General features: G+C 44.1%; 4 protein-coding genes across 4 annotated transcripts in view; all 4 read right to left on the bottom strand.

Moving 5' to 3' along the window:
- The window catches only part of LOC143329881 (butyrophilin-like protein 1), a 23,884-nt gene extending 23,120 nt beyond the window's left edge, over positions 1-764 (bottom strand). The window contains exon 1 of the mRNA XM_076746021.1: positions 411-764. Coding sequence (XP_076602136.1) covers positions 411-507 — 97 coding nt within the window. The 5' untranslated portion in view covers positions 508-764. The remainder of the gene's footprint in view (positions 1-410) is intronic.
- A 16,409-nt stretch (positions 765-17,173) lies between these two features.
- LOC143329887 (butyrophilin-like protein 1) lies at positions 17,174-23,434 on the bottom strand. Its single transcript, XM_076746035.1, has 4 exons — positions 23,221-23,434; positions 19,700-20,011; positions 19,330-19,368; positions 17,174-18,434 (listed from the first exon to the last, which is right to left on the bottom strand). Exons 1-4 carry the CDS (start codon positions 23,345-23,347, stop codon positions 18,118-18,120), a joined length of 795 nt encoding a protein of 264 aa, XP_076602150.1. The 5' UTR covers positions 23,348-23,434; the 3' UTR covers positions 17,174-18,117.
- A 2,000-nt stretch (positions 23,435-25,434) lies between these two features.
- LOC143329910 (CD276 antigen homolog) lies at positions 25,435-56,275 on the bottom strand. The gene is made up of 10 exons (XM_076746068.1): positions 56,219-56,275; positions 55,375-55,448; positions 53,025-53,242; positions 51,786-52,097; positions 51,418-51,456; positions 49,843-50,124; positions 29,473-29,769; positions 27,826-27,946; positions 26,374-26,668; positions 25,435-26,263 (listed from the first exon to the last, which is right to left on the bottom strand). Exons 1-8 carry the CDS (start codon positions 56,273-56,275, stop codon positions 27,840-27,842), a joined length of 1,386 nt encoding a protein of 461 aa, XP_076602183.1. The 3' UTR covers positions 25,435-26,263; positions 26,374-26,668; positions 27,826-27,839.
- Positions 56,276-59,727: 3,452 nt separating this feature from the next.
- On the bottom strand, positions 59,728-68,644 carry LOC143329816 (butyrophilin subfamily 3 member A2-like). The gene is made up of 4 exons (XM_076745916.1): positions 68,546-68,644; positions 64,938-65,258; positions 59,824-60,120; positions 59,728-59,732 (listed from the first exon to the last, which is right to left on the bottom strand). Exons 1-4 carry the CDS (start codon positions 68,565-68,567, stop codon positions 59,728-59,730), a joined length of 645 nt encoding a protein of 214 aa, XP_076602031.1. The 5' UTR covers positions 68,568-68,644.
- Between the last annotated feature and the right edge of the window lie 3,445 nt (positions 68,645-72,089).

Below are 72,089 nucleotides of genomic sequence, written 5' to 3'. Positions count from 1 at the left end.
ACTCTGTGTTCTTTGGACAGTGTGGACTGAACACAGAGCGCCACCTGCTGGAAACAGGTGGACGGACAGTCACTGTTGGTGAAAAGTTAAAAGGACACATTCCAACTATATATTTACAAGCCTGCAAGCAGCACAAACCAGGTTCTGTGTGACGGTTGTGTGGAAAGAACCAGCAACTATTAAAGGTTAAGAAAAGGCATCTGAGGCAATCAATCAATCAATCAATCAATCAATCAATCAATCAACACAAAGACAATTAATCTGCAGCTATTTTGATCACTGATTAATCCTTTCACTCATTTTTCATGCAAAATGCTGAACATTTATTTCATTTCAGCTTTTCAATGTGCGGATTTCAAGTTTGTGTTGTTAAAGAAACAGACTAAAGTCATCACACTGGGCTTTCTTACCGTGTCCAAGTCCAGCTACTATTTCGGATAAAACCACGAGGAAAAAATAATGGGACAGGTACAGAAGATCGAAAACTCTGTTTCTTTCTCTTGACATGTTCCAAATTAACGGACGGCCTCACAGTTAGCCCCCGGTGCTACACTCCTGTTAGCTCACGAACTTCACGGCAGCTAAAGTTGGCTGAGATGTTAAAACGTCCCAAATAAACTGACAGTGGACAGCTGTCAAAAAGCCATACACGACGGTACAATCATACACTTAGAGAAGTGAGTATTTAACGATAATAACTGTAAGTTTGGACCAGAAACGCTTCCTGCGAAATCGAAACTATCCAAAACAACAACTGTGAAACACGGCGGTGAAGTCAGGTTTATGTTGGATCTGCGGGGAACAGGAAGCAGACCCGCACAGAACAGCTGGGCCCTGAAAGAAGAACACAACGTGGAAGCTCAAAGACAAAACCAAAACACGGTCATATGAGTAAGAATTTATTTAATAAAGGAAAAAATAATAAAGAAGAGAAAGAGCTGTGCCCTCTTTGGCCCATACAATCACACTGAAGTCTTGGTTTGGAGACGTTGGGTCACGCAACAAAACCATAATTTCATAATTAAAATATTTTAATTTAATGTAGATTAACTCAGAAACAATGTAAAGGGATGTTCCTTCTGTAGGTCGTGTAATCACATCATGGAGGATACTGGAGAAAATATCTAATTTTATTAAAAACACATTTGTATGAAACAGAGGAAGAACTAATATCTAATATGAATGCGTGTGTTCATGTAATCACACACTTTATTTTATCTTAAAATATCTTCATGAAATAGAGGAGGTGTTGATCACCTCAGCCTGCTTTCATCTGGATTTTATATATATATATATATATATATTTCATAAATATTTATCAAAAATATCCAAACGATAAATGGATAATTAAAATAAGTGTTCCGCGTTAATTACATTGATCCTCAGTAGGTCCGACATGTCAGCACGGAGGAACTGAAACGATTAAATAATCCTGAAATAATGTGTTAATTGATTAAACAGTGATGTAATGACGGCTCAGTAGATCAGACCTCTGGATGGTCCCGACAGGCTGTCCAACTTCAGACTGACTTCACTGCGCTCCCGGAAACAACAAACGCTCAAAGTGACTCTCTTCAGAATAAAAGCCTCATGTTACGAATTAATTTTGTTCATAACGGAAAGTTCTTAAAGTGCGCGGAAAATGTCTTAAGGCTTTTTATCTCCAGCTGCTGATCGTTGTTATTTGTCACTGATGTCCAAACAGTCCGTGAATGCGTCCTCTTCAATAAAGCCTGTTGAGACTGACTCCAGCATCCTGCTGCTCTGAGAGGGAGAAACAGACCTGCAGAGTCATCAGTTCACCAAGACACAACATGCAGACTTTCCATGTACAATTGCAATTTCTAGGATGATAAATGTAATATGTTTGGGTTTTGGACCGTTGATCAAAGAAAAGCATCTAAAAACGTCACCATGTATGCTGGGAAATTGTTTTTTCCGAAATGACACGTGATTAAATTATCAACCTTGAAAATAATCAGCAGGTTAACCGATAATGAAAATAAATAATAAATTGCAGCCCCAATCTGAGATTTCAGTCATCTGTTGTGATGATTAAAGACCAAACTGAGTCCGTTTTAATGGTTTAAACTATTTAAAAGCTTTTATTTTGAAGGCAGGTGTCAAAACCGAAAGTGTTGAATTGTTTCCGGTGAATTTTGTTTTCCTGAAAGACAAAAACGGAATAATCAAAGAATCGGCGAGTTCGTTTGAATACGTCAGAAAAAAAGTGGACTTTTGAACTACAGCTGTGTCGTTTTTTGGTAAAATCGACAGTTTGTATCTTAAAAAACCTTTTTTACGAGTCTTTCCAAAAAACACGAATAAACAGTATTTACATAAAAAAACACGTTCAGCAGATTCATTTTCCAAACACACTTAAAATGCAGGGAAACGTCTCATTCAGACTCTCGTTCTTTCGACGTGTTGGTGAAGATTTCCTCTAAATGAACTGACCAGGTTTCATTTCACGCGTCTCTTTGTTCGGAGGTAAAAACTGTCCTACAATCAGTTTATTAAAACACAACATTCACTCTGTACAACAGGAGGGAAATCAACAGAAAACGTCCAAACAGTCAGAACACAGTTTGATTTTTCTCACGTTTAATTCAAACATTTGGATAAAAAAATGAAGCGCTGCCTGAAAACACACGAAACCCTTTAAGAGCATCATCAGTGAACAACAGGAGCAAACTAAACATTTCACAGCCAGCAGCAGCTCAGTGGATGACCACCTGACAGACTCTGGATCAGCTCAAAGAAGCAACATGCTTTCCCCAAATATCCACATCAAAACAAAAGAAGTCGCTTCAGATTTGACTTCAGCTGCAAACATTCACGTTCAGGCTGAGGACACGAGCACAACGAGCTCAGTGAGGTGGTTTTTAACGTCCACACAGCTCAGATACGACCTTTAAGCAGAAGGACGATATCTGATAGTATTTTTACATCACTCATTCATTCACTCACTCATCCATTCACTCACTCATCCATTCACTCACTCACTCACTCACTCACTGATGGCGGTCAGCTGACCTGCAGGGTCCCATAGGGAGGGACCTGTGGGTCAGCGTCTTGCTCAGGGACACTTCAACACGAGGACAGCTGCAGCCTGGTTAAAGTCAGACGTGCAGAAATGTTTCAGGCTCGACTTCAGACTGAACTCTCTGCTCTGTTTGGATGAATTAAGTGTTTCTGTCGATCTGCACACCCATCGGCCTCCCTGACCCTCAAAGGAACATTTTCGTCTCTCTCTGATCACCTTCGCCTGCCCGATCCGACCACAAGACAAAGTCCAGCTCTGATCTGAAACTACAACCAGGTCTTAACTCTCAAAGCGCCCGTTAAAGACGTCGAGGCCAACGTGTCCTCAGGGTTCACAAATCTTCTTGGTCCAAATCTCAAATTGGTGCTCACTCAAATACAATGATACGCACGCACGCACGCACGCACGCACACACACACACACGCCTCTGCAGATGACCTCACGGTGCATGTAAACTGCTGTCCAGTCCCTCGGTCTCCGTTCCTGCTGTGTGGTTTCGTTCGTCTCGTGTTGAACCTGCAGGAAACCAAACCATGAAAATCAGCTCCGTGTCGTCCTGTTCAGGCTGCACAGTTCAGATTAAAGTTTCCCTTTTCCAGATTTTATCTGGGTGTCACACTCACAGGCTTTCTTTGATTTCAGACTCATAATCCTCGATGAGTTAAATCAATGAACCATCGATATCATCGATCAATATGAACCGACCACAGACAGATCTGTATGTGTGTAGATACGACAGCTGAGAATGTCACATGACATTTATTTAAGATCATGCTTTTAGTCAAAATGACTCGAATTAGTGCAAATAATCATGTGGAAAAATCCAAAGAATCGTGTCATCGTCAGATATGCTGCAGTTCATTGAAGGTAATAAAACACAAAGTCAAAGAATGTTTGTCTGCCATCACACACACACAGATACAAGCAGTCGTCAGCGTGTGTGTGTGTGTGTGTGTGTGTGTGTGTGTGTGTGTGTGTTCACATCCTCTGCTCTGATTGGACAGCAGCGTTCTGTCGTGGCTGCTGTTCTTCACATGAGGAAGTCGTTGTTGTCGAGTCGCAGACGTTGAAGGAGTTTCAGTGAACGCTGAGCTGAATAAAGGCCGATCAAACAGGAAGTGCAGCTCGGCCTGTCATTGGCCGCTCGCTCACCTGCACTCAGAGCGCTGGGAGAGCGAGCGGCTGGACTTCTGGTTGAAAACTGCATTAGGTGGCAGGATCTGACCCCAGACCAGGGGTTTGGCTTGTTCCTGTTTTTCTAGCTGAGGAACTGAACTTGGTCTCAGACTCTTCGTACTTTCTTTTCTTCAGGTCTCTTCACGTCCCTCGACAGGAAGTCCTGAAGCTTCCGCAGCAGAACGCTGCCGTTAACTTGGTGATCAGCTCCTCTAAAAGGTCTCATGTGGTTCTGCTCTCTTTACGCCGTCTCTGCATCCAATCCTGACTCTGATCACTTTGCTGCTCTGCACACTGAACATCAGGCGTCCATGAGAGATTTACTGCAGCCTTAAAGCACCACAACCAACTTTTTAAACTCCTTCTGTTCAGGATCAGTGAAAACGTCTGTTTAGAGTTTACCTTTTATTTAGTTTCTATCATTGTCATCAGTTACGACGACTCTCACAGGAGAGAAAACAGAAGTAAAGATTTGTTTTGGTTGAAAAAACATTTTTGTCCTGTTTGTTTTTAATCACACGAACAGCTGAACTCAATCCTGCAGATTTTAACTTCATCAAACTTCACCACAGTCATGTTCTCCTCTCTGGAACTTAATGCAATTCACCTTCACTGATACCAACTTTCAGTCACGTGTGAAAACTGGTTTCAGATATTTAAACTTTTTTTTTTCTTGAATTTGGACAAAAACAATCTGTGAAGGATCTGAACACAAGACAAGTTCCAATATCTGTTATTATTGTCTGCACAGTATGATGTGTTATTATTAAATTATTTAGACTTACCTTTATTACCACAATTTCCAGACCGAGCTAGTACACCTATACCAATTCCAACAATAAGGCAAACAACTCCAGCCGAAACTCCAATAATCCATTTTGTGGACGTTTGATCTGAAACACATCAAAAGAAGTTCTGTTACTCTCAGAACGAGACGTTAATCATGTGAACAACACTGGTGACAACCTGCACGATGACGTGTTTCTTCTTATAAAATGTATGAAAATTAACATCAGACTGTTTACAGATTAGAAGTCTGTGTTGTGAATTCCCTGCTGTGAGGAGCCCACGTCAAAGCAAGCTGCTCTATGCAGACTATGGACTGTTCTGCGCATGCGCAGTGTGTGTTCGATAACTTTCTGTGTTGTTGACTAGTTGAGTAACTCCTCGCCGATCGGCAGCGCTCTCCTTCATCCCTTTTGTACAGTGTGACAGTGTGCGTCGGTGATGATGTAAGTTATAAGACGAGTGGATGTTGTTTATAATTTGTATGTAATGAGAGTCGTTAATATTACCAGGTTAATAAGCTCCATTTATAGCTTTCCATGTAGCATGTTTACAGAGCCATGTGAAACGTGAACGGCCCGGCATGTAACATAGCTAATTACCATGCATTTGTTTATTTCTGTCATTGCTTATTTAGCCGTGTAGCTGTTGCTCATTGAGGCTGCTATTATACTGTATGCTAGCGTGACAAATTGACCGGATCGGTAACTACCGGGACTGTCTCAGTTTAGTTTGGTCACGTGACTTTCCTGCTGCGCCAGGCTTTTGTGTTATTCATGATCCTGCACTGCCATCTGCAGGTGATTTTCAGTATGACACGTTACATATGTCAGTTGTAATTCAGGTTATTCTAACATTACTGCCACTGTAGGTTAATTATTATTAATACTGTTATTACTGTTGTCTTTGCAGACATCACAAACCACACACACACACAAATGCTACAGTGTCCTGTTTATTTGGAAACAAGTCAATAAAGCCATCAAAGGGAGAGAAGTTGCTGCGTCTTCCCTGCCCAGAGGATTAGGCCAGCTTATGCACAGCCAGCGTATCATCACCGAAGCTGTTCCCTTACAAGTGGTCCTTCGAGCCGGATCCTGTGTATGACTGCGCCATGGCAACTTCTGGCACCCATGCAGATGATCAACCTCCAGTTGTATCCCGCCCAAGCCGGTCTCGCCAACTCCCCAGGCACCTACATGACTTCGTCACTGACAACCTCGGCTACCTGAATAGACAAGATACAACACAACAAGTGATGCAAGCACATCAGAAGAGCCTCTAGACCATACGCTCCCAGGGATGGAAGACTTGAAGCTGGAAGGGATGGAAGCCCGCATGAAAGACATTACTAGGCAGATGAGACAGCTACAGTCAGCCATGGACAGTGTTAAAGGCAAAGTTCACCCTCAGCAGCATCCATTCAACTTGTCATATCCTCTCCGGAGCTCGAGTCTTCCTCATATTCACCACAGTGAAGTGACAGCACCCAGAGTATCCCCCCTCCTGGACAATCAGATGAGTTGGAGATCAGCTGATGGGGGATAAAGTCATCTCCTAGACAACAGTGAGCCTCGCCCACCTACAGCACAGCCCATACAGCATGGAGAACTCAGCTCAACAACTCAGGCCGCCAGAGCTCTGCAGCCATCTGTCCAGGTAGCAGCACAACCGCTGGACCTCAATGAGTCTACTCATCATCCAGCTACCCCAACTGGACCAGTACCAGAGTTTCCACAGCTGCCTGCAGTTCAGCCAGCTCACCACACCCCGCTCGCCCAGAGACTATATCCACCTTCTCTGCCTGTCCAGCATGCAGGTCAGCACGTGCAGCTGAGGCACCAGCCAGCTCAACAGGCACCGCCAACAGTGTTTCTGCCAAATCAGCCTACAACCCTGCTGACACATCCACCTGCCCTGTACACACCTCAGCCAACCCAGCCTGCACCTCCACAGCCTCAAGCTACGCCACAGCCCTTCCCCACAACCGCACCACAGCAGAGTTATCCTCAGTACATCCAGCATCAGGCCACTCCTCAACCTGGACCACCGCTAGGATTTCAATCTGCCCCATTCAACCAACAAGGGACAAGACCAAACTCTCATGCTATCCCCCCTTGTCGGCCACCTACTGATCCAGGAGCAGCCTATTCACTCCCACAGACTGAATATCCCCCTGCCGCTCAACCACAGCCATACCAGTCTGTATCCCAATCAGCTGCACACTACGCACAGCTCACACCCATGGTTGCTCCACCTACAGCGCCAGGATACATCTCTCCCTACAACGATCCTGCAACACTCACCATGACAGAGATGGCTATTGCGGCCTCATACGGTATCCCGAAACCCAAACTACCTCTCTTCAGTTCTGGACGGGAGAGCAATTTCATCATGCTGAAAAGGGGACTGGATAGCTTACTTGGTCCACACAGACACTTAACTGAAGATTATAAATACCAAGTATTGCTTGATCACCTCAAACTTCCCAGTGCCTACCAAATGGCAAAGAGATACATACATGACTCCACGCCATACACCAGTGCTATGGACGCTCCGCAGCAACGCTATGGGCAGCCAAGACAGCTGGTTCAGGGAGAATTAAAGACTATACTGAACTCTCCTTCTGTGAAACCTGGCGACTCAAGGGCCTTCGAAGATTTCTCCTCAGCTGTAAACACACTGGTGGGGATGTTAAGCCGCATGGACGGTCCCGCTCAGTCTGAACTGCAGTGCGGCTCCCACGTAGACACCCTCCTAGGCAGGCTGCCGGGTAACTACAGGGACAGCTTCGCCGAATTCTGCATTAAAAGAGGCATCATCCGCAGTGGGAGGGACCAGACATACACCTTACCTGACCTCGCTGAATGGCTGGACATGAAAGTTCAGGTGCTCCAGGTATCCCGACGCGCAGCAGAATCCAACCCAGCTGAGTCCAGTCGCATCACACAGAGGGAGAATAAAGCAAGTAAATCACAGTGGGTCAAGCCAGCCTCTGTTTACTTCAGCAGCGACTCCACAACAGTCAAACATTAGCAGACCTCTCCACAGCGACAACGGACCCACATCCAGCCAAGCTCAAAGAAAGATCAGCCCACAGGCAAAAGGAGGGAGCGCTTTAAGCCCTATTGTCCATACTGCACGACCACCCAGGATCACTACCTCAACGGCTGCCCTGAGTTCGAAAGAATTACTACAGAGGAGAAAGCCGCCTGGATTAAAGACAAAGGTAAATGTTGGAGATGTGGACGTGGCCATTCACCAGAGAACTGCACCCTAAAGAAACTCTGCTCCACATGCAACAAACAACACCTGCTGATACTCCACGAAGTCGTGGCCCAAGACCCACAGCTGAACATTCTCAAAGTCAGTGCCCCAACCAATGCAGTGTATCTGGATCATGCCAGCCACTCAGGGCGTGTAATGTTAAAAGTGGTACCAGTGCTGCTTCGCCACGGCAAAAGAACACTAAACACAACAACAGTGTTGGATGACAGCTCTGAGCGCACTGTGATCCTGGCTGCTGCAGTCAAACACCTTGGACTGTGTGGAGAAGTGGAGTCACTCAAACTGAAGACTATCAGGCAGGACGTGTTGAAACTACAGGGAATGGCAGTGTCATTTGAGGTGTCTGCTAACACACAGCCACGCGCCTATCACTCCATCAGCCAAGCTTTCACCGCGACTGAACTCCAACTGGCCGAGCAGTCATGTCCAGGAGACAAACTGACAAGGAAATACAATCACCTGAAAGGAGTTCCCCTACACACCTTCACCAAAGTGCAGCCAATGCTACTGATTGGATCTGATCACCCTCATCTAATAACTCCAATCCACCCAGTACGTGCAGGACCCATCGGAGCACCAGTAGCAGTCTGCACCCGACTCGGCTGAGCAGTGCAAGGGCCCACCAACTTTCTCCAACATCCACCCGGTGAGAGCTCCTTCATTCACCTGTCAGTTGACACACCTTGCTCCGACCTACACAAGGATGTTCAACACCTGTGGCAGCTGGACATTTTGCCATTCAAAAGTGAAAGGGAGGTGACAAGATCCAAACAAGACCAAGCAGCTCTCACCATGCTTGATGAGAAGAGCACCACTGTAATAGTGGATGGTGTCACAAGATACGTAACGCCTCTCCTTCGGAAGAAGAAAGTAGCTCTGCCCTGCGCATCACCTGCTGCTGTGATGTCCCTCCTCTGCTCCACAGAACGCCATCTGTCAACCAATCCTGAGCTTGCTAAAGTTTACAACCAGGAAATCCACAAGTTAGTGGAGGCAGGATACACTGAGCGGATCACCAGCGAGGAGGCCAACCGTTCTGCTGAATCCTGGTACATTCCACACCACTTAGTACATCATAATGGAAAGGCGAGGGTGGTGTTCAACTGCTCCTTTCGCTACCAGGACAGTGCTCTGAACGATGATCTGCTACCAGGACCCTCTCTCGGACCGTCGCTACTGGGGGTTCTGCTCAGATTTCGAGAACATGTGGTTGCCATCAGTGGAGATATATGGGCTATGTTTCATCAAATCAGACTCCTGCCCATGGACCGCCCACTTCTCCGCTTCCTCTGGCACGACATGGACAGAAACAGATCACCTGACATCTATGAATGGCGCGTCCTGCCATTTGGCACAGTTTGCAGTCCGTGTTGTGCCATCTACGCTGTGCAGCGCCACGTTCGTGATCACCAGAGCGGCAACGAGGACCTGCTGGAGGCGGTCACTCCGCTCACCACAGCAGGCAAAGGATCTTCTTGACCGCCTGAGAGACCTCCTAGCAAAAGGGGGATTTGAGATCAGGCAGTGGGCATCCAACAAGACGGAGGTAATCTCTCACCTCCCGCCTGAGGCGCGATCAACGACATCTGAGCTGTGGCTGTAAGCTGAAGGAGCGGACCCAAGGGAATCCACCCTTGGCCTGGTTTGGCACTGCATGACAGACACACTGGGTTATAAATGTCAGCCTGTATCACCCAAGCAGCCCACTATGAGGAACGTGTATAGAGTGCTTGCCTCGCAATACGACCCCCTCGGATACATAATCCCCTTCACTACCCGGGCCAAAGTCCTGGTCCAGGCTTTGTGGGCTACAGAAAGACAGTGGGACGAGCCCATCGCAGATGAGCTGCTTCCAGTGTGGCAGGCATGGGAAGGTGAGCTCCCTCAGTTGCAGAACATAGTTCTCCCCCGTTGTTATGTTCCAGCAGCTGCCGACAACGACTCATCAGTGAGGCAGATTCACATCTTCTGTGATGCCTCGGAGAAGGCGTATGGATCAGTCGCCTACCTGCGAGTGGAGGATCCAGAGGGACGCATCACCGTGTCATTCATCATGGCCAGGTCGCGGGTCGCACCCAAGCGACAACAGACAATGCCCCGACTGGAATTATGCGCCGCACTCACAGGAGCTCAGCTGGCCAAGGTGTTACAGACCGAACTGACTTTGTCCATCCAATCCGTGGTGCTGTGGTCTGATTCAACAACCGTACTGAGCTGGATACAGTCGGAGTCCAACCAGTACAAAGTATTCGTTGGTACAAGAGTTACTGAAATACTGGACCTCACCACACCCGGATCATGGAGATACATCAACACCGACTTGAATCCGGCTGATGATACCGCGGGAAGACTCTCCTCGAACTATCCCAGCCAAGCCGTTGGAGTCAAGGGCCTTTGTTTCTGTATCAGTCCACAGATCACTGGCCAGTGAATCCCTCAGTACACACAGAGGAACCTGACGAGTTGAAAGCCCAAACCTTCTGTGGTCACATCTCCATCACCAGCAGCGATGAGCCTGATCCTGCTAAATACAGTACATGGACTGAAATACTGCAGGCTACCTACCAGTCCCTTCACGGGGCGGCCACTCCAGCTATGTCCACCGCTGACCGTATTGAGATGGAGACTACTCTGCTGAGAAGGATACAATCCGACAGCTTCCTGGAGGAAACCAGTCCGTTCAGGCAGCCGCCTAAGTGCTCTCAGCCCCGAATACGATCAAGTACTAGGCCTCATCCGAGTTGGTGGTCACCTACGTAAAGCAGAGAGCCTGCTGGGAGACAGCCTTCACCCTGTGGTTATCAGCCCTGATCACCCAATCACACAGCTCCTAGTGAAGGACTACGACCACCGTCTGCATCACGCTGGCCCTGAGAGAATCTTCGCAGAGATTTGGAGAAATTACTGGATCCTACGTGGTCGCCAGGTCATTAAGAAGCATCAGAAACACTATGCAGAATGCTGTTTGTGGCGAAGCACCCCCGTAGCACCAAAGATGGCCAACCTGCCAGCAGCACGGCTCCGGATCGACAAACCCCCATTCTGGTCCACCGGGGTCGACTGCTTTGGGCCCTATACAGTGAAGATTGGAAGGAGGCATGAGAAACGCTGGGGCATTATATTCAAATGTCTTACTTCAAGATGTGTCCACCTTGATCTGTTGCCACACATGGACACAGACTCGTTCCTACTGGCCTTACGTTGGTTTATCTCAAGACGAGGCAAGCCATACGAGATCTTATGCGACCGAGGCACCAACTTCCGAGGGGGAGAGCGAGAGCTTAAAGAATCACTAGAAGACCTCAAGCCATCATTAAAGCAGCAGTTGGCCGACCAAAGCATCACATTCAAGTTCATGCTTCCTCTTTCACCCCACTTCGGTGGCGCGTGGGAGAGGGAGGTAAGATCAGTCAAAGCCTCTCTCTAAGTTGTGCTGCGGGACCAAGTTGTATCAGAGGAGGTGCTGTCAACTGTCCTCGTGGAGATAGAGGGTATACTTAACTCCAAGCCCCGGGGATACTCCTCTTCTGACCTGGCTGACCCCGATCCCGTAACGCCTAACTTGCTGCTGATGGGGTGGTACGACGCATCGCTTCCACAAGCCGCATATGGTTCCAGTGATCTTCTAGGCTGCCGCCGTTGGAGGCATAGCCAGGTCCTGGCAGATCGGTTCTGGAGCCAATTCACCCACCAGTACCTTCCTGACATTCAGCGTCCCAGAAGTGGAGGACCCCTACGGCTAACCTCGCAGCAGACCAAGTGGTTATGGTAGTGGATCCCCAGCTTCCTAGGGCACTCTGGCCCATAGGAAAGGTCACCAAAGTTCACCCCAACGACAATGGGACAGTTCGTTCGGCGGATGTCAACATTAAAAGGGACACTTTACACTCGTCCGGTTACCAAGTTGGTACCACTCCCCAAGATGCCTGAAGATGACACGGTCACCAGGGTCTCTTAACAACAGCAGGGACTTGTACTTCTTCTACACATTCATGAATGAATGTGGGGGCGGCTGTTGTGAATTCCCTGCTGTGAGGAGACCACGTCAAAGCAAGCTGCTCTATGCAGACTATGGACTGTTCTGCGCATGCGCAGTGTGTGTTCGATAACTTTCTGTGTTGTTGACTAGTTGAGTAACTCCTTGCCGATCCGCAGCGCTCTCCTTCATCCCTTTTGTACAGTGTGACAGTGTGCGTCGGTGATGATGTAAGTTATAAGACGAGCGGATGTTGTTTATATTTTGTATGTAATGAGAGTCGTTAATATTACCAGGTTAATAAGCTCCATTTATAGCTTTCCATGTAGCATGTTTACAGAGCCATGTGAAACGTGAACGGCCCGGCATGTAACATAGCTAATTACCATGCATTTGTTTATTTCTGTCATTGCTTATTTAGCCGTGTAGCTGTTGCTCATTGAGGCTGCTATTATACTGTATGCTAGCGTGACAAATTGACCGGATCGGTAACTACCGGGACTGTCTCAGTTTAGTTTGGTCACGTGACTTTCCTGCTGCGCCAGGCTTTTGTGTTATTCATGATCCTGCACTGCCATCTACTGGTGATTTTCAGTATGACACGTTACATATGTCAGTTGTGATTCAGGTTATTCTAACATTACTGCCACTGTAGGTTAATTATTATTAATACTGTTATTACTGTTGTCTTTGCAGACATCACAAACCACACACACACACAAATGCTACAGTGTCCTGTTTATTTGGAAACAAGTCAATAAAGCCATCAAAGGGAGAGAAGTTGCTGCGTCTTCCCTGCCCAGAGGATTAGGCCAGCTTATGCACAGCCAGCGTATCATCACCGAAGCTGTTCCCTTACAATCTGTCTGACACGACGAGCTTTATTCTGAAAAGCTGCTGTTTCCTCTGATGAACATTTCAAACGACTGAACTGGAGCTGCCAAAACCAACTGTATGAGCAGGAAGCAGGAAGGTGAATGAAGGAGGATCAAAGTGATCTGTGTCTCATCCAGTCAGTTATTTCATCCAATCAGCAAATTAAAAATCAACGTTAGTTTTCTGTGAGCATCAAAAAAAGGAAAACGACTTTCATCGTTTTCATCTCGAGGAGAGAAATCAAAGAAAGAACAAACAAACAGTAAGTTTCATTTCATCTCACGCTGCAGGCAGAGCACAGAGTCCAGGAGGAAAGACTTAAGGCCATCTGAAGGCACAAATCAAGGACATTTCTGGATATTTGAAGGTGAATTGAAGGCATTTTAATGAACTCTTGTTACAGACATGAACCTTCATTGTCAGGTTCACCAATGATGACAAACAGCCTGAGAAAGAAGCTCAGAGGATGAATAAACTCTGATAAACAGCCTGGTTTCTGTGCTGCTGCTGTGTCGTATCACTGATCCACAGGCGGACGTGACACACCGACAAACAGCAGAAATGTTTGACTGAGTGGCTGCAGAAGAACTAAATGTCTTTATGGGACAGACAAACGTCTCCACAGCTTCACACTGAGACAAACATCCACTAATATTCATCCTGACAGTAAACTACAGGTCACATCAGGCCGAAGAGACGCTGGAAGGAAAAGAAAGTTGGGTTTTGTGGAGGTGATGAAATGATTGTTGTTGGAAAAAGTGAGAATTAAGAATGAAAGAAAAAGAAAATGAACGTGGACTGAAGACGTGCTGAGAGACACATGACCTGAACATCAGGACGGACAAACGGATGAACTCAAACCTCAAAGAACGAGTCTTTGTCAGGTAGAGACATGATGTCTTCACTTAGAGACTGTTTGTCCAGAGGAGTTCAGAGGACTGACAGAGAGCTTCATCACATGGAGCCACGACGATCACCTGAAGATCAATATCAGCTCAACCAATCAGCTCCTGCCGGACGACCACGCTTCAAACATGGACGCTGCTGCAGAGAAGCTACACACTGTGAAACATGGAGGCTTCACACACACGTTCAACCGACAGAAGATCTGAACAATCAGACAGTTTGAAGATCAGAGTCACTGATTCAGAAACATGGTCTCAGTCTGCCTTCAGGTCCTGAGACATGAAACGAGTTTTATGAGGCCAAAGAGACCAAACGTGAAGAAACTCCCTCCAGATGTTCCTGAGACACAAAGTTCACTTTGACCAGTTCACATGTGTCACGTTCTGGAGGCGACAATTCACCAAAATCTGAAGAGTCACATGACGAGTCCAAGTGGGTGTGGCCTATAAACACATCTGCTCATCCGGCTTGACCTCCTGAACACACACACACACACACACACACACACACACACACACACACACACACACACACACACACACCCACTCTTGCTGTGTCCCAATTCAGGGTCTGCATCCTTCGGAGGATGGATTTGAAGGCTGAATACGTCATAACGCTGCGCGAAGGCTGTCCCAATTCGTCCAAATTCGAAGGATCCTCCAAATGCAGCCGACAAATGCGTCCTCCTTTTCCCTGTATTTGGAGGATGCGTCGCTACTATCCTTCACGGCCTCCCATATCCCAAGATGCTTTGCGCACCGATTGTTTTTTTTAATAATGGCGACCTGTTGATATGAGGAGCTCAGTTAACAGTTAGCCTTATTAAAACCCTTCACTTACAAATGTTACAAGCTCGCATGTCAACTAATATCTTATTTTGGGTGAATACTCGATTGTGATTGGCTGCAGGGTCTCCGTTAAAAAGTGTTGTAGGACAACTATAAAAAAAGTTCCGGTCAAATAGCCTGATTGTTCTAAATTATTGCGCTGGCTCAAACGCTAGTTGGTAACCGTGGCAACAGAAACTCAGAACATACGTTATTTCACAGTTTATTTAACACAACGGCAAGACAGTAGACAACATGAGTGACTTTATAGTTTCCTTTAACCACATTTAATGATCAGAGTGAATGGTGGATAATATTTCTTGCAATGAAAATGATTTAGGAAACTATCTGTGGACTTTGAGTCTTTGAAACAAAATTTGGCATCATCCTCTGGACACACACAAGCGGTAAGAGGTGCACTTGCCCTCTGAAACGATACTTTGTATCACGTAACATAACGTTAAGCAATCATGTCACTTCCCTCCACTGATTAGGTCTAATATAACAGTTGCACCGACCGAGCTGCAGGTTCTGTGGCCAGAGCCGGTTACCTTGGCAACGCGTCACAACGAGCGATATTAAATAGTCCACTCAGCCGCCTCTTGTTAAAAACTTACGATTTTAACGGTAAAAAAAACAACATTAACGTATTAATAATTGATTTCATATTTATTTCTTTCGTAAGTGACCATGGTATAAGCGGGATAACGCCCTTCGAGGTGTCCATTATCGGAAATGAATGGACGACGCGGAGGCGTGAACCATCCGACGCGAAGCTGTGAAGATATTCACATCAGGTGAATTTGTAAGTTGTATAATAGGCTACATTTCGCGCCTCTTACAAGCGATAGGAGCTGTACGGGCGCATCTCTGCACCCCGTACGTGTGTTTTTCCCGGGTTAGGAGGGAAGAAGTTATGACGTCGTGACGCAATCAGGAAATGCTAGACTGTCCCATTTACCGATAGTTGATGCGGCCGACGGAGGATCCTCCGCAGGACCCAGCCTCCGGAGACCTGTAGGCTGGGTCCTCCGAAGGATGCAGCCCCTGAATTGGGACACAGCTTCTCATGAGTAGAGACTGAGTAAGGCAGCAGGTGTGTGATGATGAAGGAAGAGTGTGATGATGAAGAAGAGTGTGATGATGAAGAAGAGTGTGATGATGAAGAAGAGTGTGATCGTCTCACTCCTCCTTCAAGCAGTCAGACTGTCTGAAGTCACTTTTTTCATGTTTGTGAAGCCTGAAAGCTGCACGCTGCTTTAAAGGGCTTGAACCTGGAGTCTCTGCGAGCAGCTACATCATCATCAGTTTAAGAAATGTTCATCTGAAATGACGTGTTACGGTGGAAGGTAGGCAGTAAGCTCCACCCCTTCAATGATGTGCACCTATTGATGGCACCTGCACTCATTAGCGCAGCTGGAACTAATCAGCTGGGCTGCTCTACAAAAGGAGGCTTGTGGCTCTGCTTTAGTTGGGTGTGTGATACCAGAGAGCTAACAACTTCAGTTGGCTCTCCTGGTTTTGTGTGTGGCATTGATGAATGAGTGTGTGAATGTTCTTAAACTGTAGTGATGCTTTCTCTTCCAGAACTTCAGTCCCTCCTTTTTAGTGACTCTCAATTTTTGTTTTTGGGCTCATTTCTTTTGTTCTTCTATCATTTTGCTAGAATTAGTGGGTGTGTGGATAAGTTATTCCCCATCACCTTTTAGACCCCAAGAGGCCTATTTTGTGTTGAGTGCACTTTGTTTTTTTGTTAGTTTCCCCTACCAGCCACCGCCATTAAGTTTGTTTTGAGGGGAAATGTAACAGACGTCACATGAAATTTGTTGTCTGATTCGTCGACAATATTTTCTTGACTGCAGTAACAGAATAAAGAGTTAGAAAATATGAAACATGAGCTCCTGAAAGCATGTGCACGCCTCGAGTCATCAGGGCTCAACTGATACACACTGAACACTCAGTGGCCACTTTATTAGGTACACCTGTTCTGCCCTTAACTTTACTTCATGTTTCCTTTAATGTTCAGGCTTTTTTACGCCGTCACAGACGTTTTAATTCAATGACACGTTTCAGCTTTGAGGTCAGAGTCAGTGATGGTGATGTTCTGGACGTCATCATATTCAGAGCTGTTTCTAATATTCTGGCCTCCTGATGTCTGTAAATATGGAGGACAAACAGTTTAAACGTCTCTCAGAATAATGTTGTTCAGCACAAAACCACCTTTAACTGAGACCTCAGGAACAAACTCATTTACACATTTCTGATAAAATCAACAAAAAATGAACTTTGAAATGTCTTAAATGTCTTCATTACTTTCACTGATTACTTTTCACTGATTCCTGCACTGTATAGTTTCCCTCCTGCACTGTTGTTCATCCTGTTTATATCTCAGCATGTTCATTTCTACCTTTACTGTTTATTCTGTTTATTACCTCCACACATACAGTTTGTACACTCTGCACTTGCTGCTTTTTGCACTTCTAGGTAGATGTTAAACTGCATTTCGTTGTGTTTTTTAAAGTTTGATCAAATCTAATCTAATTAGACTGTGCTTGTGTACCTAATAAAGTGGCCACTGAGTGAATCACTCAACTGTTTCATGCTACCAAAATAGAAAACTGATCATCAACTTTGTTGTAATCATTCTTCTTTGTTTATGTTGCTTTACTGTTTATTCTGCTGGTTGGTCTGTTGAACTTGGCGTTAGCATCGTCTGAAGCTAATGTGGCTAATAACATCTATTGTAGAGCCACATGTTGGATCAGTGTTGGAGTGTTTTATATTAAGAGAAACTGTGTGAACGTTCAGCCTCATTTGAAGGCAGTTACATAACCAGAGCTGACTTAGACTGAACTTCCTCTATTTAATCCTTTAAATTTGACAGTTGGAGTGTTTTTGCAGTTTGTGTTTATTCATAAACACCCAAAACACTGAAACACAGACGTTAGCTGTATCTAATTATGAATGTATTCACCAACTGTTTGTGTGACTGATTCGACTGATCTCCAAATCTACCACAAACTCCAGTTCTTTCTGTTATTTGCCCGCAGACCCTCTCATTCTTCCTCTTATCTCTGGAGATTGAGGTGGAGTCTCACAGTTTCAGTACAAGTGTGAATTTTTCATTCAGTTTGAAAGAATTTCAACTTGTGCAAATGTCTTCATCACAACATGCTTTGCATTCAGTTTGACACATCTACATTTTTTCAAGGCTAATAACACATAAACATTCAAAATTATTGAAATATTAAAGCACCAAAAATAAGAATCTCACCATTGATATTCACATAGATCTCAGCATATGTCTGATGGTGTATTTCCTTCTGCGTGACAACACAGCGGAATCGGTCGGTCTTGGTCACAGTGGCTTGTAGGGTGACGTCGTAGCTGCCTCCTCTCTCTGAGACCTGAGGTTCATGAGCAGGAACCATGTTTCCATTGCTGTCCTGAAACTCTACTTTAGGTTTAGGAGAAGCACCTCGAACCAAACACTGCAGCAGTGACCAGTCCTTTGTTTCATCAAGTATTGTGACGTAGGGCTCAGTAGCTGCACCTGTGAACATAGTAGAAAATATAATGTATATGATCGCTTACATGATTAGACATATTATACTGGGATTCTCTGTTCATTCCTTCTCTGCTCGTATATTTGGATTACAGTGTGTTTAATAAGAAGAAAAACACAGAGGAGCAGGAAAACACAATATAAGACTGAATCACACCTCCCTGCATTATATGATCAGGGATTGTATTTGAGACACATTTCTAACAAAAGCTGGGTAACAATTACTTACTTTAAGTAAAACCCATCAGTCAACACAAGATTTAGATTATGTAGTTAATTCAGATGGTAACATAAGAATAAATGACACAGACACTGACAGAGTGTATGCAACAAACACTGTGTTTCACAATTGATTATAAATTGTGCTGGAAAAAAAAACACAATTATGTAAAAGTATCAAAATCGTCTGCTATGCTATACTAAATTCTGATAATTTATGTGTTATTTACTTTGCATGAATCAATGCAAGGGGAAGTGAATATCCAAAAATCCACCCTGTTATCGACAATACAACAGACCCATAAAAATTGCCGGATTGGATCATCACTACTGCTTTTTCCCAAAAAGTATGAGCATTACAGCCTGAATAATAATTATAATTATGATAATAAAAAGAGTAATACACATTAGAATTTGAGGAAAAGTCATGTAGTTGATTTAAAATGTGAACAACTCCTGTAGTGTAATATTTTGTTTTCACTACTTTTCTGTAAATGCACAATAGTTTGTTTCAGGGTTTCAGCATTTTAACGCTGCACATAGAAGACTGATGTCAAACTGTTCCTCACAGATTTCAAGTGTTTAATGATTTCAGACCTGTGAAGGCAAACTCAAAACACACACGTGAGGCGCAGAGAGTGACGTCATCAGAATCAGGACTCACCTGCGATGTTTTTGTCTCTTCTGTCTTTTAAGATAGGATCTAAAAGGCAAAACAAGACAAATGTTAGAGTGAAACATCAACTTGAAAGAAGAAAAACTGTGAAAAAAACAGAAATGTGTTTTCCTGTTTATTTTATTTTATTTTTTCCATCTTAAACTAGTCTGATAATCTTTCTCTCTGCAGCTGCCCACAAATTCAGTGAATCTGCAGAGTTTTCACTGTGAACAGTGATTTAATGGATAACACGCTGCACGTCTGACACAGAGGAAATCTCTGCATGTTTATTCTGACTGCTTGACAAAAGTTCGTCTTAAACCAGTCACACCAGTCAGTGAGAGGACATCTTTAACTGTTTAATGGAAGCACTCACCAACAACAAGCTCGATGTTGAACGTCTGTCTTGGCTGAAGACGTGGAAAATCACAGGTGTAGTTTCCACTGTCAGCCACCTTCGTGTTCCTGATGATGATGGAGGCGTTTCCGAGCTTCAGCTCATTCTCAAAATGTGAGACGCGACCTTTGAAATGCTCATCCTGACCTGAACGTCCGTTATTGTAATGAACTCCTGCATCATACAGGAAGACCTCCTTCTGACCGTCCTTCTTCCAGTCAAAGAGCTCCGACTGAACGCTGGTGCTGAGGGAACACGGTAAAATCACATCCCTGCCTTCTTCCACCACCACTGGAGGATAAACACATGCAGAAAAGATGGTTAAAGAGTTATGTTGTTAGTTAATAGTGCGGTTTTATTAGATTTACAGAGAAAGACAGTGAGAGAGACAGAAAGACATAAATGTCCAGTATGTCACATGTGCCACCAGAGACAATAGAACACTGGACTTATTCTATACCAACACCAAGGAGGCATACGAACCATCACCCCTCCCCCCTCTGGGAAGAGCTGATCACAACCTGGTTCATGTCTTGCCTGTATACAAGTCCCTTGTTAACAGGCAACCAGCTGTGTCACAGTGAATAGGTGGTCTGACGAGGCTGAAGAGGCTCTGAAAGACTGCTTCGATACAACAGTGTGGGATATATTCAGTGACTCTCATGAGGAGGACATTGACAGTCTGACAGACATCATCAGCATCACAGACTACATAAACTTCTGTGTGGAGAACACTGTACCCACCAGGACTGTACGGTGTCACTCCAACAACAAACCCTGGATTAATCCTGACATTAAGGCTCTCTTAAAGGAGAGGAAGAGGGCCTTCAAATCAGGAGACAAAGAGGAGCTGAAAACTCTTCAGAGGGAGCTAAGAAGGAAAATCAGGGAGGGGAAGGACAGATACAGGAAGAGAATGGAGGAACAGCTGCAGGAGAACAACACCAGGGGAGTCTGGAGAGGCCTGAAAACCATCTCAGGTCACCAGGAGCCAAACTCCCAGGCAGCTGGGGATCCAAAATGGGCAGACGAGCTGAACACCTAACTTCCTGCCCGAGTACCCCACTGACAGCCCCCCCCCCCCCCCACACACACACAGTATTCAGCTCACCGCAATCAACGCCACCCCCCACTGCTCCTTCCAGCCCCCCATCCACTTCACAAGACACTCAGCAGCCCCCCTGCTCCAACTTGTCCCTCACACCTCTCCAGGTGAGGAATCGGCTCAGGAGGTTAAAGACCAGGAAGGCTGCAGGTCCGGATGGCCTCAGTCCCAGGCTCCTCAGATCCTGCTCTGATCAGCTGAGCGGGATCATTGGACATCTGTTTAAACTGAGCCTGAGACTGGGAAGGGTGCCACGCCTCTGGAAGATGTCCTGCGTGGTACCTGTGCCAAAGACCCCACATCCCAAGGACCCTAGCTGCTACAGGCCAGTGGCCCTAACATCCCACCTCATGAAGGCCCTGGAGCGGCTGGTCCTTGCCCACCTGTGCCCCCTGCTGAGCTTGTCCATGGACCCGCTGCAGTTCTCGTATCAGCCTGGCATCGGAGTGGACGATGCCCTCATCTTCCTCCTCCATCGAGCTCTATCTCACCTGGAATCGCCTAGGAGCTCTGTTCGGGTCCTTTTCCTGGACCTTAGCAGTGCTTTCAACACCATCAGGCCAGCCATCCTGAGACACAAGCTGGAGCTTTCAGGGGTGGACCAACACCTCACATGCTGGAAAGTGGACTACCTTTCCAACCGCCCACAGTATGTGAGGACACGGGACTGTGTGTCAGCGACGGTCCTCTGCAGTGTGGGGGCCCCCCAGGGAACGGTGCTGGCACCGTTCCTCTTCACCCTCTACACAGCAGACTTTTCCCACCTGTCACCCACCTGCCACCTGCAGAAGTTCTCTGATGACTCTGCCATTGTCGGCCTCATCACAGATGGGGAAGACAGGTCATACAGAGGACTCATCCAGGATTTTGTGGACTGGTGCCAGCAGAACCACCTCCTGATTAACGCGGGTAAAACCAAGGAGCTGGTTGTGGACTTTCGTCGCCGCCCGCACTCTCCACCAACACCAGTGAACATCCAGGGAAGGGACATTGAGATGGTGACATCTTATAAGTACCTGGGTGTTCGTCTCAACAACAAACTGGACTGGACTCATAACAGCACTGCACTTTACAAAAAAGGACAGAGCAGACTCTATCTGCTCAGGAGGCTGAGGTCTTTTGGGGTGCGTGGGGCACAGCCAAGCTGTCCTCCATGACAGACAATGACTCCCACCCCCTCCAACACACACTCACTGCACTGAGGAGCTCCATCAGTGACAGGATGCTACATCCAAAGTGTGTGAAAGAGCGGTATCACAGGTCATTCCTCCCTGCAGCTGTCAGACTGTACAATAAAAACTGCTCCAAGTAATCAGTGAAATAATCTGTGCAATGAAATATGTACAGAACAGTCTGTAAATACTATCTACAATTTCTTACAATTTTTTTTACAATTTTTTAGGATGACGTTTCTTTTTATTTTTTATTTAAAATTCCCACTCTATTGTATATACTGATGTTGTTTTTAATTGGCATGCACTTCTTATATTACTCTATCTGATTTATTGATGCTGCTGTAATTTGGAATTTCCCTCGCAGGACTAATAAAGGAATATTGAATTGAATTGAACTGAATTGTCTGTTCTGAATGTTCGTGTCAGTATTCACAAGCTGCTTTGACAAAAATTTCTCTGAATTGTCCTGTTGACCCCTTTAAATATGAAATATGAGACACAGAGGGATGAAACGACTTTCTCTGTTTCTGTTTTCATTCATTTTCTTGCTGTCTGTCCATCTGCAGTGGACGTGAAAATAAACTAAAGAAACAATGCTCATGTCACCAGGGGTGTTTGATTTTCATTGTCCAGAGCAATAAAATAATCCTGTATTGGTTTGGAGTCACTAGATCACGTGACATGGAAGCTATTGAAAACAATTTCTCCAAAATTTTTTTTTTTATAAAATAAGACCAAAATACACCATGATGGGGTGTGTCTGATTTGTCCAAATGTAGAAATAATATCTGATGTAGAATTTGAGGGACTGACATGAAAAATATTGACAAGAAAAAAGAAAAGAAAAAAAAATCGACCAGGAGTGAAAATCCGTCAAAAATCACCTTCAAGGGTAAAACTGCGCAGGTGTGCAGAACATCCGCAAACACCAAAAAACTGCGCAGGTTTGCGTCACGACCGTGATGAATCAGCAGGATGCTGCTGATGACTGGCAGCACCTGAGCTGAGGAGGGAGGTGTTCAAATATCGATCTGATATCAGGCTACATGATCAATATGACTGTGTTCATCAATGTGGCTACATGCTAATGCTAACAGGTGCGGCTGTTACCTTCCACTGACGAACTTCGTCTTATTCTGTTTCCGGGCTGCACGTTCGCTCATTATTCACACATCCACACGTAAAACAGCCCAGTGAACATCAGTCAGGAGTTTTCTTACCGTTTCCGTCCGCAGACGTTGTTTCAGAGCACGTGAGGAGACACAGACTCACGACAGGAAGAAGCTTCATGGCTGCTGCTGCCGTCCGAGCACGAGACATCACTTCAGCATCACTGACACGAGACATGAAGACTTCAGCCTCCGAGAGCCGCGCGACAAACACTTTGGACTCCTCAGCGTCCGCGAGAGGCAGCGACGGCAGCACTTCCGCTCCGACCCTCCATAATAAAAGCACACTTTATACTCATATTACTGCTGGTGAAATAAGATAAAACTGTATAAAAGTCATGTGTAAATACCATCCACTCCTCTTCAACAGCACTTCACCTTCACACTGACTGTAAACTAAAATGAAAGTTTATCTGTCTTAAATATCACAGAATATTTGTGTGGATATTTTTTGTGATTAGAGGGAACAGTGAGTATAATTAACTTTTTATTCATTCATTTATTTACATATTAAATTTGCTCTAAATAGAAAAATGTTTTCACTAAAATCATAAAACTCTGGATTAATCCGACCTTCATTTTTAGTAAAATTACCACAAGCATCATTTGATGATTCACACTGCTGATTTCATAGTCATATGTTTATTTATTTTCAATATTTTACCAACAATATGTCCATGTGGTGCTAAATAATTCAATTTCAAAGTATTTTTACTTAAAAAATGACTTTCTGGACAGAACATATTTCTAACATTTTTACTGTCCTAAAAGTCTCTTTGAAGAACAGCTGTTCCCAGACGGGTTTCTTCTTCACATCAAAAACAGTCTCAACACACTTTGACATTTCTGGTGTTTTATTCAAACATCTGGACAGAAACGATGAAGCTCTGCCTCAAACTTCAACTGCATGATCAGCTCACAACATGAACACATGAACTTTCAGACAGCACAAATCAAATATCACAGTCAGCAACAGCAGACACTCAGTGTCCAGTTTATTAGGTACACTGAGCTAAAGCTGACAGTCTAACACAACAGTGCTGAAATAAATCCTCCCTTCATGGTTAAAATGTTCAGCTTATGTTTAAACTGTTTTAAACACTACACAGAGATGTTTCTATTATTTTGTCCACCCCTTTACATCAGTGAGGCTGAGCTCAATAACAGAAACACTCTCTGTATGATGTAACTCAGTTGAAAACTGAACATTTTAACCTCGATGAAGGGAGGACTTCCTGCACCAGCTTTAGCTTTAGCTGTACCTAATAAACTGGACACTGAGGGTAAAGTTCAGTGTGTAACTGCACCTGACAGAATGAGCACCTGAAGAAATCAGAAGAAGCAATACAGGCCTGTCTGAAATGACATCAGACACACGAATGTAAAATAAAACCGAAGCTTGTTTCAGCTGAGCAGAACATCAGACTTCAGCTCAGAGTCTTTGTGTCTGAACGTCCATCTGAAGCTCAGCGACACCTTTAAGAAGCACAGTGTGGTCGTATTTGGTGACTGGACAGTATTTTTACAGCACGTCTGCTCCTCATTCATCCATTCACACACTCACTGACACATTATGGCTGGGTGGCACGGTGGCAACACTGTCGCCTCACAGCCAGAAGGTCCTGGGTTCGATTCTCGCTGCGGGCACCGGGGGTGTGTCCCCCACCATGCCTTCGGTGCCTGCTGCTTGAGGAAAAAGGCCTTTCTGTGTGGAGTTTGCATGTTCTCCGCGTGTTCACCTGGGGTATCCTCCGTAAAATATACCCCCACTAAAAACATGCAAGAAGATCACCATCTGACCAATGGTGACACAAGGGGTCCCCGGGCGCCGGTTGGATGGCCTGGTCTGCCGTGGAGGAAGGACGACCAGGATGGTTAAAGGCGGAAGATAAATTTCACCAGTGCATGGCGTGTTGGGCATGATGCATGTATCTGTGTGAATAAAGGGGATTGTCCCTCTGATGATTATGGACGTTTTAATCTCTGCGCTGCAGAACAACCCGAAATCCTCAGTCTGAGTCTCCTGATGGTTGAAGGCTTTTGATTTGTGACTGAACGTTTTTGGTCCGACCAGCTTTGAACACTGATATAAAACTCAGTTTTACCTGAAGTTTAGTTTAATCAGGTCCCTTTTTAACTTGGTCCATTTTAATTCTTCTGTGTGTTAATTCTATTTCCTCTACTTGTTCCATTCTCCTGTGTTGTGATCTCATTATTCATCTATTTTCACAGTGTCTTTGTGTTTCTGTGGATCTCCATCTGATCCATCCAGACAGTACAGTGTAATGTCCTCAACAACAGTCCTGTGGACAGTTTTATTATGACTTGACGTTATGCAACCTGGAATCAAACTAATCTGCATTGATGAGACTGAAAATTAGATGCATAAAATAATGAGGAGATACAGATAATTAGAATCTAAACTAGAACAAAGCAGCAGAACAGAGTGCAGGAAGTCGTCATCGACCTCAACAACATTAATAACAGAGTAAAAGAGTTTTTATCTCTTCAGGCTGCAGAAGAGAGGAACTCGATCACATCACATCTTCATTCAAATCTCACTGAACAGATCAATGAACGATCAGTTCAGAGAGCATTAAAGGTCACCTGCTCTCTCCTGCTGTCACCTCGTTCTGTCTGATTACATGAAACCACCATAAAAACTCTGTGACACAACACAGAATTCACATTTACGTTGGACAATTCTACAATATCCCACATTTATATTCAGTGATGATGTTTTGAACGTTAATAACTCGGAATAAATAATAAAACATGGCACATTTTTATGAATTATTCCGACAATTTCTGTCCAGTGTAACTACAGTTTGGTTAATGATGATGAGGTCAGATGTGGGAAAGATCAAATCAGTTATGGTTCATGTTCATGTTCAGTAACTTCTCCTGTGTTTGGATGTATTGTAAAGTCGCAGTTTGTTCAATTCGAACATGTTTGTATTCATATCATCTGGTCTGTCATTAAACCACCACAGAAGAAGAGCTCAAAACAATACAACATGATTAAAAGAGCTCCAGTCAAACTGTCTCTTCATCGATGCACCAAAGTTTTCCACCTCAGCAAAGCCAAAAACTTCTTTTTGGGTATTCATGTTTTTTTTTTTTTTTTTCATATTTCTGGTGTTTTCACAAAGTTTTTCAATGTGTAAACTGAAAATCCTTCTAAAAACAGGCAGGTGGAAACACTTAGAGGGTCAGCTGCTATCATGGTTCATCACCCTGATCCTAAAGTTAACCTCAAACTAAGTTCAACTTTAAGCTTAAAACCAGGTCTTAACCCTTAAATACCTGAAACAAATGAGGAGCAGCCAAAATATCCTCATTATCATGCAACATTTTTTCTCATTAAGTTTAACTGCTCTCACTCTCTCTCTCTCTCTCTCTCTCTCACACACACACACACACACACACACACACACACTCCATCGGCGTTTGCTGTCCTCAGTGACATCTCATAGAGGGTCTCTCTCTGTCTGTGAATCTGCAGAAGGACAACAAAGTTTTATTCAAGAAGATCCAAACTTTGTAGCAGGAAGGAGGAAAAAGGAAATGACAACACAGCCTTTTCCACCTGAGCTGGAAATGAAGGGGGAGGGAGATGATAAATCAGAGTCACCTGAGAGCTCAAGGAAGAGGGAAATCAGACAGAGGAGTTTTGAAGACGGACTGAAAAAAAAGTGAGATGTGAGAAAGAAAGAAAAAGCGATAACTCAAATTTTGCTTAAGTTGCTGGCTTAATTTCAAGAAAGCAAATGAATTAAACTGAGTATTAAGGACATTCAACTGGACGCTGGAGGAGGAAGCTGATCCCTGGAGCAGGCAGAAAGAAGCTGAGTCTACGGTCCTTGGCCCGTTTGGATACAGGGGAAAAGATCTCTGTCTGAGTTGGGTGAAGAACGGCAAGTAGTTAAGTCCCTTTTTCCATGAAACTCACCTGGTTTCTCCTAACGTCAGACCTCAAACTACTCTGTTTTTTCTCTCCCCTCAAACATACATCCCTCAGGACTGAATTACACCCCCCCCCCCCCCCCCCCCCAAACACAACTACCTCCTGAGCTGAACTGGACTGAATACACGCAAACTATACATACTCACACACAATCCACCTACCCACCGTGTGTTTTCTTCATTAACAGATGGGAACTGTTATTATTTATTTAACAAACTTTTGATTTTGTGATTACTCTCAGAATATTTCCTTTGATTTTTCCTTTGATTTGGTTTCTGTTTTATGAATGAACCTTTATGAAATTGAAAGATATTTGAGTTGATTATTGAGCTGATATGTTTTGATTAATGTTTGATTGAAAATAAGAATGCTTACTAACTGCATCACTTGGTTGAGTTTTTATTGTGTCATTTTGGAGCGAAGAAGCCAGCTGCTGTGTTATTTCTTAAACTTCTGGTAGTATTTATTTTAAAATATTGGCAGGTTGATTTCTTTGAGTATTCTCCTGTCTGGTGCCCAACATTATTTCATATTTTGAGGAACTTCTACGCTATAACTTATTGATCCTAACCTCTAAATACCAACACAGTGATTAATGCCTGAGAAGATAAAACATCAATCAAGATGTAAACATGGGACATATATAAAGAATTTTTTGTAGAATACGCTGATACGTGACTTAAACTTACCTTCATTAGACTTTTTATCTCCTGGAACGCCTGACGCAAGACAAAGCTAGACCTCCAACAACAACAACAGTGACGACAAATGTAATAAGAACAGCACCAACAACCCATCCGGTGGGGAACCCTGAAAGAGATTACAGGAGGTTAGTGTAGCTCTTAGAGTGTAACTGCACATCACAGCCCACACAAAGACCAACCAAAGGTGTGTCTGCTCCTGAAATCTGAACTTCTTTTCAGGTTCAAACAGCACTGAGATGAATCTCAGCAGGATCACAGATGTTTGCTTTGACTTCATGAACACTTTCCTCTGTGTGGCTCCACAGCTCAGAGGCTGGTCCTGGTCCTGGTTCTGGTTCAGCAGTGAGGAAGATGATGCTGCAGCATCGTCCTCTTTCTGAGACCTGCTGCTTGGCTGCAGATGTGTGATCATCTGTCTGCAGGCGAGTTTCTCTGCACGCTGAGCCGAGGCCGCCACGGACTCTGGATCACACCTTCACATCCAGCTGAAGCTGAACAAGGCTGATGTGTCACTGAGCAGTGAAGGGACACTTTGAAGTACTTTACTGAGTATTTCCATTTCAGGCTGCTTTGTACTTCTACTTCACCACATTTCAGAGGGAATCTTGAACGTCTTCCTCCACCACATTCAACAGACTGTTGTTAAATGCTGCTTCAGCTCCTTTCACTCAAGACTCTGAGTTCTTCTTCCTCCACTGACCACTGCTGTGAAAAGTCCACATCAAAGGTTCCTCTTCAGCTTCTGCTGGTTCAACAGTCTGAATTACTGAAGTTATTCATATTACTGCAGCGGAGCAGAAAACACCTTTAGAACCTGAGAAAACATCAAATAATAACGTCCTCATGTGGCAGCAGAAAGGTTCTCGTGGTGTCTTCACTGATGAACTTTAAATGTTTTCTGTGTGGCAGAAATCCACAGCAGAGTTATTGTTCGTCAGCTCGTTGCTTCATTTCCTGAAGAAGAACATTCAGTTCAGTCTGTTTCCACTCAGCTCGTCTGCTGTCAGGAAGCTGCACACAGTCACACACCTGACATGTTGTCTCCTGTGCGCTTTGAGCTTCTGTCATCGTCACCTGTGATTGGTCGAATCAGCCTACACGCTGCAGCGAACTGCACAGAGTCCCATTTAATACAAACCACGACCAACAACGTCTGTGAACTCCTGGTTTGAGGCTCAGACAGAGGAGATGATTCCTGCTCACATCCAGAAATCACATCGTGGACACTTTCACTGCTTTCATCTCGTCTTCACTTCAACTCCAAACCTGATTTTCACTCAGTTCTGCTTCAGGAACTCTCTGCTGCAGCCGATCAAACAGGTGGAGAAACAGCACACAAGGGTGGTGTTTTCATGCTGAAGCTCAGGATCAGGCTGCAGCCGCATTTACAAACCTGTGACTGAGTTGTGTGTGTGTGTGTGTGTGTGTGTGTGTGTGTGTGTGTGTGTGTGACTGATGAAATTGTTGAAATTTACTACTTTGTTTTTTCTCTCCTCATTCTTTGATTTTTTACTCTTCACTTTTGAAGCTTTTTCAGATTTCTGTTCAGTCTGAAGACACACAAACGTTTTTTAAAAAGCATGAACAATGAAAATGACTGAAACATTAAAGCACCAATCAGAAAAATCTCACCATTGTTGGAGGGAGGAGGGAGAGGCACATAAATCTTCGCTTCAGTCTGGTGGTGTATTTCCTCCTGCGTGACAACACAGCGGAATCGGTCGGTCTTGGTCACAGCAGCTTGTAGAGTGACGTCGTAGGCTCCGTCTCCTCTCTGTGAGACCTGAGGTTCATGAGCATGAACCATGTTTCCAGAACTGTCCTGAAACTCTACTTTAGGTTTAGGAAAAGCACCTTGAACCAAACACTGCAGCAGAATCCCATCATTTGTTTCATTGAGTATTGTGACGCAGGGCTCTGAAGTAGCACCTGTGAACAAAAGCCCAAGAAATATTAGTCCAATCAGTCAGATGGCACTGTAATTTATTTTTGAAAGGCCACGCCCCCACACCACAAGTCTGACTGACAAAATCTGAAGTCCAGCTCAGTGTCCTCTACAGAAAAGCTTCTTGGACCATAAAAATCCACCATGATGGATTTTTTGCTAATTAGCATTAACTGAAAACGGTAAAGTGACGTCTATTTTGGGGATTTTGACTGAATCAACACCAAAACAGTACACAGCACTGCAAGACTGAAATACAGATTTCTTTTAGAAATGAGCAGGATCGGTCAGAAAACATGGACGCCATCAACCAAACTGGTCATAACTGTTAACGATTTGTCCGATCATCATAAATCTGGGGACAAATCTTCAGGCTGTGTTTGGGAAAAGGTTCTCAAAGTGTTCTGAGTCTGATCCACAGGAGCTCCACAAATATCAAATACAAATACCACCTTCTGTTTGTTTGTCTCCACCAATCAGTCAAGTTTCATTGACGTCCATGTCCGTCCAGAAGGACAGAATACCTGCAGTGTCTCTGCAGGAGTTTGATTAAAGGTGTTCAGTGTGTTTGTTGGTGGAAGTTCTCTGTGTGAACGTGTCTGATTCCAGTGAATAACGTCCAGGTAGAGACATGATGTCTTCACTTAGAGACTGTTTGTCCAGAGGAGTTCAGAGGACTGACAGAGAGCTTCATCACATGGAGCCACGACAATAACAAAAGACAGTTTGATGATGTCATGAAACAGTGTGGGATCATGGGAGTTGAAGTCTTCATTGTTAAACAACAAACATTGCTGATGAAAACTATCTGACTGTAACAGAAATGTTCACGTATGAACTTTCATTCACATCACACTGTAATAACACTCTGATAGACATCACAACAGGAAGTGTTTTGATTTGTTTTTGAGATATTATCTGGTCTCTCTCAAACAGGCATGAATTGGTAATCTGGTATTATCTTTTGGAGTTCATTGGCTTTGTCTTAATATTGTTTTCTTCTGTTTATTTCAGTTATGAAGGTAAATTAGTGTCAACTGGTTTCTTTGATTGAGTTATAGATTATTCACTGTGTATTTGTTTCATTCAAGGTCAGATTTTAAATGCAGTTTAGTTCAAAGAGACATTAAATTAGTCCATAAATGTGTTGTGACTGAATTCATGTGAAACAATGTTAATAATTTTCATTATGCTGGAAAAAACATGTTCAGGTAAAATCAAAAGTACAAAATAATTTTCTTTATTGTACTCAGCTCTGTTAACTCAGAAGACATTTTTTACTTCAAAACTTATTAATTAATTTATGAGGAAATGCAAATCAAATCAAACCAGTTTTCATGTCATAAAAGAGAGCTGTAAAAAAAATATTGGCAGATTGGATCATTAATGTTTTTTTCCTTGAAATTAGAAGTGTGTACCTTAAAAATAACTTTCAAACATTCGAGTCTCAGGAAAAGATTTGAAGCTGATTTAAAAATGTTTAGTAAAACTTTTGGTGTTAATGATTTGTGTTAAAATGAAACACGTTTCAGACACAGAACATCACAGTATTCATCAAACTCACTGAAACCTCAACAACAAACCACACAGACAGAAAACATCCTGATAAATATCTTCAGTTTAACAAGTGATGTGTACTTTCTGTTCCTCAGTGACTCACACACATTTAAAGAGTTTTCAATGATTTCAGACCTGTGGAGCCAAACTCGACATACACGTGAGGTTTAGACAGTGACGTCATCAGAATCAGGACTCACCTGCGATGTTTTCCTCTCTTCTGTCTTTTAAGACACCATCTAAAAGGCAAAACAAAACAAATGTTAGAGTGAACCATCAACAGACATGTAACACTGTGGAAAAAGAGAAGTCTGTTTCATGTTTACTGAACAAAATTCAGACTGCTGAAGTTTAACTGTGCAGGTGACATAATGGACAAAGTGTTGAAAATATGAAGCACGTCTGACACAGAGGAAATCTCTGCACATGTTTATTCTGACTGCTTGACAAAAGTTCATCTTAAACCAGTCACACCAGTCAGTGAGAGGACATCTTTAACTGTTTAATGGAAGCACTCACCAACAACAAGCTCGATGTTGAACGTCTGTCTTGGCTGAAGAAGTGGAAAGTCACAGGTGTAGTTTCCACTGTCAGCCACCTTCGTTTTGTTGATGATGATGGAGGCGTTTCCGTGCTTCAGCTCATCTTCAAAATGTGAGACGCGACCTTTGAAATGCTCATCTTGTCTGTTATTGTCAACAATTCCTGCATCATACTCAAAGACCTCCTGACGGTTCTTCTGACCGTCCTTCCTCCAGTCAAAGAACTTTCCTTCGATGTTCTCCTTGGTGCTGAGGGAACATGGTAATAGAGCATCACTCCCTTCTTTCACGACCACTGGTCCTGGAGGACAAAAACATGTACAGATCAGTGTGTTCACATTCAAAGTCATCATGTTAGAAAGAAAGTCAGATCACACACCTTCATGCCCCCACAATGACTCAAATACAGCAGCGTCTGAGCAGTTCAGTGAGCAGTCAGATTTCTCCTCCACTACATTATTTTTAGAGTAACTATGTCTTTAACACAGAAACGTGTTTAATCATGTTTCTGAGATTATTGCAGAAATCAGGAAATATTGAGACTAAAATGTTAATTTAGCATGCTAAAGTCAAAATGCTAACATGCTCACAGTGACAATATTGACATACTGATGTGTAGCGGGTATTATATTTGGTTTTAGTTAGGGTTAGTTTAGCATGTTAGCATGCTAACATGTGCTAATTAATCATTAGTTGTCATTAGTTAGGCAGCTGTTTGGTCATAAACCAAAGTGGTGGACAAACCTGACGATGGTGTGAGATGAACGTCAGAGGATCATCAAAGAGACTAGAATTCATCCTGAGAAGGACACGAATGTCTGGACTGAACTTCATGACAACACGTCCAACAGCTGCTCATACACGACTGTGTTGTACTTTATCTAACAAACGTCAGGCATCCATTTTATATGACACGAAAGACGAAACACAACCTCAGCCTGGATGACTGAACACAGACGTAGCTGAAGGTAGGCTGAGCTTCGCCCACTGTGACGCTGGTAGAACAGCTGGACTGAAGATTTCTCCATGAAAACACCTTCAGGAGCTTCTTCTTCATTCACTTCTTCTAAATAAGAAAGTCTGTGTGTGAACTGGACTCAGATCCTGGTCTGTGAATGTTGGCCATAATTTAAAATGTTTTCAGCTCGTTCCCCCAAGAGGTCAAAGAAACAGTGTTACTGCAGCTGCTCGCCAGCATAATGAGGACAAACAGTTCACTTTTTGTTGGTATGACAGGTTTTATCACATATCAATCAATGTCTCCTCACCCAGATTAGTGCCACACAAACAGGTTTTAAGACTGGGCTGAAAAAATGAGCGTGCGTGAGAGAGAGAGGAGGAGGACGGAATTAAAAACAGTCAAACTGGTTTTTATTTATTAGCTTAAGAAATAAAGTAAAAACATGACAAACATCTAATCCAGTTATTCCTCAGGAGCTTCAGTGGGCTGCAGGCCAACACTGTGACGGAGGTCTGATTCAACTAAAAAGAACTCGTGTGTGTGTGGAGGGAAACAAACACACACGTATGATCACAAACTGATTTGATGCCGATCTTCATGTTTTTGTCACGGTGATCAATAAACCACATGACACGCCTCCACCTGCCTGAGTCAGCTGTAACACCTGAACACCACAAACTGTCGTTACCAGAAAACTGTGAAACTCACAGAGACGCTGAAACAGATCTCACACACAGAGACACACGTTCATTTACTTCCACTGCAGCACCTGTCCACAGACATAAAGCCCTGCTCCACCCACCTCCTCCACCCAAACCAAACAAACAAACTGCAGGAACATTAAGAAATCCAGACGGGACACGCTGACTGTGGAAGGATGAACTGAAACAGAAACACTGATACTAACAGTTTATTGAGGCTGAGTAAAGAGTTAATCATTAACACGTTTACTTCAGAGTTTTCCTCTTAATGAAGTCACTGTAAGAAAAGTATTTGTCTCTATTTAACACCACGTTTACTTGGCTGATGATAAATGATGTTTGTTGATGTGTGTTTAACCCACTGTGTGTGTATATAACTTATCAAACTGTAATATTTCGTCCAGCACTCTTTGCTTTCTCACCTGCATTATTGTGTCTCTGTGCTTTGTTTTTGTTCTGTTTGTGTCTGTTCACTAAAAGCAGACATGAAGACAGTCAGACAGACAGAGACGAAGACAGACTGATGATCATCTGAACGTGCTGTGAGTTCATGTCAGTGTTCATACAGGACTGACTGTATATGAAAGGGTGGAGACTAAACACCATCACAGGCGCTCTCTGGGTTCAGTGCGTCATGACTTCCGCTTCAGGCTTCACGGGCGGAAACACGAATGTTTCACTTCATCAGGAAGAAGAACACAGAGTTGACAATCGATGCAACCATCAGTGAGGTTTCATCACAGAAGAGCTTCTCGGAAACAGCGGAGCACCTGCAGCACATCAGAGCGCCACCCTCCCAAGAGCAAGATGGAGACGACGCCCACACACACACACACACACACACACACACACACACGCACACACACACACACACACACGCACGCACGCACACACGCTTGCAGTAGCAATGACGCCACATCTGAACTTATAAACCACCCCGAGGTAAAAATACTGAGCAGATTCATCACACAGCTGTAACTGATCAGACGGACGCTGTAATCAATTCAATCAATATATTGATCTGTGCTGGTCTTCGGGGACAGCTGCAGCTGTTATCAGCCCACTAAAGCACTCAGCAGCTCCGTTAACATCCTGTTTGCAGACCTCTGCCTGATTCTTCAGCCTCTCACATTAAACTCATTCACACTTCAGTTTTCAGCGCTCTTACCTTTTCCATCCGCAGACGTCATTCCGGACCAGGTGAGGAGGCAGAGGCACGCGAGGCAGAGACGCTCCATGGTTATCGATGTCACCTGAGATCATCAGCACGCTTATATCTGAGAGAAACGCAGCTTCAGGCACTGCTGGCGTGTGATTGGCTCTGCACAGACACTTTCGTTTTCTCAGCCTCCGTTATCTGCAATGAGCTCAGCACTTCCGGCACAAGTTCTTCAGAATAAAAACGGCGCCGCCAAATGTTTACGATGACTCATCAGTTCTGTACAGACTGCTCACCTCGGTGCACCGCCCCCCCCCCCGTGAAAGGCAGAAACATATAGCCAATTAATTCATTCAGTCTCACATAGTCACCATCTTTTAGACTGAAGGTTTATTACTATTAACTACACACAGGAACGACGAACTACACCGAAGGAAAGCCAAAAAACAATGATCTTACCTGTAATTAATAAACTACATTTCACAACTACACTGATGGAAAATCCTAATTTTTGATCTCCCGTTTCACCCCCACAGCCATCAAAGTCAATGTTGGACCCAGTCTTCACAGGCCACATGTTTTCCCAACATCCTGACACTAAATGGGATTTTTCAGACCAACAAATCGGGAGAAAATTAACTTTAAGAGTCGTTTCTGCCTCAGCAACACATTCTGGAGTCAGAATATGAAGCTAAAGACGAGCAGCAAAACCAGGAGCAAACATTAACTTGGACTGTGTGTAATGTTGTACTGTTTGACGTGAACAAAGCAGTGTTCCTTCAGTAATGTGTTACTGTTAAAAATCTCCTACGGGGATGGAGGGAGAGGCGAGCAGGCCCAGTAAGAGACAGGAAGTGGATCCCATCTCACACCGCTGACACAGCTTGTAATGGCTCGTCTTGTGTCTGGACCCTTCTGGAGCTCTCAGGTGCTTCCCGGCATCTTGGATCCCACGCGGGCAGTTCAGCTCGAGTCTCCTCTCAACAGGCAGCAGGATGAGAACATCTTCACCGCACACCCACTTTGAGCTGCAGGGGACGTCGCAAAATTGGACTTTTCTAACCGATGGAGGAACAGCTGGGGAATCTGAGACACTCAGCGGCGTCCATTCAACTGTGCCAAAGACTAACATCACACCCCGACGTGTGGCGAGACGTGAGCTGAAGACACCAAAGATTTATTTTCACACACATTCAACCAACTTTAACACTGAACTAGAAACAAATCTCTTTTTTCTGTTTGTGTCCTCCGTCCTCATCAGGTAAGATGTCCTCATGAGACCAGCCAGGTGTCCATGTTTGTGTGACTGTTCTTTGTTTCAGTCCCAGAATCCTCTGCAGTCTGGACAGTCACCTGCTTCTTAGATGTAGGTGTGTGTGTCTGCGCTGGGGGTTAGGGTCACCTGTACTGCCCCCCTAAAGTCCACCACTTTAGAACTAGGAGTGGAACTGACTCCATGGACGACACCTGGTGCTGCTCCTCAGTGTCATGAGGACATCGTCTCCTGGGTTCAGCAAAGATAACGAGGACAAACACAGTAAAGTTTTTGTTGGTATGACAGGTTTTATCACATATCACACAATGTCTCCTCACCCAGATTATTGCCACACAAACAGGTTTTACGACCAGGCTGGAAAAATGAGCGTGCGTGGGAGAGAGAGAGGAGGAGGGCGGCCAAAAAACCCTTCACATGTTTGGGTGGAGGAGGGAAACGAACACACACATATGATCACAAACTGATTTGGAATCTTCGAATTGTTTGTCACAGTGATCAATAAACCACATGACACGCCTCCACCTGCCTGAGTCAGCTGTAACACCTGAACACCACAAACTGTCGTTACCAGAAAACTGTGAAACTCACAGAGACGCTGAAACAGATCTCACACACAGAGACACACGTTCATTTACTTCCACTGCAGCACCTGTCCACAGACATAAAGCCCTGCTCCACCCACCTCCTCCACCCAAACCAAACAAACAAACTGCAGGAACACTAAGAAATCCAGACGGGACACGCTGACTGTGGAAGGATGAACTGACCACAGAAACACTGATACTAACAGTTTATTGAGGCTGAGTAAAGAGTTAATCATTAACACGTTTACTTCAGAGTTTTCCTCTTAATGAAGTCACTGTAAGAAAAGTATTTGTCTCTATTTAACACCACGTTTACTTGGCTGATGATAAATGATGTTTGTTGATGTGTGTTTAACCCACTGTGTGTGTATATAACTTATCAAACTGTAATATTTCGTCCAGTACTCTTTGCTTTCTCACCTGCATTATTGTGTCTCTGTGCTTTGTTTTTGTTGTGTTTGTGTCTGTTCACTAAAAGCAGACTTGAAGACAGTCAGACAGACAGAGACGAAGACAGACTGATGATCATCTGAACGTGCTGTGAGTTCATGACTTCCGCTTCATCAGGAAGAAGAACACAGAGTTGACAATCGATGCGACCATCAGTGAGGTTTCATCACAGAAGAGCTTCTCGGAAACGGCGGAGCAGCTGCAGCACATCAGAGCGCCACCCTCCCAAGAGCAAGATGGAGACGACGCCCACACACACACATACACACACACACACACACACACACACACACACCTCCAGGCTCGGAGGTGTGAGTGTGAACTCGATTGTGCTGATAAAGCTGCACTTTATCAGCACAAACAGCAAAAGCACACGAAGCAGCCGATGCTCTTCCTTGTTGCTGAGCAGTGAGACTTTGACTGGTTGAAGAATCTGCTCTGAGGTCAGTCAGTCGGTGTCTGAACCATCCATAGATGTTCATGTGGAAGGAGCTGCTTCAGGCACAGAAGCTCACACGTGGCGAACATGATGAATATGAATACAGGCAGAGACTTTCACTTGTACTTCCAAAGAACGCGCTTGAGATAATCAGCTGAACAAACGTGTTTTATTTGCTCTCAAACATATTTCTCCACTTATTAAACTGCTGAGTTGTGGATTCATGATAAAACAAGATCACAACATAAAACAAGTTTCCACTCAGCTGTGACTTCGCCTGCTCAGCGAACTGATAAACACCAGGAAGCGTCTGTTTTCTGGAGATCAGAGGTGAGCAGTTCTGTCATGTGCAGTAATAATGAAACCGAATCTGAAGTGAATAACCACCTTCAGGTATCACACCTGCCAGATTATGAGCAAAGATCACCTTTGATTCTTTCTGTTTTAACGTCAAACAAAACTCAATAAAAGGCAAGAAGGACGACAAATCTTTTCTTCTTTGCCCGCAGACTAAAGCTCATTAACGAGTGAGAATGAATGAATGACTGAATGAATGAGAATGAAGCCCTGTATGAGAAGCAGCTGTTCCACTGGTCATATGATGTTACATGATGATATTTCAGGGGACAAAACATGATTAAATTCTGTCTTTCTTTTGGGAATATTGGCACTGAATATCAGCTGTGAGGACGTTTCGTAGCAGACTGATGTTATCTGCCCTCAAACTCCCAAAATACACAAACTCAGTGATTTATGTCTCTGATTTCTAATTTTGTTTATTTAATCTAATTCATCCAAAAAACCAAAACGCTCAGAGTGACTTCAGATGAATCACGTAAACATCGGCCTTACTTCTCCCCAGCAAGGAGTAAACACACCAGATATTACTGTTCAGACAGAGACAGCTCTGATCCGTGCCACACGGCAACGGCCAGGAAAACAAGGCTCAACGGAAAGACGTGTGTGTGTGTGTGTGTGTGTGTATGTGTGTGTGTGTGTGTGTGTGTGTGTGTGTGTGATCAGTCACTGTAACAGGTTTTACAGGTTTGACACTGTTCATAAAAAGGTTTTGAATATGAAGGCTGAAACAAACTCCTCACTTCAGAGAAAAGATCTACGATCAGAGGTCAGATTAAGAGGGAAAAACTTTGGTTTCTGTTTCTACTTTAAATATTGAACTTCTAAATAATCCTGATAAAACAGAACCAGCAGCTAATGTTCGCAGACTGGAGTCTTTAAATTATTTTTTCACTTTACTTATTTCACTTTTTTATATCTGAAGGGAAGAATGAACAAACGTATCCAGAACAGTCTCAGAACAGCAAGAAATGTGACCTTTTATTAAACACTGCACAACGTTCTGTAACATGAACAAGTTCGAAATGCATCATTTCAATCATGAAATGTATTCATTAATCGTTTGATCACTTCACAACATTAACGTGTGAAATGCTCTGATTCACTTTAACAGTGAGTAAACGTAAAAACATTTTACTTTAAAACACGAAAAAGCACTGAAGGACTGTGATGAGCAAACAAGTCGAACAGCACCTGATGTAACATGTGAACATCTCCATGTCTGGTTTTTAAGAAACACGACCTGAACATCAAAATTTAGATGACATTCACTTTCACTGAAAAATATTCAGCTACGACTGCTTGTTTCTACTTTATACATGAAAATATAATCTGAGAAAAGGCACAAAAATGAACACGACCCCTATTTTACATACAACATCCTGTAATTCAATACAAAAACCCACAATAAACACGACCCTGGTACAATGTGTGTTCAGCTTTGCTTTGTGAGACACTTGTTGAAGCTTTGGAGATGTTTCCTGTTTGGCTGTGGCATGATCACAGGGCGTAGGCGTGAACACAAACCCACACACACTTCAGCCGTTGTGCGTTTCCTGATTATTAAGCTGCACGTGTTCTCTCGGCTCCGCAGTCGGATCTGCAGGAAACAACAGAAATAATGTGGAAAACTGCCTTGATCACATTCATATATTCTTATTTGTCTGTTAAGTCTGTTGGAAATACATTCTGAGCAGACCGACTGGCCTGACTCGTGCTGTTAGAGTTCACAGTTTAAATTCAACTGACCACTTTTGGGCACTTTGGGTCAGCAGTTGTATCAGGGCGCCTTGGTCCCCCTTACCTGCAGTTGGCAGCGCCCCCATGAACACATACATCACACAAGCTGCTTCTGTTTGGTGAAGCGTCTGACGGTGACGACGACGATGATGATGAAGATGATGATGATGATGATACTCGCAGCTTGTTTCACATTAAATAGCAAATCTGTTCAGTTTTGTCGGCTTTTCACGCCCTGAAACCAAACGGCTGAAGGAGTTTTCCCTCTCGGCGGCGCGTTCAGGTGTCAGAGCAGCTTTTGTTCCTGCAGGTACGAGCATGCAGCGTGTGCGCCCTCCAGTGGCCACAGCTTTAATTTAACTTCACATGAGTTCACATTTGAGAGCAGAGAGCTGAGAAGCTGCTGGAGCTTTTCCACTTCACATAAATGTTCTTATTTTGTCGCAGGTGCCATGATGTACTGATGTGACAGCTGCGGCACGTGTGTTGCGTTCAGGGACCTCTCAGAGGAACATGCTAGTCTACAAGTTTCGGTTATTTTTGTTATCGCTGGAAAAAAAACTGCTTTTTTGTATTTATGAAGTGCCTCGTGTGCCGGAGGAAACAGTCTCACATAAGAAGGAACATAAATAACAGCTATAACATAATTAACCACTTAATTAAATGTATATTTAATTCATTAATCGTGAGAAGCAGAGACCTTTTATATAAATGTAGTGTCAGTGGCTTTTGTATAAATCTAAATACCAACACGTCTTCATATCTGAGAAGACAGAAACAACTATCAAGACTCACAGTGTCTGTTATGTTGATATACTGATGATTCAAACTTACCTCTCTTCCATTTTTTGATGCACTTCTGAACTAAAATCCCAACTGCAGCTGCCACAGCCAAAGCTACTAGAACCATCAGTCCAATTATCATCACATTTCCTACAGCTTTATATTGATTGCTCATTTTTTCCACGTGTTTCCCTGAAAAACAGAGAAAAGCTCATGTAAGAGTGTAACTGCACATCACGTACAGCAGATTGGAAAACAGTTAACAATAAAACGACACACGAGCAGGAATCTCACCTCTGATCAAAACAACTTTCACATCAAAAGTCACCTGCCGGCTGTTTTCATGTACGGCCACGCAGCGATAGAAGCTGGTCCGCGTCACTAAAGCCTTCAGAGTCACGTGGTAGATGCCTCCTCTCTGACATGGTACTCCACATCAGGAAGGACTTCTCCACTGCTGTCCCACCACTCCACCTTCGGTTTTGGAGAAGCACCTTCAATCTCACACTGCAGCAGCACCCCATCCTCTATTTCATCAAGGACTGTGATACGAGGTTTCGGAGGTGCACCTGTGAACATATTATCAGTGAGAGCTCCATAAGAAACGCTTCAGCACTAGAAACGGAACACCGGCGTGTTTTCGTGTTGATCCCTTCTTCCTTTGTATTTGTACGTGAAAAGATGCAGGAATAAAACGGAACACAAAGTTTCCTGAACACTTGTCTGCCAGGACACGTTATTTCAAATTAAATAATAATAATAATAAATATTCTTTTTCTTCTTGTTATTTGGTAATTCACTTTCACAGAAGTGTTCATATCATGACAGGAGCACACGCACAGTGCAGTGCAGAGGCGGACATCCCTCATCCTCACCATAAAACTACAACTGCAAAGTAGAGCTCAGTCTGATTATCACCTGTCCAGGTTCAGTTATGATCTCATCCTCTCTCAGAAATCAAGTGCGCATATTTCCCTGTCATTCATTGTCCAATCATTCCCCGGAGCTTCATCTCATGATGGTGGCGCTTCCAAAATACGACACTAAATGTTCATTACTATTCAACCTTAGTGTGTCTTTGTACACGTCAGAAACACTTGTCACGTCACATCAAGAGATGAGCAGCAGAGTGTTTAATTTAATCTGAGCTCAGATGAATCTGTGCACCTGTAGTCACTGAATCCACAAAAATAATGAGGAAAATCATATGAGGAGTCTGGAACAGAGGAGTTTTCAGCTGTTTCACAGTTTATCGTTTGGTGTGTTTTATCCAGAGAAAGATTACCACACACACAGATGCTGGTGTGTGTGGGTGGAGAGGAGAGGAGAGGAGAGGAGAGGAGAGGAGAGGAGAGGAGAGGAGAGGAGAGGAGAGGTTGGTTTTCAAAATCCCTTTATTGAGCCATTGCAAGACCTACTGTACAACAATAACAACAACCAACGTCAAACCCAGAGGAAACAAATAACTTCAATCAGAAGTTTACAATCAACTCCTCATCCTCCCCCACAGAGCACAGAACCCCACCAACAGCCCATATTTGACGAAAAGCCAACATATTGTCCATCATCCTATAATAGGCGTGTTCTACTCTTAGTCTGGCTTTTAATAGGCCCTCCAGAACCGGCATCGGTTCCACACTGCCGACACTTTGCGCCTGGTTCTTACGCGTCAACCAAATGGCCAACTTGGCAGCACCAGATATAAAGTTAATCAGTGTGTGAGCACTCTTCTTCCGTGCACAGTACTTTGGGCCAAAGATGAACAAGGTGAAAGAAAAAACCTCCCCAAACCCCTGAAACCACCCTTTTAAATGTTCAAACAATGCCAACAGCCGAGGACACTGTACAAACAAATGAGACAAAGTCTCTGTCTGTGTACAGAAAGTGCACTCCTCCCCCACCCCTGGATCCAGGTGCGCTCTGTATCTGTTCGTGGCTATTGCACCATGTACAACCCTCCACTGGAGGTCTGCTGTCCGCTTTTCAATGGGCAGCTTGTACAGGGACCGCCAGCTGCCTTTCGGGGAAACGTCTGTGCCAAAAAACTCAGTCCACCTCGATTCCTTCAGCCCTGTCAACGTGTGCAGGTTCAGAACCTTCACGCACACATGGTACAGTGCTTTTTTCCCTGCATCCTTGAAATGGTCCAGGTGAGGGGTTGCAAATGACAGCAGCTGACCTCCTCCCTCCTGTCACGCCCCCACTGCTGGGGTGATGAGTAAGGAGGGGAAGCTGTATTCACCCTCCTCAGTCCATTGATCGCACAGAGTGCGGCTTTCTGCGACCTCTCTCAGGTGTTGCGGCAGGGCAGCACAGACTTCCTGCACCACTTTGTTGATGAGCCTGACAGAAGTAATGTTGCTCCTCATTCTCAGTGTGTCCACAGTTGTCTTGATCAGATGGCCCAGTTTGGTGCATCCAGCTTCTCTGAGGCTGGCTCGCAGGCTGGCAGACTGCATCGTCTGAGTCCTCAGAAAGTTGTTAAAAAACAAAGGCTCCTCAAACAACCACATACCCGGACTTTCATCCGGGGTACGTGCAACCTTGAAAACCCTCCATGCCTGCAATATGGAGCTGTAGAAAGGTGTCAGGCCAACAAAGTCCACATCTTCATACTGTAAGAGGAAGAGCTGTTTGTCATAGCCTAGGCGCCCAGCTCTCCTCAACAGCAGACAAGCCGTCCCAAGCCAACTTGGGCCAGAGGCATACAGCAGTCTTTGCGCAGCACGGAGTCTAAAGGAGGCAATCTTGGACTGGATGTCAATCAGCCCCTGTCCCCCTTCAGCCACAGGCAGATAGAGGGCTGCTGCCCGAACCCAGTGCTTTCCTGACCAGAAGAAGTCCACAATGGCCCTCTGAATGTCCTCCACCAGACTCCTTGGTGGCGTCAAAATGTTGAACCTGTGCCAAAGGGCCGAGGCGACCAAGTTATTGGCAACCAGAACTCTTCCCCTATATGACAACTGGGGTAGCAACCATTTCCATTTAGACAACCTCGCGCACACCTTCTCCTTAACACCCTCCCAGTTCTTAGCCTGAAAACCCTCTGTGCCCAAAAACACACCCAGCACTTTTAACCCCTCCTTCCCCCACTGAAGTCCTCCAGGCAGACTGGGCACTGCCCGATCCCTCCAATGACCCACCAACAACGCTTCACTTTTTGCCCAGTTCACCCGTGCAGTTGAGGCCTTTTCATACAGGGACAGGGTGTCTTGCAAACATTGAACATCCCTCTGGTTTCTAACAAAAACACTGACATCATCTGCATAAGCAGACACAGTTAGAGGATGATCAAGATCTAAGGACCCAGGCAAACAGAGACCACTGAGCCGATCCCTCAACCTGCACAGCAAGGGCTCAATAGCCAAGCTGTAGAGCTGACCTGAAATTGGACAGCCTTGCCTGATCCCTCGCTGTACAGGGACTGGCCGACTCAGCCCTGCCCCTGTCTTCACCAAACATTGAGCCCCACTGTACAATAAACCAACCCAAGCCCGAAAACCATCACCAAAACCAAAAGCCCTGAGTGCAGAAAACAAATATGAGTGATCCACCCTGTCAAAAGCCTTCTCCTGGTCCAAACACACAATACCAAAATTAACATTGGTATCAGACCTGCAAACATCAATAACATCTCGAATCAGGAAAATGTTGTCCATAATTGTCCTGTCAGGCACACAATATGTTTGGTCCATGTGCACAATCATTTCCAAGGTGTCCTTAAGTCTATTTGATAAGGCTCTGGAGAGTACTTTATAATCTGTGCAGAGGAGGGCCACTGGCCTCCAGTTTTTAAGTAAGGCCAGGTCTCCTTTCTTGGGCAGCAGAGAAAGTACTGCTCGTCGACAGGAGACAGGAAGAGATCCTGCTCTGAAGCACTCCAGAAAAACAGCATGCAAATCAGGGCCAAGAATATTCCAGAAACGCTTAAAAAAGTCAGCAGAGAGACCATCGATCCCAGGTGCCCATCCTGATGCCAACTGGTTGACAGCAACTGTCAGCTCCTCCAGAGTCAGCTCACAGTCCAACGCAGATTTCTCTTCCGAGGTGAGCTGAGGAAGCCCCTCCAGGAGCTCCTCACGACACTCCATACTGCACTGCTCCACCCTGAAGAGGTCAGTGTAAAAGTCCAAAGCATGGCTCCTCATCTCACCAGGGCTTGTGGTCACCCTGCCTCCTGGAAGCTTAAGACAGGTCATCTGCTTCCTCTGTGCCACCGATTTCTCCAGATTGAAAAAGAAAGAAGTTGGGGCATCCATGTCCTTTAGCTGGAGGAAGCGAGACCAGACAAGCGCTCCCTTCACTCTTTCCTGCAGGAAGGAGCTCAACTCTAGCTTTTTCTCCTGCAGCAGATGACCCATAGCAGGGTCAGAGGCCCTATGCAACCCTTCCTCAATGTTCTTAATGCTGGCTTCAAGTTTCTGAACTGCTGCCTTGATTTTAACAGTGGAATGGGAGGTGTATTGCTGACAAAAAACACGAATTTGTGCCTTCCCAACCTCCCACCACTGCTTCAAAGAACTAAAACTGCCTTTTTCCCCTTTCCACTGCTGCCAAAAGTGTTCAAAGCTCTGGCAGAAAGTGATGTCTTGCAACAGTTTGTTGTTGAAAAACCAGTGGGACTTAACCCTTTCTCCTGGTGAGCTGACCAGGTCTATGGTGACAAAGTGATGATCAGTGAAGCCAACTGGGCTGATGTTACTATGAATTAATCTGGAACTTAGATTCTGAGAAATGTATAACCTGTCTAGTCTGGCTGCACTCACCCTGTTATTGCCAACCCTCACCCATGTGTATTGTCTGACTTGTGGATGCTTGACCCTCCAGGTGTCTAACAGGTCCAAGTGTGTGATGACATTATTGAGGCTCTGAGATGACTGTGGGTGGGGCTCCTCACCTGTCCTGTCCATAGTGAAATCCAGAGTACAGTTAAAATCCCCACCAATAATTAATTGATCCTGATGATAATTAATCAACTCATTTTTTAGCAAGGTAAAAAAACCTACTCTTTCAGATCCCTGATTTGGGGCATACACATTGACAAAACAAAACACAGAATTCTGTATTTCAGCCCTGACAATCAACAGTCGACCTTTCACTACTTCAGTAGAAGACAAAACCTTTGCATTTGCAGCTGGACTAAACAAAACAGCTACCCATGCACTGAAATTGGTGCCATGGCTAAGGGTGTATGAGCCCTCCCACCATAAACCCCAATCTACCTCATCTACTGGATTACTATGTGTCTCTTGTAAAAAAAGCACATCTATCCTTTTCTGAGTCGAAACTTCAGAAATTAAAGCTCTTTTCTGTCTGTCCCTCCCACCATTAATGTTTAAAGATCCTATTTTAAGGTTCTGCATAGAGAGGTGAGAGAGGAGAAACAGGTAAGAAGAAACAAGCAGAGAGCAGTGAAGAGAGAAAAACGCCGAGTGGTACATGATCATTTTACTTTTTTATATGTCTAACAGGTCTACCAGTTTTTGCCTTTCTGAGAGTTGTAATGTGCTTTTTAAGGCGGAAACGTTTTTTTTCATCCAATAGATCGAAACCAACCAGTCTCTTCAATATGTCCACAGATTTGATGAACTTTTCAGTGTCACTAAAGTAATCGCTCACTTTGACAGACTTTTTGAAAGTTACATCAAGGAAGTTATTAATGTCCTCTAAAGAATAGAGATCATCTGCATTCCTGTTGCTTTCACACACAGATACAGTGTCTGACTCTGATCCAAAGTCCATATCTCCTCCCTCACATGATGCCTGGCTATTGAGCGCTTCACTGCAAATGACAACATTTTCTATGCCTGCAGAGCTCGTAGAAGCTGCTTCCTCTGCAGCCTGAGACTTCATCTCAGTGCCTGCAGACTGAGAGCTGCCCAGGTTCTCTGTGTCCACCGAGGCCTGTTGCTCAGACTGGATATATTCCTCCCTGTCATGACATTTACTAGCGGCGGCACGCACATCACCGCGCTCCGCAGCCGCACTCGCGGCCACAGGCCCAAACTCAGGCTCAAGAACCGCAGCGGCATCGGACGCAGCGTCAGGCACGGCACCTAGTGCAGCCGCGGTAACGCTCACGGCGTCATCCACCACCGCGGCACCCGGCACGGCATCAGCAGCCGACTCGGCACCGCGCACAGCGTCATCCGCTACCGCGGCATCAGCTGACTCAGGCTGAGCCGTGTGGGCAGCAGGTGAACCGCCCGCCGCCCCCTCCCCCTTATGTGGACACGCAACACGTTTGTGTCCCACATCTCCACACTCAAAACATTTCAAATGTCCGGAGCTAGCATACACCATGTAAGAGCCATCACCGTGCTTCACTCTGAACGACACCTCCAGTGTCTGAGAAGGCGAATCCAAAAACATGAACACCTGCCGTCTCAGGGACTGCACATGCTTCAGCTTTGGATCCTTACATCCAGGGGCGTCACTAGGTTCTGAGGACAGGGGGGGCTTAGCCCCCTGGAGATGCACAGGATATGAATGAATGTAGTAGTCATTAGGAAATCCAAAAAACAAATAACGAACAAGAACCGGGATATAACTTTCCCACTTTTGGACAGATTTAGTAGAGATACTCAATTGTTTTAGGCCACCATTAAATTTTAATGAAAACACATGCCGAATTTTTTTTTTTGATCACATTAACACCATCAACAAGAAAAACACAACAGATTTAACAGACATACTCTACTGCAACAACAAAAATAAACAATAAACTCAGGAAGTCTGTCAACAAAAAATACCTATGTACATATATTACACAACACATTACACAACAGTAGCTGGCTACTTGCTGGGTGGCAGCATCAAAGTGTGCCGTCTGTTTTTAATAATATCTATCTATCTATCTATCTATCTATCTATGACTCACAAATGACTCCATTCTGTGAAATCCTTTAGACTCACCTTTCCAGTAGAGGTCTCTCCCCTCTTACTCTCTGTGCTCCTCTGTGCTGCTGACTCCTACAGATCAATTATATAATAATCATTATTATATTATTAATTAGCCTATTATTATTACTATCATCATTATTCTTCTTCTGATTATTACTACTACTACTACTAGTAGTAGTAGTAGTAGTAGTAGGCTAGTATTAGCCTGCTTATTATTACTATTATTATCATTATTATTATCATCCACTCACGATAATGATAAATTAATCATAGTGGAATCAGCTCAACTCAGTAACCCGCAGTGTGTATCCATAATGTGAGAGAAACACAACTGATGCTGTGCCCCCAAAGGCTGAAGAGAGCGCAGGGCACACTGGACACTACAACCAGGACCATGATATTAGCTACTGGCTAGCTAATTAGCATATGCAGTGTTCCTTTATGGCTGGAATCTACCTCTTGGCCGCAAAACAACAGAGGTAAAAGACGTGAGCCGAGATCGCCTATACGTCTTTTTTTTTTTTTCATTTAATTTATTTATAATTTTTCTTTTCTTGTAAAATGGGAAATGCTTGGTTCATGGTTCAATCTGCTGTTAACTGTGGGCTGGAGCTAACTAATTGCTACCAGCAGTGATGAATACTTACTTTTTTGAAAAACCTTCGTATATCCATTCTTCTCTTACTGCTGCTCTAGTCAATAGTTGGCTCTGTGTGCTGCAAAGTTAGGTACACACGCTGCAACGCGCTGCAGGGAAAACATGGACTGGATTCTCAGTGATGTGGGCGTACTCTACACGGCCAAGTGGAATGGACTGGGTAATGGCGCAGTGAAGGGGCTCTCTACCTTACACCATGAAATAAAGGGAAATGGACAGATTTATGATTATAAATTAATGACAGGTAATGTGAATATTTATTTTAACTCCTATTCTTGCCCTATTATATAAAATTTGTCAGAGATTTTTTTTGTAAAAAAAAAATAAAAAAATAAAAAAATAAAAAAATCAATAAAAAATATCAAATTATTTAGGGGGGCTTAAGAACATTTTAGGGGGGCTGAAGCCCCCCTAAAATAGGCCTAATGACGCCACTGCTTACATCCCAAACTCACTGTCTTAAATCCACTGGCAAACTTGCCGAACCTACGGAGCTCGTTTTCTAACGACTCGTTAGGGATAAACGGCGGAACACCGGATACGGTGATCCGCGTGGAGGGAACTGACAGCAGGGATACCTGCACAAACGCATCCCTGATAAACACGCCGCTCTCTATCAGCTGATACACTTGAGCCTCATCTTTCAGAAACACAACCACAGCCTTGTTCATTCGGGATGCAAATGAAAGATTATCATGGCCTACCTGTTCACCGGCAGCAAGCAGAACCTCCTCCACAGTAACATTATTATCCGGCGGCACTATCCGTACCCCCTGCCGGATCGACGGAGGTGGCATCTCAGAGGACGCCATTCCTCCCGAAAAACCACCGGACAAAATCACTGATCACTCAGCCAACACTCAAAAAGTACTGAAAAAAACTTACCTGATCATGTACATAGGACAGATGAAGAAAATAGAGAAATCCAGAAAAAAACAGCGACAGAAACCCCTTCAAACTTCGCGCCACTCGCACGCCGCCACCACCACGACTCGCACTCACACTCACCGGAAGTGGGAGGAGAGGAGAGGAGAGGAGAGGAGAGGAGAGGCGGGCTGACAGAAAAAATGAAACTTAACTTTCTCTGGTTTTCAGTTAGTTCACTAAATGAAAAATATTCTGAATAAAAAGCTCCTCAGGTGGTTCTACTGCAGTTTGAAGGGTGACCTGGAAAGTTTGTGAAGGAGCTCAATTAAACAAAAAAATAGTTTTACTGAAACTGAAAATAACCAAAACTCAAATGGACGAAGGACTCAAGGACTCTGCCTAAGTACACTTTGAGGTACTTGTACTTGAGCATTTCTTGTTTCTGCTACTTTACATTTATACAACTGTTACTTCACTAACTGACTGACGGACTTTGATGTTTTCAGCTTCTCAAACACAGTTTTAAAGAATCTGAGTTCTTCTTTCATCACTGACGACGGCTCAGTCATTAAAGTCATGACGTGCGTCTCGGCGGGGGGTCGACTCCACGGTTACTGGGACCAATGGGAGGAGAGAGAGTGACAGCTGGTTGATGCAGAACGAGCCTCTTGAAGCTAAACACACTTTTAAGTCTTTAATAAAAGAGATTCTTGTCTGCTGTCGAACATCTGACGAGTGCAGACTGACAGTTTCAGTTCTCTCCACCTGTGGGCGGAGTTTTCATCCTCAGGATCAGGATGCAGCACCAATCACAAACCTTCAGTTTGTGCTTTTACTAAACTCTGTGTGTGTGTGTGTGTGTGTGTGTGTGTGTGTGTGTGTGTGCGCGTGAGACTGATGCTGAAATTTACTATTTACTTTGATTTTTCACTCAGTTTGAAGCTTTTTCAGCTTGTGCAGATGTTTTCATCCTAATGTGCTTTATGTTCAGTCTGAAGACACACAAATGTTTTTGAACATTAAAACACATGAACAGTCAAAATTATTGAAATATTAAAGCACCAAAAAGAAGAATCTCACCATTAATATGCACAAAGGTTTCAGCATAAATCTGATGGTGTATTTCCTCCTGCGTGACAACACAGCGGAAGCGGTCGGTCTTGGTCACAGTAGCTTGTAGGGTGACGTCGTAGGCTCCGCCTCCTCTCTGTGAGACCTGAGGTTCATGAGCAGGAACCATGTTTCCATCACTGTCCTTCCACTCCACTTTAGGTTTAGGAGAAGCACCTCGAACCAAACACTGCAGCAGTGCCCAGTCCTTTGTTTCATAAAGTGTTGTGACAGACGGTTTTGGAGCTGCACCTGAGAACTAAACAGAAACAGGTTACAGAAGACAATTACAGCATTCAACATGTGATGCTGTGATGTTGTTGTTCATCCATCCTCTGATCGTAAATGAGCAAATTTAAGAGGGATGAAAGCAGAGAAACAGAAATAGAAAACCTGAGTTCTCAAACAAATCTCAACCTTGTTTGACAATAAAAATGTTTAATCAAAGATCTGGAACTTATCACGACTGCATTCTCTATGTCTGACTCTATAATTAGTAAGATGTCGCTGGTGTTATCTTTTTGAGTTTGTAGGTTCCAGCTGTCAGTTATGTTACTGTTGTTTTCTCCTGTTTATTTCAGCTGTGAAGATAAATTAGTGTAATTTGGTTTCTTTGATTGAGGCTACATATTATTTGAAGATGATGCTTTTTGTTCCAGTAAACATGTACATGACATTTTGGTTGAAAGAGAAATTAAATCATTAAATAAATGGGCTGTGACTGAAAAGATGTAAAACAAAGATGATACTTTCTGCAGATAAAACAGTTAATACAGAAATATGAATAAATGACTGAGTGTATGAAACAAACTTTGTGTCATATAAAGTGTTGAAAACACATCATCGTGCCAAAAACATCCAAACAATCTGCATTACTGTACTGAGATCACTGAAAGACACAAAGAACTCTTTACTCTGTACTACTTCATTTACAGTTTGAACCCACCCAGTTTTCACACAAGAAATCCCTAAAAATTTTTGCCAGATTGGACGATCAGTAACATCTACTTCCTCAAACTACGAACATTAAACTCAATAAAACTCTTTAAAAACATTAGAGCTTAAGTAAAACTCTGGAGGCCGATAAAATGAAGTTTGGTAAAGCACTGATATTGAGTGATGAGCTTTTATCATGATGTTTATGACATTTTATAGATGACAAGATTAATTCTGAAAATTATCTGCAGATTAAATAATGAAAATAATTATTAGCTGCAGCTTGACTACAACGTTGTCATGTTTTGTGTGCATTGCTTCTGTACTGGTGCATATGCAATACAGTTGGTTTCAGAAACAGAAAATCACAATAATGACTGATATAAAAGTGCAGTGTAAAGGTTGCACACCTGGTAAACCTAAATAATACAGGTAAAAGTCTCCAGATTGAACAGGTGATTTCAGCATTTTAACACTTTGCACATAGAAGACTGATCTCAAACTGTTCCTCACAGATTTAAAGTGTTTGTCAATGATTTCAGAGATGTGGAGCCAAACTCAACACACACACGAGGTGTAGACAGTGACGTCATCAGAATCAGGACTCACCTGCGATGTTTTCCTCTCTTCTGTCTTTTAAGACAGGATCTAAAAGGCAAAACAAAACAAATGTTAGAGTGAACCACCAACAGACATGTAACACTGTGGAAAAACAGAAATGTGTTTTCCTGTTTATTTCATTTTATTTTTTCCATTTAAAACAAGTCTGACAATCGTTCTCTCTGCAGCTGCCCACACATTCAGTGAATCTGCAGAGTTTTCACTGTGAACAGTGATTTAATGGACAACACGCTGCACGTCTGACACAGAGGAAATCTCTGCACATGTTTATTCTGACTGCTTGACAAAAGTTCATCTTAAACCAGTCACACCAGTCAGTGAGAGGACACCTTTAACTGTTTAATGGAAGCACTCACCAACAACAAGCTGGATGTGGAACGTCTGTCTTGGCTGAAGACGTGGAAAATCACAGGTGTAGCTTCCACTGTCAGCCACCTTCGTGTTCCTGATGATGATGGAGGCGTTGCCGAGCTTCAGCTCATCTTGAAAATGTGAGACGCGACCTTTGAACTGCTCATCCTGACCTGAACGTCCGTTATTGTAATGAACTCCTGCATCATACAGGAAGACCTCCTTCTGACCGTCCTTCTTCCAGTCAAAGAGCTCCGACTGAACGTTGGTGCTGAGGGAACACGGTAAAATCACATCCCTGCCTTCTTCCACCACCACTGGAGGATAAACACATGCAGAAAATATGGTTAAAAATTTATGTTGTTAGTTAATAGTGTGGTTTTATTGGATTTACAGAGAAAGACAGTGAAGGAGACAGAAAGACATAAATTGACTGACAGTTCTGAACGTTCGTGTCAGTATTCACAAGCTGCTTTGACAGTAATGTCTCTGAATCGGCCTGTTGACCCCTTTGAATATGAAATATGAGACACAGAGGGATGAAACTCTCTCTGTTTCTGTTTTCATTCATTTTCTTGCTGCCTGTCCATCTGCACAGTGGACGTGAAAAGAAACTAAAGAAACAATGCTCTTGTTAAAGGGGGTGTTTGATTTGTCCAGAGTAATAAAATAATCCTGTATTGGTTTGGAGTCACTTGGTCACGTGACATGGAAGCTACTGAAAATAATTTCTCCATAAAAATTTTCATATAAAATAAGACTAAAATACATCATGATGGGGTGTGTCTGATTTGTCCAAACGTAGAAATAATATCTGATGTGGATTTTGAGGCATTAAGTCACGTGATATGAAAGATAATGAAGGAAAAAAAAAAATAGACCAGGAGTGAAAATCCGTCAAAAATCACCTTCAAGGGTAAAACTGCGCAGGTGTGCAAAACATCCGCAAACACCAAAAAACTGCGCAGGTTTGCGTCACGACCGTGATGAATCAGCAGGATGCTGCTGATGACTGACAGCACCTGAGCTGAGGAGGGAGGTGTTCAAATATCGATCTGATATCAGGCTACATGATCAATATGACTGTGTTCATCAATGTGGCTACATGCTAATGCTAACAGGTGCGGCTGTTACCTTCCACTGACGAACTTCGTCTTATTCTGTTTCCGGGCTGCACGTTCGCTCATTATTCACACATCCACACGTAAAACAGCTCAGTGAACATCAGTCAGGAGTTTTCTTACCGTTTCCGTCCGCAGACGTTGTTTCAGAGCACGTGAGGAGACACAGACTCACGACAGGAAGAAGCTTCATGGCTGCTGCTGCCGTCCGAGCACGAGACATCACTTCAGCATCACTGACACGAGACATGAAGACTTCAGCCTCCGAGAGCCGCGCGACAAACACTTTGGACTCCTCAGCGTCCGCGAGAGGCAGCGACGGCAGCACTTCCGCTCCGACCCTCCATAATAAAAGCACACTTTATACTCATATTACTGCTGGTGAAATAAGATAAAACTGTATAAAAGTCATGTGTCCACTCCTCTTCAGCAGCACTTCATCTTCACACTGACTGTTAACAAATATGAAAGTTTATCAGTCTGAAATATTACAGAATATTTACTCTAAGGATATTTTTCTGTGATTAGAGGAAACAGTGAGTTTAATTAACTTTTTATTCATTCATTTATTTACATACTAAATTCAATCTAAAGAGAAAAATGTTTTCACTAAAATCATAAAAATCAATCATCTCACCAGGGACTCTGGATTAATCTGACCTTCGTTTTAGCAAAATTACCAGAAGCATCGTTTGATGATTCACACTGCTGATTTCAGTCATATGTTTATTTATTTTCAATATTTTACCAACAATATGTCCATGTGGTGCTAAATAATTCAATTTCAAAGCATTTCTACTTTAAAAAATAACTTTCTGGACAGAACATATTTCTAACATTTTTGTTTCTTGTCCTCAAAAAGTCTCTTTGAAGAACAGCTGTTCCCAGACGGGTTTCTTCTTCACATCAAAAACAGTCTCAACACACTTTGACGTTTCTGGTGTTTTATTCAAACATCTGGACAGAAACGATGAAGCTCTGCCTCAAACTTCAACTGCATGATCAGCTCACAACATGAACACATGAACTTTCAGACAGCACAAATCAAATATCACAGTCAGCAACAGCATACACTCAGTGTCCAGTTTATTAGGTACACTGAGCTAAAGCTTGACACAGTCTAACAGTGCTGAAATAAATCCTCCCTTCATGGTTAAAATGTTCAGCTTGAGTTTAAACTGTTTTAAACACTACACAGAGATGTTTCTATTATTTTGTCCACCCCTTTACATCAGTGAGGCTGAGCTCAATAACAGAAACACTCTCTGTATGATGTAACTCAGTTGAAAACTGAACATTTGAACCTCCATGAAGGGAGGACTTCCTGCACCAGCTTTAGCTTTAGCTGTACCTAATAAACTGGACACTGAGGGTAAAGTTCAGTGTGTAACTGCACCTGACAGAATGAGCACCTGAAGAAATCAGAAGAAGCAACACAGGCCTGTCTGAAATGACATCAAACACACGAATGTGAAATAAAAACCGAAGCTTGTTTCAGCTGAGCAGAACATCAGACTTCAGCTCAGAGTCTTTGTGTCTGAACGTCCATCTGAAGCTCAGCGACACCTTTAAGAAGCACAGTGTGGTCGGATTTGGTCACTGGACAGTATTTTTACAGCACGTCTGCTCCTCATTCATCCATTCACACACTCACTGACACATTATGGACGTTTTAATCTCTGAGCTGCAGAACAGCCTGAAATCCTCAGTCTGAGTCTCCTGATGGTTGAAGGCTTTTGATTTGTGACTGAAAGTTTTTGGTCCGACCACCTTTGAACACTGATATAAAACTCAGTTTTACCTGAAGTTTAGTTTAATCAGGTCCCTTTTTAACTTGGTCCATTTTAATTATTTTGTGTTAATTCCATTTCTTCTTTTCTTTTTCTCTTTGTTCATCTATTTTCACAGTTTCTTTGTGTTTCTATGGAGCTCCGTCTGATTCATCCAGGTTAGATGTGCAGGAAAGATCACATAAATTACGGTTAATGTTCTGTTAATGTTCTCTGAGTACAGTAAAACTTTTCCCTGTTTGGGTGCATTTTAAAGGCAGAGCACACTCAAAATGAACCTGTTCGTATGACGTGTTGACCGATCATGTCTGACAGTCAAAGTGTTGTTTTATTGGTCAAACTGGTTTCAGGCAGAAAGCAAACAGAGTGAAAATCCTGAAAATCAGTCAAAGTAACATTTTCACCTCCTTCTGAATATAAAGAGCTGGTTCATGCAAACAAACAGCTGATGGCACTGATTCATTGAAGCACTGCAGAGGAGGAGGACACGACGGTGAGACAGAATTAAAAGAGCTGCAGTCAAAGTCTGCATCACAAACCACGACATCCAGCTCAGACAGGATGACAACTTCTTTTTTTTTTTTATATTTATAAGACTTTTTTTCATCATTTCAATGTTTCCACTACATGTTTGAAATGTGGACACTGAAAATGCTTTTAAAACAGGTGGAATGTAAACCCACTGATTTGACTGGTAGCCAGGTTCAAACAGTCTTTCCTGGAGGACATTCATGGTGGTGGTGCACTCTGGTGTCCACTGAGACAGAAAAGGTTGAGTCAGTGAAGAGATCTCAAACTCTGCTTCAAGTGTGTGTGAGTGTCAGACTGTTGGTTTCAGGAAGCCATGGAAGAAATTTTGATTTTAGAGGTGGGGGGGACACAAGTATTTTAAATAAAACTCAAACTCTTTCAGTTTACTGTGTTTTCTAGCGGTTCCTCTAGTTTTCTTCTAGTTTTTGCCAGTGAAGACTTTTCAAGTTGAAATGCTTTTACACAGTAAAAGCACAAGACTCCTTTCACACTATGGCTGTAATGAATCCAAGGGAATTCTTTAAACCATTTCTCTTGGAAATGTAGGGTTCTGTTTGCAAGTTTTTGAACTGCTATTTCCTTTGGATTGGGCTGATATGGCTCAGTTATCTGATCTGGCCCTGTTCTTCCATCTTGTGCTCCTTTACTGCCTGAGCATCCGCTGACCCCTGGCTGTTGCTGATCCGGCTAAGATAAACATAACAAAAGGTGGAATATCTATGAGCAATTTATAATTTAATGAATTACTAATTAATAATGACAAAAATATTGCCTAATAAATAAATAAAATAGTTTATGTCACTCCTTCCCTACAGTGAGTTCTTGACCCAGCTCATGTCACAATGCTTAATCTCATGACTAATGTTTATTCTTTCAACCTCACCTGTGAGTCTCCAGCTTCTCCTCCTCTATCTCCTCCAGCCTCTTCTCCTTCATCTCCTCCAGCTTCTCCTCCTCTATCTCCTCCAGCCTCTTCTCCTTAATCTCCTCCTCTACCTCCTCCATCTCCTCCAGCCTCTCCTGCTCTACCTCCTCCAGTATCTCTTTCTGCATCTCTACCATCCATCACCTGACAAAAATATATTGATGCATGACATGAACAGTGTGACAATTTGCGGTGTAACAATAATCAATTTTGATGACACGGTTATAGAGAAAAAAATCTTAGTTTCACAATTATCATGAGTATGGACATATAAAATCACATTTGTAATCTGAGATTTTATTGTATTTTCCCCTAAATCTTTCATTGTTGGTGTTTTTTAAAAACAGTTGCTGCCTTTCAACACACATGAAAATAATGAATAAAAATAATCAAAAGTGAAGGCTATCTCTGCATTGTTGAGGTTCTACAGTAATACATTTTATTTATCAGCACTTCATAACTCACAGACACTTTACAAGATTATTGAGAGCTTTGTAAATGATGAGGACGATCTTGCAGTGGATGCTGCTTTATTGGGAGGTGAAGTGAAGGTGTTGCAGGATAGGTGTAATTTGAGCAACTTACACTTTGACTTCTAAAGAAGTCTCTAATGTCCACTTTTCTTTTTTTTAGACATCCTGGCTGCGCCTATTTACCACACACACACACACACACACACACACACACACACACACACACACACAGAGTATTACAATCCATCTTGCTGACGTGACCCAGGCAGAGCAAACGCGCGCACACACACACACATAGCAGCAAACGTCCCAGCACACGTAAAGTGAGTCACGTTTTGTCGTGGAATGTGAAGGCCGAATGTACAAACCACAACAGGCCAGAAACAGTCAAATTCAGCTGTCCGAATGTTTCAAAAAATCTTCTTAGAAAACATGTTCAAAAAGGAACTGCAGGAGTCAGAGTCCGAGAAGCAGAACTCAGAAACACACAGAGTGCAATTCTGAAGAAGTTCCAACTTACAATGGTCAGTGCTCCATCTTTTATACAGTTCAGCTCAGGGTCTACCCCGCCCTTGGGGCATCTTCTCTTTTTTCTAAGGTTCTTCTATTTTTACACCATTACGTTATCTTTTGGCCGCTGTTCTGCCTGGGCTTTCCCTATCTTTCTCAGACCTGTATTGACACATTAAAGGTGCATCTTGGGGATGCTCTTCTTTATTTTCTTTCGATTCTTTTGAAATTACACCATTAGCTTCTGATTGTCATGGGCCCTTATTTTTTTAAAAAACATTATCAAATTACAATTTGTTGCTATTATTATTGGGTGAAATGCGGAGGACAAATTTCAAATTTCACCTCGTGTGCAGTGCGTGCATGTGCATGTGTGTGACAAATAAAGGGGAATGTCTCCCCCCGATTCTTCTTCTTCTATTATATTAAAACATAAAAGTATATTGAAATCATAGTGTGATTATAAGAATATTCAACTTTTCAATACAGTAAGGTTACATAAGGACACACAGGGTTACGTGAGGTCACAAACAACACCTGCAAAGACACCTGCAAGGCCATGGAAAGCCCCAAAGAGCCATGATACAGGCGCTCTGCTCTCGTGATCTCTGCTGTACAGTATCATCCTCCATGATCACTGCACAGTATTCCCCCTCTTATCTCTGCAGAACATCATCTTGACCTTCTTCACACATCTCCAGGTTCTGGATCAGGTTGATCACTTCGGGGCTGATAGGTGATTTTCTTCTTCACTGTAGGAGGAAAAACAAAGTTACATTCAAGAAAATCTTGACTTGTTGATCCTACGCTGAGAGAAACTATCAACAGAACGAGCAGATAAAACAAATGTCGAGGCTGCAAACATTCGATATACATAAAGAATCTGTTGCATTGTCTGCTCATCACCAACATGTTGATACAATAAATTAACTGACCTTTCTGACAATTGAGTTTGATGACACCTTTGGCCTTGAGGACAGCAAGAACAAGACCAACAAAAAGAAGAAGAGTGCCCAAAACTGAAACAGCAGCAATCAATCCAGCGGAGGACCCTGGAACCGAAAAGTTAATGTAAGACTCAGAATTAGTGATGAAATTCGTTTTACTGAGTCAGATCATTTGGCTCCCAAAGACCAACCAAAGGTGTGTCTGCTCCTGAAATCTGAACTTGTTTTCAGGTTCAAACAGCACTGAGATGAATCTCAGCAGGATCACAGATGTTTGCTTTGATTTCATGAACACTTTCCTCTGTGTGGCTCCACAGCTCAGAGGCTGGTTCTGGTCCTGGTCTTGGCTCTGGTTCTGGTTCTGCAGCATCGTCCTCTTTCTGAGACCTGCTGCTCTTCAGGAGGACTCTGATTGGCTGATCAGAGCTGGCTGCAAATGTGTGATCATCTGTCTGCAGGCGAGTTTCTCTGCACGCTGAGCCGAGGCCGCCACGGACTCTGGATCACACCTTCACCTTCACAGCTTCAGCCTTGTTCAGCTGAAGCTGAACTGAAGCTGAAGCTGAAGCTGAAGCTGAACAAGGCTGATGTGTCACTGAGCAGTGAAGGGACACTTTTGAAGTACTTTACTGAGTATTTCCATTTCAGGCTGCTTTGTACTTCTACTTCACCACATTTCAGAGGGAATCTTGAACGTCTTCCTCCACCACATTCAACAGACTGTTGAAGCTCCTTTCACTCAAGTCAAGACTCTGAGTTCTTCTTCCTCCACTGACCACTGCTGTGAAAGGTCCACATCAAAGGTTCCTCTTCAGCTTCTGCAGGTTCAACAGTCTGAATTACTGAAGTTAGAAGATGATAATTAAAGTGGGAAACTTGCAGCCACAGCGTGAACGAGACCTGCTCCTCATGACAGATAAACTCTTTCATCTCTTCCAGTGATGATTGAAAACATCAAATAATAACGTCTTCATGTGGCAGCAGAAAGGTTCTTGTGGTGTCTTCACTGATGAACTTTAAATGTTTTCTGTGTGGCAGAAATCCACAGCAGAGTTATTGTTCGTCAGCTCGTCTGCTGTCAGGAAGCTGCACACAGTCACACACCTGACATGTTGTGTCTCCTGTGCGCTTTGAGCTTTGACCATCGTCACCTGTGATTGGTCGAATCGTCCTACACGCTGCAGCGAGCTGCACAGAGTCTCATTTAATACAAACCACGACCAAATGTGAGTGAACGTGGAAGCGCTGAACGTCTGTGAACTCCTGGTTTGAGGCTCAGACAGAGGAGATGATTCCTGCTCACATCCAGAAATCACATCGTGGACACTTTCACTGCTTTCATCTCATCTTCACTTCAACTCCAAACCTGATTTTCACTCAGTTCTGCTTCAGGAACTCTCTGCTGCAGCCGATCAAACAGGTGGAGAAACAGCACACAAGGGTGGTGTTTTCATGCTGAAGCTCAAGATCAGGCTGCAGCCGCCTTTACAAACCTGTGACTGAGTTTGTGTGTGTGTGTGTGTGTGTGTGTGTGTGTGTGTGTGTGTGTGTGTGTGACTGATGCTGAAATTTACTATTTACTTTGATTTTTCAGTCAGTTTGAAGCTTTTTCAACTTGTGCAGATGTTTTCATCCTAATGTTCTTAATGTTCAGTCTGAAGACACAGAAATGTTTTTTTTAACACTAATAAGACATAAACTTTCAAAATTACTGAAATATTAAAGCACCAATAAGACAAATCTCACCATTTTCAGGGGGAGGAGGGAGAAGCACATTTGTCTCAGCATAAATCTGATGGTATATTTCCTCCTGCGTGACAACACAGCGGAATCGGTCGGTCTTGTTCACAGCAGCTTGTAGGGTGACGTCGTAGGTTCCGTCTCCTCTCTGTGAGACCTGAGGTTCATGAGCAGGAACCATGTTTCCAGAACTGTCCTTCCACTCCACTTTAGGCATTGGAGAAGCACCTCGAACCAAACACTGCAGCAGTGCCCAGTCCTTTATTTGATCAAGTATTGTGACAGACGGCTCTGCAGCTGCACCTGAGAACAAAACAGAAACAACAGGTTATTCTACCAGAAGTTTAGTAACTATTTCCAACTGCAAAAACTATTTCTGACTCAAATCAAGACAGAAGTAAATAAAGCAAAGATGTTTGGATTTTGACTGAATCAACAGCAAAAATGACATACAGCACTGCAGGACTGAGATCCACGTTTCTTTTATAGATGAGCAGAATCGATCAGAAAACATCAACCAAAGAGCAAATCAAGGGGCGGGGCTTAGCAGGAAACTGGTCATAACTGTTAACGATTTGTCCAATCATCATAAATCTGGGGACAAATCTTCAGGCTGTGTTTGGGAAAAGGTTTTCAAAGTGTTCTGAGTCTGATCCACAGGAGCTCCACAAACATCAAACTCAAATACCACCTCCTGTTTGTTTGTCTCCACCAATCAGTCAAGTTTCATTGACATCCACGTCCGTCCAGACGGACAGAATACCTGCGGTGACTCTGAAGGAGTTTGATTAAAGGTGTTCAGTGTGTTTGTTGGTGGAAGTTCTCTCTGTGTGAACGTGTCTGATTCCAGTGAATAACGTCCAGGTAGAGACATGCTGTCTTCACTTAGAGACTGTTTGTCCAGAGGAGTTCAGAGGACTGACAGAGAGCTTCATCACATGGAGCCACGACAATAACAAAAGATAGTCTGATGATGTCATGAAGCAGTGTGGGATCATGGGAGTTGAAGTCTTCATTGTTAAACAACAAACATTGCTGATGTAAATCTATCTGACTCTAACAGAAATGTTCACGTATAAACTTTCATTCACATCATGCTTTAATAACACTGATAGACATCACAACAGGAAGTGTTAATTTGTTTTTGAGATATTATCTGTCTATCTCTCTCAAACAGGCATGAATTGGTAATCCGGCAACAACAACAACAACAACAACAACAATAATAATAATACTAATAATAATAATAATAATGAGCAGAGAGTTAAATGTTGCTTGTCCACCAAACAGCAACACTTCTTGTTGTTGTTGTATCTCATGTTGTATTATCTTTTGGAGTTCATTGGTTTTGGCTTGATATTGTTTTCTCCTGCTTATTTTAGTTACGAAGGTAAATTAGTGTCAACTGGTTTCACTGATTTGAGTTATAGATTATTCACAGGGTATTTGTTTTGTTTTAAATGCAGTTTAGTTCAAGGGGAAATTAAATTAGTCCATAAATGTGTTGTGACTGTGTGACTGAATTCATGTGAAACAATGTTAATAATGCAGCAGCCTCCAGACTCAGAAACCACAGGCCCTCTTACTGATCTCCGGGGATTTTAATCATGCCTCTCTGTCCTCCACTCCACCCAAATTCATCCAGTATGTCACATGTGCCACCAGAAACAATAAAACACTGGACTTATTCTATGCCAACACCAAGGATGCATACCAATCATCACCCCTCCCCCCTCTGGGAAGAGCTGATCACAACCTGGTTCATCTCCTGCCTGTATACAAGCCCCTTGTTAACAGGCAACCAGCTGTGTCACAGTGAAGAGGTGGTCTGATGAGGCTGAAGAGGCTCTGAAGGACTGCTTCGATACAACAGTGTGGGATATAATCAGTGACTCTCATGAGGAGGACATTGACAGTCTGACAGACATCATCAGCATCACAGACTACATAAACTTCTGTGTGGAGAACACTGTATCCACCAGGACTGTACGTGTAGCATCCCCGGCTGAATGATGGTCATACTCTCCAACTGATGCTTCACAGTGTTTTATTCCATGAACCATTTTTATCACATACACCATGGAACATTGTGTAACGCCGTGTAACACCACGTAGCACCATGTAGCACCGTAAGAGTTTGTGCCCTTATCAGCCAGGTGCTCATGAAACACACTCTTTCTTCCTTTTAGCAGACACGCTTTTCACTGCACAAATACCTGCTTAGTTCTGTTGACACACTTTCTTGCTACCGATAGAAGATCGGAAAACCCGCGTTTTCGGCGAGGCGCTTTCAAAATAAAGGCACAATCTTACGTCTGCTCTAAATAAAGAAAATAAAGGCCTGGCTTTAAAGAATATAATTAAATAAACATAAAAACACGTTTATAGCAATACTGTGGGTAATGTTAAAGGTCATTTACAGTACGGTGTCACTCCAACAACAAACCCTGGATCAATCCTGACATTAAGGCTCTTTTAAAGGAGAAGAAGAGAGCCTTCAAGTCAGGAAACAAAGAGAAGCTGAAAACTGTTCAGAGGGAGCTAAGAAGGAATATCAGGGAGGGGAAGGACAGATACAGGAAGAGAATGGAGGAACAGCTGCAGGAGAACAACACCAGGGGAGTCTGGAGAGGCCTGAAAACCATCTCAGGTCACCAGGAGCCAAACTCCCAGGCGGCTGGGGATCCAAAGTGGGCAGATGAGCTGAACACTGCAATCAACGCCACCCCCCACTGCTCCTCCCAGCCGCCCATCCACTTCACAAGACACTCAGCCTCCCTGCTCCAACTTGTCCCTCACACCTCTCCAGGTGAGGAATCAGCTCAGGAGGTTAAAGACCAGGAAGGCTGCAGGACCGGATGGCCTCAGTCCCAGACTCCTCAGATCCTGCTCTGATCAGCTGAGCGGGATCATTGGACATCTGTTTAACCTGAGTCTGAGACTGGGAAGGGTGCCACGCCTCTGGAAGACGTCCTGCGTGGAACCTGTGCCAAAGACCCCGCATCCCAAGGACCCTAGCTGCTACAGGCCGGTGGCCCTTACATCCCACCTCATGAAGGCCCTGGAGTGGCTGGTCCTTGCCCACCTGCTCCCCCTGGTGAGCTCGTCCATGGACCCGCTGCAGTTCGCTTATCAGCCTGGCATCGGAGTGGACAATGCCCTCATCTTCCTCCTCAATCGAGCTCTATCTCACCTGGAATCACCTGGGAGCTCTGTTCGGGTCCTTTTCCTGGACCTTAGCAGTGCTTTTAACACCATCGGGCCAGCCATCCTGAGACACAAGCTGGAACTTTCGGGAGTGGACCGACACCTCACATGCTGGAAAGTGGACTACCTTTCCAACCGCCCACAGTATGTGAGGACACGGGGCTGTGTGTCAGGGACTGTCCTCTGCAGTGTGGGGGTCCCACAGGGAACGGTGCTGGCACCGTTTCTCTTCACCCTCTACACAGCAGACTTTTCCCACCTGTCACCCACCTGCCACCTGCAGAAGTTCTCTGATGACTCTGCCAATGTCGGCCTCATCACAGATGGGGACGACAGGTCATACAGAGGACTCATCCAGGACTTTGTGGACTGGTGCCAGCAGAACCACCTCCAGATTAACGCCGGTAAAACCAAGGAGCTGGTTGTGGACTTTCGTCGGCGCCCGCACTCTCCACCAACACCAGTGAACATCCAGGGAAGGGACATTGAGATGGTGACATCTTATAAGTACCTGGGTGTTCATCTGAACAACAAACTGGACTGGACTCATAACAGCACTGCACTTTAAAAAAAGGACAGAGCAGACTCTATCTGAGGTCTTTTGGGGTGCGTGGGGCACTCCTGAAGACCTTCTATGACTCTGTTGTGGCCTCTGCCATTTTCTATGGTGTAGTCTGCTGGGGGAGCAGCATCACTACAGCTGACAGGAAGAGGCTGGACAAACTCATCAGGAAGGCCAGCTCAGTCCTGGGGGGGGGGGGGGGGGGGATGACAGCCAAGCTGTCCTCCATGACAGACAACGACTCCCACCCCCTCCAACACTCACTGCACTGAGGAGCTCCATCAGTGACAGGATGCTACATCCAAAGTGTGTGAAGGAGCGGAATCGCACGTCATTCCTCCCTGCAGCTGTCAGACTGCACAACAAAAACTGCTCCGGTGAAAGTGTAGTGAAAGTGAAAGAGTGTATGAAACAAACTTTGTGTGTCATTGATTGTCGTTGATTATAAATTACGCTGGAAAAAAACATGTTCATGTAAAATCAAAAGTACAAAATAATTTTCATCATTGTACTGAGCTCTGTTAACTCAGAATACGTTGTGTACTTTAAAACTTATTAAGAAATTTATGAGGAAATGCAAATCAAATCAACCCAGTTTTCATGTAATAAAAGAGACCTTTAAAAAAATATTGGCAGATTGGATCATTAATGTGTTTTTCTTGAAATTAGAAGTGTGTACCTTAAAAATAACTTTCAAACATTCGAGTCTCAGGAAAAGACTTGAAGCTGATTTAAAAATGTGTAGTAAAACTTTTGGTTTGATGATTTGTGTTAATGGTCTCTGTGAGAGTGAAACACGCTTCAGACACAGAACATCACAGTATTCATCAAACTCACTGAAACCTCAACAACAAACCACACAGACAGAAAACATCCTGATAAATATCTTCAGTTTAACAAGTGATGTGTACTTTCTGTTCCTCAGTGATTCACACACATTTAAAGAGTTTTCAATGATTTCAGACCTGTGGAGCCAAACTCAACACACACACACACACACACACGTGAGGTGTAGACAGTGACGTCATCAGGACTCACCTCTGATGTTTTCCTCGCTTCTGTCTTTTAAGACAGGATCTAAAAGGCAAAACAAACATTAGAGTGAACCATCAACAGACATGTAACACTGTGGAAAAAGAGAAGTCTGTTTCATGTTTACTGAACAAAATTCAGACTGCTGAAGTTTAACTGTGCAGGTGACATAATGGACAAAGTGTTGAAATATGAAGCACGTCTGACACAGAGGAAATCTCTGCACATGTTTATTCTGACTGCTTGACAAAAGTCCATCTTAAACCAGTCACACCAGTCAGTGAGAGGACATCTTTAACTGTTTAATGGAAGCTCTCACCAACATCAAGCTCGATGTGGAACGTCTGATTCTGAAGACGTGGAAAATCACAGGTGTAGTTTCCCCTGTCAGCCAGCTTCGTGTTCCTGATGGTGATGGAGGCGTTTCTGTGCTTCAGCCCATCTTGAAAATGTGAGACGCGACCTTTGAACTGCTCATCCTGACCTGGACGTCCGTTATTGTAATGAACTCCTGCATCATACAGGAAGACCTCCTTCTGACCGTCCTTCTTCCAGTGAAAGAGCTTTCCTTCGATGTTCTCCTCGGTGCTGAGGGAACATGGTAATAGAGCATCACTCCCTTCTTTCACGACCACTGGTCCTGGAGGACAAAAACATGTACAGATCAGTGTGTTCACATTCAAAGTCATCAGGTTAGAAAGAAAGTCAGATCACACACCTTCATGCCACCACAATGACTCAAACACAGCAGCGTCTGAGCAGTTCAGTGAGCAGTCAGATTTCTCCTCCACTACATTATTTTTAGAGTAATTATGTCTTTAACACAGAAACATGTTTAATCATGTTTCTCAGATTATTGCAGAAATCAAGAAATATTGAGACTAAAATGTTAATTTAGCATGCTAAAGTCAAAATGCTAACATGCTCACAGTGACAATATTGACATGCTGATGTGTCGCGGGTATTATGTTTGGCGAGTTTAGCATGTTAGCATGCTAACATGTGCTAATTAATCATTAGCTGTCATTAGTTAGGCAGCTGTTTGGTCATAAACCAAAGTGGTGGACAAACCTGACGATGGTGTGAGATGAATGTCAGAGGATCATCAAAGAGACCAGAATTCATCCTGAGAAGGACACGAATGTCTGGACTGAACTTCATGACAACACGTCCAACAGCTGCTCATACATGACTGTGTTGTACTTTATCTAACAAACGTCAGGCATCCATTTTATATGACACGAAAGACGAAACACAACCTCAGCCTGGATGACTGAACACAGACGTAGCTGAAGGTAGGCTGAGCTTCGCCCACTGTGACGCTGGTAGAACAGCTGGACTGAAGATTTCTCCATGAAAACACCTTCAGGAGCTTCGTCTTCCTTCACTTCTTCTAAATAAGAAAGTCTGAGTGTGAACCGGACTCAGATCCTGGTCTGTGAACTGACACTTGGCCATTAAATCTGATACTGAACAGGTTTTTCTCTCTCTACATGATGTGTGTGCTGCTGCTGCTGCTGCTGGTGTCACAGAAATGTTTCTCCTACCTGGTCAGATTCTAATCACAATTTTCACTTCCTGGCCAGAAACACATCTCCAGATAAACTCTAATGTTGGGACTGTGCACTAAAATGTTGGCCATAATTTAAAATGTGCCATGTCAGCGTTGTGTTTTCAGCTCGTTCCCCCAAGAGGTCAAAGAAATCCAAAAACAGTGTGTTACTGCAGCTGCTCGCCAGCATAATGAGGACAAACAGTTCACTTTTTGTTGGTATTATAGATCTTATCACATATCAATAAATGTCTCCTCACCCAGATTAGTGCCACACAAACAGGTTTTACGACTGGGCTGAAAAAATGAGCGCGCGTGGGAGAGAGAGAGGAGGAGGACGGCCAAAAAACCCGTCACATGTTTGTGTGGAGGAGGGAAACGAACACACACATATGATCACAAACTGATTTGGAATCTTGGTATTGTTTGTCACAGTGATCAATAAACCACATGACACGCTTCCACCTGCCTGAGTCAGCTGTAACACCTGAACACCACAAACTGTCGTTACCAGAAAACTGTGAAACTCACAGAGACGCTGAAACAGATCTCACACACAGAGACACACGTTCATTTACTTCCACTGCAGCACCTGTCCACAGACATAAAGCCCTGCTCCACCCACCTCCTCCACCCAAACCAAACAAACAAACTGCAGGAACACTAAGAAATCCAGACGGGACACGCTGACTGTGGAAGGATGAACTGACAACAGAAACACTGATACTAACAGTTTATTGAGGCTGAGTAAGGAGTTAATCATTAACACGTTTACTTCAGAGTTTTCCTCTTAATGAAGTCACTGTAAGAAAAGTATTTGTCTCTATTTAACCCCACGTTTACTTGGCTGATGATAAATGATGTTTGTTGATGTGTATTTAACCCACTGTGTGTGTATATAACTTATCAAACTGTCATGTTTCGTCCAGCACTCTTTGCTTTCTCACCTGCATTATTGTGTCTCTGTGCTTTGTTTTTGTTGTGTTTGTGTCTGTTCACTAAAAGCAGACATGAAGACAGTCAGACAGACAGAGACGAAGACAGACTGATGATCATCTGAACGTGCTGTGAGTTCATGTCAGTGTTCATACAGGACTGACTGTATATGAAAGGGTGGAGACTAAACACCATCACAGGCGCTCTCTGGGTTCAGTGCGTCATGACTTCCGCTTCAGGCTTCACGGGCGGAAACACGAATGTTTCACTTCATCAGGAAGAAGAACACAGAGTTGACAATCAATGCAACCATCAGTGAGGTTTCATCACAGAAGAGCTTATCGGAAACAGCGGAGCACCTGCAGCACATCAGAGCGCCACCCTCCCAAGAGCAAGATGGAGACTAGTGATGGGCACGCCAGTTCTTTTAGATGTACTGAATCACTAGAATCAGTTCACTAGAAAGATTCGTTCAAAAGATTCGTTCACTGAATCACCGAATCATTCAGTGCTTGGCAGGAGGAGCCTGCGACTCCTGAACTGATATACGGCTGAACGGTTCAAGTTTCAGCTCAGTTCACAGCTTGATCCGTTCACTGAACGTACACCACACAGTACATTCAGTGAAGGATTCACACTGAATATGCACCGTTCCCTCGCAAATTGTCGCAATGAGATGATCAGACAGTCACGCGTTTTCTCAAACTGCGGGTTTTATACACTATTTGTTACATGCTGTGTCCTACTGTACTGTTGTTGCGGTGGCAAATTTAGCAGAGTTTAAAAAAAAGTTAGTTTTCTCCGAGGTACACTTGAACTCAACACACCCCTGTCTCCCTCCGTCGCTCCTCATTACTGCCAGCATAACGTTTTAAGTTTGTTTATCTGGAAACTAAATCTGTTCAAACAACGGGGAACAACGGTCGCCATGAAAGTGTATCCCTCAGAGGAAAATGATTCAGGAGAGTGTAGTTCACTGAGTGATTCATGCGTCGGTGACGCGGCGCAGTCGGCGCGCGCGGTCCCTCCCTCAAGTGATTCAACGGTTCAGTACGTTCACTTAAAAGATTCGTTCTTTTGAACGAATCGTTCGCGAACGAGACAACACTAATGGAGACGACGCCCACACACACACAAGTACAGACGCACGCACGCGCACGCACACACGTATGCAGTAGCAATGACGTCACATCTGAAGTTATAAACCACCTCGAGGTAAAAATACTGAGCAGATCGATCACAGCTGTAACTGATCAGACGGACGCTGTAATCAATTCAATCAGTATATTGATCTGTGCTGGTCTTCAGGGACAGCTGCAGCTGTTATCAGCCCACTAAAGTACGCAGCAGCTCCGTTAACATCCTGTTTGCAGACCTCTGCCTGATTCTTCAGCCCCTCACATTAAACTCATTCACACTTCAGTCTTCAGCGCTCTTACCTTTTCCATCCGCAGACGTCATTCCGGACCAGGTGAGGAGGCAGAGCCACGCGAGGCAGAGACGCTCCGGGGCTATCGATGTCACCTGAGATTATCAGCACGCTTATATCTGAGAGAAACGCACCTTCAGGCACTGCTGGCGTGTGATTGGCTCACCACAAACGTCTGCGCTTTCTCCGCCTCCCTTATCTGCAATGAGCTCAGCACTTCCGGCACAAGTTCTTAGAACATTCTTTCTAGGACAAATGACGTCACTTTTGCCATTCATGTATATGGGGGTTTCTCATTACAGATATCTACAGTTCAGTTGCAGATATCCACTATGTGAATTACGGATATCTGCACCTGAATTGTAGATATCTGTAATTCCAGTTTGAGATATCTACAATTTGATTCTGACTAGTCATAATTCCAGTTCAAGATATCTTTAATGGATTTAATTGGAGTTAGGGATAGTCATAATTTAACTGTAGATATCTATTATCAAGTTATAGGTATCTTGAAATGAATTTTGGTTAGAGATATCTGAAATTGGAGATATCTGTAACTTTCATTCTGCCTAGTCAAAACGTAATTACAGACATCTTGAATTTGAGTTTTGACTAGGCGAAATGAAGTTGCAGATATCTGCAATTAAGGACAAAAACCATGAAAAAGTTTGATGAACACTTTGTCCCCAAGCGGAACGTTATCCACGAGCGTGCGTGCTTCCACAGGCGCTCGCAACGGCAAGGGGAGAGTGTGGAGGCGTTTGTGAGACATTTGTATGAACTGGCAGAGTACTGCGATTTCGGTGCGACGAAAGATGAACAGATACGGGACCGTATTGTCATCGGATTAGCGGACATGGAGGTGTCTCAGAAATTGCAGCTCGAGCCGGATTTGACTCTGGAAAAAGCCATCAACATGGCGCGACAGTCGGAGCTCATCAAGGCACAAAGCCTCACCGCCCGATCCCCAGAGAGTGAAGTAAGTGCAATCATACAAAAGCCTAAACAGTTTAAACAAACTGAGAGAAAACAAAGTAGTGCTAAAGCTAAAAGTGGCCAACTGAAACGGGGAAACGGATGTTCGAGATGTGGCAGAGTGCACGAGTTCGGAGCATGTCCAGCAAACAGCAAGCAGTGCCGTAAATGCAGTAAAAGGGGACACTTTGAAGCGATGTGCAAATCAAAAGCAGTCAGAGCAGTGGCAGCAGCTAACAGTAACAGTGACAGTGACGAGGGCAGCTCTTGGTTCTTAGGAGCCGTTACTGAGAACACCGAAGTCGACGAAGACAAGTGGCTTACGGATCTGCAAATTAAAGGGACCACTGTGCAATTTAGGATAGACTCAGGCGCAGATATCACAGTGATTTCAGAGCAGACAATCCTCAGCCTGCCCCAGCACCCAGTTTTGAAAGAAACAAATGCTGTTTTCACTAGCCCGGGTGGAAAGCTCAACTGCAAAGGCAAATTCTTAGCAGAGACTGAGAAACGTGGTGTGAATCACCAATTTTGGATTTATGTGATGAGGGGCCCATTCACTACCAACCTGCTGGGTAGGAGAATAGCTACAGAAATGGGGCTCATTCGCAGAGTGGATGGAATTGAAACTTTTGATGATGTTTTTGGAGACATGGGACTTTGGAAATGTGAACCTGTGAAAATTGAGCTCCAGTCCGATGCCACTCCTTACAGTGTCGCCACACCGCGCCGCATCCCCTTCCCGATCCTGCCTCAAGTGGAAGAGGAATTGAAGCGCATGCAATCCTTGGGCATCATAGAGGAGGCGCATGAAGCCACTGACTGGTGCGCCCCCATGGTGCCAGTGATCAAAAAGAACAAAAAGCCCAGGATCTATGTGGACTTAAAAAAACTAAACAAGGCAGTGAAGCGTGAGCGATTTATCCTGCCCACACTGGAAGACATAGGGCCAAAGCTCTCAGGCGCTACTGTGTTTTCCACTGTCGACGCTTCCAGTGGATTTTGGCAAATACCACTCGATGCCAACAGCAGGAGGCTAACGACGTTCATCACGCCGGTGGGTCGCTTCTGCTACCGGAGGCTGCCGTTTGGCATAACGTCGGCCCCGGAAATTTTCCAGCAGAAGATGAGTGCTCTCCTGAGAGACCATGAGGGCACCGTGGTGGTCATGGATGACATCCTGATATTCGGCAAGGACAGAGAGGACCACGACAAGAATCTTCGCAAGGTGCTGGAGACTATCAGAGCGTCTGGCCTGAAGCTCAACCGGAGTAAGTGCCAATTTGCAAAATCTGAGATCCCGTATTTCGGTCATGTGATAGGGAAAGAGGGCATCAGACCGGACACGAGCAAAGTCAGAGCAATAACAGAGCTATCGAGTCCCACCAACCTGACAGAGTTACGCCAGACCATCGGAATGATTAACTACTTGGGGAAATTCCTCCCTGACCTCTCATCTGTCATGCACCCCATCAACAGCCTGCTGAAAAAGGACACGGCATGGGTTTGGGGAGAGGCACAGGAGCAGGCGTTCAAGGAGGTGAAGCAAATGCTGACCTCAGCGCCAGTGCTGGCGTACTACGACGCCACCAGACCAACCGTGGTGAGTGCTGATGCCAGCAGTTTCGGTCTGGGGGCTGCGTTGCTACAAGAGCAGGGAGACGGCCTCAGACCAGTGGCATTCTGTTCCAGGACGTTGACGGAAGCGGAGCGACGGTATTCTCAGATCGAGAAAGAGTGCCTCGCCAGTGTGTGGGCATGTGAGCGGTTTACCAGGTATCTGCAGGGCATGGAGAAGTTCAGTTTGCAAACTGATCACAAGCCGCTTGTCCCTCTCATAAACTCATACGACCTCGACAAGGCACCTGTGAGATGTCAGCGACTGCTCATGCGTCTTATGAAGTTCAATGCAGAGGCCGTGCACGTCCCAGGAAAGCAACTCGTCGTGGCAGACACGCTGTCACGCAGTCCTCTGCCAGACAGAGACGCATCTGACACAGAGCACGAAGTAAAGGCCTACGTACAAGCCATGATCGGAACAAGACCGATAACAGGAGACAGACTGGACGTGATAAGGGCAGCCACAGACCAGGACTCTGATCTACAGACTGTCATCCACTACACCAGAGCCGGCTGGCCAGGTGAGAAAGCACGCATTCCACACACACTACACAAGTTCCATGCTGCCAGGGCACACTTGTCAGTAGCAGAAGGACTTCTCTTGTACGACGACAGAATAGTCATTCCTCGCTCAATGCAAGCTGACACACTGTCCCAGCTACACACAGGGCATCAGGGGCTCACTAAGTGTCGCAGAAGGGCCAGCATGTCCGTGTGGTGGCCAGGGATCGGCAGTGCCATCACTGAAATGGTGAAAACCTGTGGATTTTGCCTAAAGAACAAGCCTACGCAGAGGCGTGAGCCACTGATGACCACGCCCCTGCCAGGTGGTCCGTGGCAAAGAATTGCCACTGACCTCTGTGAACAAGACGGCAAACTGTACCTCATTGTTGTGGACTGTTACTCCCGTGACATTGAAATTGCACAGCTGACTAACACCACCAGCCAGCAAGTGATTG

Source organism: Chaetodon auriga, chromosome 2, assembly GCF_051107435.1.
Source record: "Chaetodon auriga isolate fChaAug3 chromosome 2, fChaAug3.hap1, whole genome shotgun sequence".
In the NCBI taxonomy this organism is placed as follows: Eukaryota; Metazoa; Chordata; class Actinopteri; order Chaetodontiformes; family Chaetodontidae; genus Chaetodon; species Chaetodon auriga.
This window is presented reverse-complemented; position numbering and strand designations above follow the sequence as displayed.

Bases quoted from the DNA above. Each gene is read 5' to 3' on its own strand.
- LOC143329816 (XM_076745916.1), bottom strand. From the start codon at position 68,567: ATGACGTCTGCGGATGGAAAAG. The intron at 65,259-68,545 runs GTAAGAGCGCTG...TTTGTCCTCCAG, and splicing joins GACGTCTGCGGATGGAAAAG to GACCAGTGGTCGTGAAAGAA. The intron at 60,121-64,937 runs GTGAGAGCTTCC...TTTTGTTCTCAG, and splicing joins CCACATCGAGCTTGATGTTG to GTGCAGCTGCAGAGCCGTCT.
- LOC143329910 (XM_076746068.1), bottom strand. From the start codon at position 56,275: ATGCAGAAAGAGATACTGGAGGAGGTAGAGCAGGAGAGGCTGGAGGAG. The intron at 29,770-49,842 runs GTGAGATTCTTC...TTTTGTTCACAG, and splicing joins AACCTTTGTGCATATTAATG to GTGCTACTTCAGAGCCCTGC. The intron at 27,947-29,472 runs GTGAGATTTTTC...AATCTCTTTCAG, and splicing joins CCCTCCTCCCTCCAACAATG to GGTTCCCCACCGGATGGGTT.
- LOC143329887 (XM_076746035.1), bottom strand. From the start codon at position 23,347: ATGTCTCGTGTCAGTGATGCTGAAGTGATGTCTCGTGCTCGGACGGCA. The intron at 20,012-23,220 runs GTAAGAAAACTC...TTTATCCTCCAG, and splicing joins AACGTCTGCGGACGGAAACG to TGGTGGTGGAAGAAGGCAGG. The intron at 18,435-19,329 runs GTGAGTCCTGAT...CTATGTTCACAG, and splicing joins AAGAGACAAAAACATCGCAG to GTGCAGCTACTGAGCCCTAC.